This window comes from Malus domestica, chromosome 17, assembly GCF_042453785.1.
Source record: "Malus domestica chromosome 17, GDT2T_hap1".
In the NCBI taxonomy this organism is placed as follows: Eukaryota; Viridiplantae; Streptophyta; class Magnoliopsida; order Rosales; family Rosaceae; genus Malus; species Malus domestica.
Window position 1 is genome coordinate 8,574,285 of NC_091677.1, and position 59,448 is coordinate 8,633,732.

Here is a 59,448-nt window from a genome sequence, read left to right on the forward strand (position 1 = left end):
TATTTTTCTTTTTGTTGTTTTAAGTTTCTTATTACTTTTATTTATTTTTTTCCACACCTTGAGGACAAAGTGTGAAATAAGTTTGGGGTGGGAAGTAAGAACTTTTAGGTTTTAAAATTTTTGAGTTAGTTTAAAAAAAATTCATTATTTTTAAGTTAATATCTATAGATGATGTTAAACGTTAGAACAAATGGACATGGTGAAGGTTAATCCCATAGTAGATGTGAAATCCCTACCTGAATTTCACTATTTAAAGGTACCGTATTTTCGTATTATTAATTGCAACACATTTATATGTACAACGCATGTCCCGACTACTGTGCTTCAAGGTCAATTTATTTATCACATAAGCTTAAGAATAATCAAGTTGATCTTACCGTGAACTGATCAGGACGCCGTCATGCAAGAAAATGCAACCTCATTGTTGCAACCTTCTCGTACTCTGTTTTCAATATGTAGCACGTCCAAATTGTAAAAGCATAGGCCATTACTAAATGAGTCCAAAATCTGCATCAGATGTTAAATAATCATGGGAAGGTAAATTTCCTTGAAAATGCAAACAAGTTTCAATGCACAGTAGCATATAAATGAGTCCCATCAAAAGTAAATGATCACCAGAAGGATATAAACTAGGCAATTCTTAATTTAGATTAAATCTTGCATATTAACCTAGAATGCTAATTACCCTCAGTTGAGAAAATTAAGAAAATTAATTCCTCAAAGGTCAGATTTTTAAATAAATAGTTAGAATATATGTTTTGATTTTATTTATAAAATAGAAATTTCGATTTTGTGTGAGTCTGTGTATTTATAGCCAGCATCTGTTATAATTATGGTCAAAATGAGTAAAAAAATTCGGGTGCGTGATGGCTTCTCTGATTAAAAATAAATAAATTTGGTCTTCATTATATTTTTATATTTGTTGTTCTGCTGTTTTTCATTATGGATGTCGTTAATAGAGCTTTTTCATTATATACTCCTATGCTTTGCAAATAAAGCTTACAGAGAAACAAAGTGGCCTTGATCATTTAGTTTGCTATTTTTTATTATTCATTTGTCTGTCGGTGTTTAAATTTTGGTGTTAAATTTTCGATTCATTTTTTTTACAAGTTTTGTTATGCATTTGAAAAGAAGATGATGAATGTTTTTAATTCATGATAATTCACAGTTTTGACAATAGTTCAACTAAAATAATTTTTCTTCACTATCTCAATATGAAAATATATTCATTTTCCTTTCAGGTTGAACCAAGAAGTCGCCAGGATACACATTTTGGCATCTGCTTAGCATCTGGGCAGAACCTAGACCAACCTCTCCCATGGTAAGTAAATTTCATTTCGTACATAACCAATCAAACTATTTTTTTATAATCATAACACCATGATACAATGTATTGTAATAGAACTTTTTACATGTTTTATAGACTTTTAAAACCCGCAGCAACGCACGAGCTCTATAACTAGTCTACACTAAATGAATCGAAGGTGTCACATCCCGGCCCGGGGCGGATCACTTCCCAGGCCCCCTCCACCACCGTAACACGATATTGTCCGCTTTGGGCCCGACCACGCCCTCACGGTTTTGTTTCTGGGAACTCACGACCAACTTCACAGTGGGTCACTCATCATGGGAGTGCTCTGGCCTCCTTCTCGCTTAACTTCGGAGTTCCTATGGAACTCGAAGTTAGTGAGCTCCCAAAAGGTCTCGTGCTAGATAGGGATGAGAATATACATTTAAGGATCACTCCCCTGGACGATGTGGGATGTTACAATCCACCACCCTTAGGGGCCCGACGTCCTCGTCGACACACTTCTGGTCAGAGATTGGCTCTGATACCAATTTGTCACATCCCGACCCTTGTCACATCCCGACCAGGGGCGGATCACTTGTACATGAATCTATTTCCAATTGCTTTTCAATAAACTATGATGCTCAACACCTCAGATTAACCGTGATGCACATATTAACCCTCATATTTTCCTTTACTCATTGAATTGGATGAATGCATGCGACAACCCAAATCATTCTCTAAAAGTCCCCTATATGAATGCATAATAGAGATACAATCAGAGATCATTACGTTCAATGAAAATCATAAGTGTTGACGAGGCAATTGTAACTATGAATGCATGATACGTTTGCCAAGAATTTAATTAACGTGATTGTGACAAGCAACCTTCACTACTCATGAATATAAACTTGTAACGATTAGGTGAAACTCATTTATATTCTTGCATCTAATTCATGCATGAAAACTAAGTATGCATCCTTAATAAACATACAAGAATCAGTTATGAAGAAAATAGATAATTGAATTGCAATCACAACTTATCAAATCACATTTGGAAGAAATCAATTCATATCTCAAGCATGTTCATGGCTTCAAACTTCCCCCTAACTAAATATGGGTTTGGCCACTCATAGTTACAACAAAATCAGAAATTAACAAAGTAGACATTTAAAACAAGAACGAAGTACACCTAAAACGCTCCAATCTTCAAGCTTGAAACGCCAAGGACCTTCTTCTTCCCCACCTTGTTGCGGCACAAGTGTCTATGGATGTTTATGGATGAATGGAAGGTTCATGGATAGGTTTAGATTGGATGGAGAATGCGGCAAAGAATGGAGAGTTGTGTAGATGATGTGTGTGTGTGTTTTTTATAGATCTCCTAGTTATGGTGAAGGATGGATGTATTTATAGGCTAGGGAGATGACCACCATCTAATTAAGGTGGTAGTGGTGTATGTTGTGGTAATGAGTGGATGTAATGGGTGTAATGGGTGAGTGTTGTTGTAATGAGTGGATGTAATGGGTGTAGTGGGTTGTGGTAATGAGTGGATATAATGGGTGTAGTGGGTGAGTGTTGTTGTAATGAGTGGATGTAATGGGTGTAATGGGTGAGTGTTGTTGTAATGAGTGGATGTAATAGGTGTAGTGGGTGAGTGTTTTCGTAATGAGTGGATGTAATGGGTGTAGTGGGTTGTGGTAATGAGTGGATGTAATGGGTATAGTGGGTGAGTGTTTCTAGCCTCTTTTGACTTCAAATTCGTCCATCCATCTTGCTCCATGCATAAGCTATCCAATCTTGGCCAAAAACTGCTCCAAATTGCTCCAAATTGCACTTTCTTGCCAACTTTGCCATTATAACCTACAAACACACGAAAATAGCTTAAAACACTCTTATAAGCAATAACTGACTAAGTAAGTGCAAGAAAACATGTTAACTAAGTCGCATAAATATGCTCCTATCAAATTCCCCCACACTTAGCTTTTGCTAGTCCTCGAGCAAAATAAAGAAAACAAAACACAACCTAAACCTTCCAACGTTTGCCTCAAGGATTTCCAACACACATGACATGTTAAAAATCATTATTCCCACAGATTTTAGTTATCTTCACACTTGAGCACATACTTAATCACAGTCACCACTTACTAGTTCACATTTAACCAATTAAAACGATGTTTTGAATGTAGTAACATGCCTTAGAGAATTTGCTCAATTCCTTACAAGATACTCTCTATTTTCACACATTTTCTGACTACACACCCTACACTAGTTATATCTGAGAAGATTGATGTAAACATGAAAACGAACGCTCACATATATGTATAACAAAGAAAGCAATTTTTCTGGAGTTATTAAGCATGTTTAAATATGATCTCATGAATGGAATGCTACTACTTAGATGCAAGAACCAGTGACACCATATGCTCATACCAATTCCAAACTCCACATATTGAAACGAATAACACTCAAGATGAAGTTAAGGGTTGTAACGGGTTTTAAGGGTAATGGCTAACAAAGAAAGGATAGAGATAACAAACGTTCTGAAAGCAATAGCAAGCAAAGTAATGAAATCGACACTTGGAATTCACTTTAGAATGCAGAAATCAACTCTTAAACACAAGGGAAGATTCATGCAATACTTAGGGAATTCAATGTTTTTGACCTTTTCTTCAACAACCAACACTTTAAAGCTCTCTTTTTTTTTCTTTTTTTTTTAATTGTCGTGCCTATGGCTCACAAACACGCACTTTGAATCACTTCCCCCACACTTGTTTTTCTGCAAAAGTTCATCAAAAGGAATTTATTTTAAGTCATGTTTTACTATGCTTTAAGAACAAGGGTATGGATGGTCCTAATCTAGGCTAGGTAAGGATAGTGTGGGTTACAAAGAACATAGGCTAAACAAGGCTCAAGGGGTTAAACTTAAACACATATGACGTGATAGGCTTTTTGGCTCTTGGCTCACTAAAACAACTTCATCTTGATGTGTTATGCAAATCAATAGCATGCTTTGAATGAAATGGGCATGAGTTCTAGTATTTGGAACTAAATGATGAAACGCCTTCTAAGTAGTAACCAAGCAAAGAATAATGAGATCATGCAACGACTTTAGAAAACAACAATGCACAAATTAATACTCTCCAAAGAACGTTTTAGGCTCAAGTCTCTCAGGGTTGTAGCGTTAATTTGAGTTCCTTCCTTCAAGCATATTACGAAAAACTGATTTATTTTTTATTTTTTATGATTGCATGTGAATTCATAAATTATAACCACAACCAAGCATAAACCAAAGAGTAAATCAAACTTCTATCCATGTTTATAACTTTCTTTAACAGTCGTGCAATTAAAAACCAAATCCTCATCATTGTGTTGGAATGTACCCTAAAACACAAAAACAACTCTTTTTGGGTTTTTCAAAACAATTTTTCAAATTTTTGTGAGATTTTCGGATTTCTCTTTCAAAACGCAATAAAACACTTCAAAACAGACTAAAAATACTTAAAACGGTGAGAACAACTTAACTTCTTGTGATAGATGATCTTTTGGTTTCGATAGTGAATGACTTGGCACAAATTTTATCGTGCTTGTTGACTTTCCACAGCTTTGATCTTGAACTGGATTGTACTTTTGAACACGGAAGAGGAGAGTTCCTTGTGGTGGTGATTTGATGGTATTGTACGACGAGGCTTTGTTCTTTGGCGAAGGTGCCCTCAAAATGTTGTTGAAACTTCTCGAGCTCTTGGATTCAACTCGGACTCCTTCTGCTGCACTCTTCTCTGCTTGATTCTTCTGTATGGCAGGCAGGCACTAGGCAGAGGTGATGGTCTATTTCTTTGTTCAATCTTTCCAAGTGCCGGCCGATTGGTTTCCTTCTCCTTTGTCCTGCAGGTAAGAGCAAGGGTAAAGGAAAAACATGCCATAAGATACCTTTGCCTTCGACTCTGATGATATGAGGTACTTTTGCTTTTGAAGAAGCATCTTTCCACAGGTTTATTTTTTTGAACTGGGCTGAGGAGCTTCTTAGCAAGGAAGAGAAGACTTGATCTTGAAGGAGATTGGACCATGAGCAATCTCACATGGCAAGTAATCCTCAGCTTAGTTGATGATGAATTAGCACGTTGTCTCCACATGCTTCCCGGTATCATTTTCACTTGCCTTACTTATTCTCCATGCAGATGTAGCATCTTCTCTAGAAGTACGACAACAGTTAAAGATGAGTACTCGAGAGTAAGACTAGGTAAGCAATCAGGAAGGGGTGAGAACAAAGACAAGGAAAATGACAGGAAGAAAGCATGATATGAGATACTATTGCTTTTAACCTTCATGATATGAAATACTTTTGCTATTGATGACTTGTTTGCAGAGGTACTCCAAGGGATGAGGAATACTAAGTAACTCGATAGGCTATGTTGGGAATGCATTCTCGGAGATGAAGAAAGGTTGAGTAAGTCTGTCTTGCTATGTAGGGCGAAAGTTGACAATTATTGGCATTTCTTCATAACCGGTAGAGGGTACTATTCTTTTACTCTTGTCGGCAACCGTTGGGTGATTGAACAGTAAGATTCACGCGCTTTCACTTTGTTAGATATCTTTTGACAAAGCTACCCGTAATTTCCGCAAAGCTGATGTTGCGTGTGATCAGGTGTTGACACGTCGGAAAAAATCGAACTTTTGAAATTCGGCCCATGGTTTCTGAGCAAGGTCTAACTTTTAAGAAAGCAGACGCCTCTTCGATTTCTGAGTAGACCCCTCTTTGATTTCTGAGCAGACTCCTCTTCGATTTCTGAGCAGACGCCTCTGTGATTTCTGAGTTTATATAGAGGCACGTATTACGTTCCAAAGCACACTTGAATTGCCGCCTGTAGAAGTTCCCTTCTTGCACTTCTGAGATCTTGATTTGTCCAACCTCTTCTTTTTCTTCAACACCTTCGAAGAAATGTCTTGCCCATCTGACCGTCGTCTTGATTTGAATGTCGGGGAAGATATTGACATGTCTTCTCCAAACAACATTTGGCATCCATCATTCTTTTCCCTCAATGGTCCTCTTACAGTTGGGGACTCTGTGATGAAGAATGATAAGACCGCTGCGGTAGTTGCTAGAAATCTTCTCACTCTAAGAGATAGTATGATGCTTTCCAAGCGGTCCAACGAGATAGTTGTTCAGGACTCTCTAGCCTTCAGCATCCAGTGTGCAGGCTCAGTGTCAAACATGGGCCAACGCCTTTTTGCTCGATCTCGTCAGGTTGAGTCTTTGATGGCTAAGGTGGCTAGTCTTTGGTAAGAAATCAGAGGGCTTAAACACGAGAATAAGGAGTTGCACATACTCGTAACTAGTTACGCAACGAGCATGAAGAGAAAGCTTGACCAGCTGCAAGAGTCCGAAGTTCGGATTCAGAGTGATCATCAAAGGTTCATGGTGTTAGTCCAGAGGCAACTTTTGCCTTCATCCTCTGGAGTTTCACCAAGAGTTACGGCTCCGAAAAATCAAACTCTGGCACTTCGTCTTTCCGGAGCTCTGTCGAGTGCTGAGGCACCACCACCACCTGACCAATAAAACTCCCTCTTATTTATTTGCACATTCTTGTAATAATTTATTTTTTGTTCCTTTTTCAATGTTCCTTTCCCACGAAAATCAATGTAAAAACAGCTTGTTTACCCCCCCCACACTTAAACCAAACATTGTCCTCAATGTTTCAAACATAAACTCACATAAAAACAATCAAACAAGCAACGAATAAACATGGAAAGATAAGGGCAGCAAGGAGAAAGGTTGAAAGAAAGCAAATTTGGATTGAGAGCCGATTCTAGGTGTTCTTTTATTGGCATGGGTTGCCTCCCACGAAGCGCTTGATTTAACGTCGTGCAGCCGGACGCATATCATCCTTCAAGCATCCTTGGAGCCCATGGCATGGAGGGGGATTTCCTCCACAACTTTCTCCTCAAAATACTCACACATTGAATCCTTGAATGGAAGGGGATAGTGATCCTTCCTGATTGTGGTATTTTGCTTCCAAAAATCAATGTAAACTTCCCCACCACCTTGCATTTGATTATGTACCTGCACCAAAGAAGGTAACAACCTATTAGTTGAAATAGGAATTGAAATTGGACTAGGTGACGTACCGATATGCTGCAATGAAGTGGCAGCACTATCAACAAATGCACATGGATTGTTCTCGGTCAGATTTGGGGTTTTGAGGGTTGTGGTCGTGCACTTCTTGTTATCCACTCCAATTCCCTCTTCGTTGGTGGCTCGAAATGCATCCTTCTTGATAGGTGTTGAACGTTCTTGCCCTATATCAATGAAAAAACAAAAACGAACATCATTAGAAGTCTCAATAGATTCAGAAATTTTAAAATTAATCATGTCACCACCAAACGCCATAGTTATTGCTCCCTTGGCCACATCAATCTTAGTTTGAGCTGTTTTCATGAAAGGTCGTCCAAGTAAGATTGGCGATGGTGGAGTTTGGACTGAGTCCTCCATATCAAGCACATAGAAATCTGCAGGAAAAATCAAGTGGTCTACCTACACCAAAACATCTTCCAACACTCATTTTGGATATGCATTAGATCAATCGGCTAATTGAATAATCACACCATCCTTTTTAAGTTCTCCTAGATTCATAGATGCATAAACAGAATATGGTATGACATTAATTGATGCACCTAAATCTAGCATAACATGTTCAAATCTAGTATTGCCAATAATACAAGGAATTGTAAAACTACCGAGGTCTTTACATTTAGGTGGCAGCTTTCTTTGCAACATTGCAGAGACATTCTCGCTTACATGCACCACTTCTTTCTCCCTAATCCGTTTCCTTGTTGTACAAAGCTTCTTCAAAAACTTAGCATACTTCGGGATTTGCTTTATAGCATCAAGGAGTGGGATATTGACATGCACCTTTCTAAACGTCTCCAGAACATCTTTTTCTTCCTCTTCGTTCTTGGCTTGCATAAATCTGCAAGGAAATGGTACATTTGGAGGAATAACATTAGAATTAATTGGAATTGGACCCTTCTTACCTGATTTGGACAGATTAGGATGTGTAGAGGGTGTAGGGGGATGCGGCAAGGATTGCTCAATCCTTGCCGTGGCCTTGTCTTGGCTTTCCTCCTCGAATTGCAACTTCTCGTCCTCCTTTGGGGCGGAGTTGGATGGGTTGGGGTCAGATCCAACTTCTTTTCCACTTCGCAAGATAATGGTATTGGCAGATTCGAAACATCCATTTGGATTCACATTTGTTGCACTAGATAACTAACCTTGTTCTCTACTGAATTTCCCCATGAATTCAGCCATTTGTCCCACTTGTTTCTTCAAGTCCTCCACCTCCTTGGCTTGATTTTGCATGCCCTGCGCCACATTGGTTAATAATTGAACAAGTTGATCATTATCCATGGAGATACTTGAATTTGATTGGAATTGTTGTAGGGGGAGCTGTGGTGGCTGCATAGGCGTTAAATAAAACTCCTCAGATTGCTGCCAATATCCGTCTTGTTGAGCCTCCTTGGCTTGATTTTGTGAGCCCTGCACCAAAGAATTTAATTCATCAAAAATTCGATCATAATCTACTGACGAACCTGAGTTTGATTGGGCATATTGTATATGAGGTTGTGGTGGTTGCATAGGTCATGAATAGAACTCCTCATATGGCTGCCAATATCCTTCATGTTGAACTTGTTGAGCTTCCCACCACATAGAGTTTGAATGATCACTCCAATCTCTTTATGGACATTGATTGGCTTGATATCCTTGCCTATAAGACGCACCAAATGTAGGGACACTTTGCATTATGGTCCTTTCGGCATACTGCGACAATTGAGAAGTAAGATTTGCCAATTGAGCTTGAATGCTAGCAAAATCCATGTCTTACTTCTCTAGTACCTAAAATCAAAGAACGAAAACTAAATCAAATATCAAAAGTAAAATAAACAAAACAAAACAAAATCAGAAACTAAAAACAAAAGACACGAAAAGAAACAAAAAGGGATTAGCAAAGTTGCTAATCCTCGGCAACGGCGCCAAAAATTTGATGCTTTAAAAGTTAAGCACTCAAATTAAACCCTCTTGTTGTCAAATTGTAGTATAAATGCAAGTAGTGATCGTTCTAAACCGGGGATTAGGAGGGCTTACTAAAACCTCTAAAATGACTCAAAAACATAAACAAAACAGATTTTAAACACTTTGGAACAAGAAAGTAAAAGGGGGGTTTTGATTTGGATGAATTTGAAATAAACAAGCAAGTTATAAAACTAGGCAGATTGTAAAATGAATTTGAGAAATAAAATGATGGATGGATTAGTTAGATGTCCGTTCTTCACACATGACACACTTGTACATGAATCGATTTCCAATTGCTTTTCAATAAACTATGATGCTCAACACCCCAGATTAACCATGATGCACAAATTAACCCTCAGATTTTCCTTTACTCATTGAATTGGATGAATGCATGCGACAACCCAAATCATTCTCTAAAAGTCCCCTATATGAATGCATAATAGAGATACAATCAGAGATCATTACGTTCAATGAAAATCATAAGTGTTGACGAGGCAATTGTAACTATGAATGCATGATACGTTTGCCAAGAATTCAATTAACGCGATTGTGACAAGCAACCTTCACTACTTATGAATATAAACTTGTAACGATTAGGTGAAACTCATTTATATTCTAGCATCTAATTCATGCATGAAAACTAAGTATGCATCCTTAATAAACATACAAGAATCAGTTATGAAGAAAATAGATAATTGAATTGCAATCACAACTTATCAAATCACAATTGGAAGAAATCAATTCATATCTCAAGCATGTTCATGGCTTCAAACTTCCCCCTAACTAAATAGAGGTTTGGCCACTCATTGTTGCAACAAAATCAGAAATTAACAAAGTAGACATTTAAAACAAGAACGAAGTACACCTAAAATGCTCCAATCTTCAAGCTTGAAACGCCAAGGACCTTTTTCTTCCCCACCTTGTTGCGGCACAAGTGTCTATGGATGTTTATGGTTGAATGGAAGGATCATGGATAGGTTTAGATTGGATGGAGAATGCGGCAAAGAATGGAGAGTTGTGTAGATGATGTGTGTGTGTTTTTTTGATAGATCTCCTAGTTATGGTGAAGGATGGATGTATTTATAGGCTAGGGAGAGGACCACCATCTAATTAAGGTGGTAGTGGTGTATGTTATGGTAATGAGTGGATGTAATGGGTGTAATGGGTGAGTGTTGTTGTAATGAGTGGATGTAATGGGTGTCGTGGGTTGTGGTAATGAGTGGATGTAATGGGTGTAGTGGGTGAGTGTTGTTGTAATGAGTGGATGTAATGGGTGTAATGGGTGAGTGTTTTGGTAATGAGTGGATGTAATGGGTGTAGTGGGTGAGTGTTTTGGTAATGAGTGGATGTAATGGGTATAGTGGGTTGTGGTAATGAGTGGATGTAATGGGTGTAGTGGGTGAGTGTTTCTAGCCTCTTTTGACTTCAAATTCGTCCATCCATCTTGCTCCATGCATAAGCTATCCAATCTTGGCCAAAAACTACTCCAAATTGCTCCAAATTGCACTTTCTTGCCAACTTTGCTATTAGGACCTACAAACACACGAAAATAGCTTAAAACACTCTTATAAGCAATAACTAACTAAGTAAGTGCAAGAAAACATGTTAACTAAGTCGCATAAATATGCTCCTATCAGCTACCATCTCTCAGAAGGCTTGAAACTGATGGGTTAAATGGAGTGGAATTGTTTGAGTGTTGGTTCTACTTTCCCTCTTTTCTTACTGTGTTTTATGGTGGTTATATTATACGACAGTTTATTGTATCGAACTAGTCTTCAGTGAAAAAGGAGCTTCAACAAGTTTATGAGCTCTAGTTTCCAAATTTCCTTTTTCAAGTTTGTTTCGAAATTATGTCCAAGGAGAGGTAGATTTTGGTACTTTGTGGAATTTGAACTTAAACGTTTGGTTTGTAAAATATGGATGACGATTTCATTTCTGTGGACCTGTGAATCTATGATCATGCATTAATGTTGTAAGACCAGAGTATTGAAAACCCTCTGTTGTTTACTAATCGATCTCAACCGGTCTAAATTCGACTTGTTTAATTAGTATTGCAAGATGATCATATCCATTAATCATGTCTTATGAAATGATTACCACTTCATCATGCCCTCAGGGATGCACAGAGCTACAAAAGTTTTCAAGTTGCTTCGCATGTGTAGGTTTTGAGTCTTGCAATGATATGTACGCGAAACTTATGAGCAAACAAAAGTAAACAACTCTTATGCATAAATGTTGGCTGCCAGAAAATCTCAGTAGTACCAGAGAAGATAAGCTTGTAATAAATTTCTAATTCTCAAAACAGAGGAAACAAGAGAAAGAAGATCTACATATAAGTACCCCTAGTTGGCTGGCACACATGACTTCTTTTACGAGCACGTTCTTCATTATGGTGCTGTGTCCGACATGCATATCCATACCAGCAATTTTCCGTTTGATGCTGGGTAGATGAAATTTGGGAATCGAAATCCGAAACAACTACAAGAGGAAGGAGATCAGCTTCTCATAACAGTAATTGCACGTAGGTGTCCTAGAAGTTATTGCCTCAACATGATTCAGCGGCATCCTCGTTCGATCAATTTCTTTGTTGTTCAACTTTGCAAGCCATTCTGCAATGACATCCTGCAATGTTCTCCCCAACTGTGCAATACGCTTCTCAGTGATAACTTGTTCATGTCGATTGTTTTCATGCGCTGAAGTAGGGATTCTAGAGATGGTCCGTTCTGAGATTGGTTTGAAAGTCTCGCGACTGCACACACGGTGAGAATCACTTTGTGCAACCCCTTGTGCATGCCAATATGTACCACAAAATGCCTCATCACATCCTAAACAGTGTTGAGGTACACTGTTATTGGTGCGCGAAGGCATCATTCCTCCGCATGCTTGACATTGCAGATGGATAGTGGGTTGATTGCAGCGAAACCCACCATATTTCATTACCACATTGAGGGCATGGATTAGACGCATTATCATCTTCTTCATCCACTTGGGAGCGAGCCCTTTTTCCGCAAAGATGTTTTTTCAGAGTTTAAGATAAAGATTAATCGTACTGTTGCATAAAAGAAATTGCCACTTCATCGTTGGAGCATTTCAGTGAAGAATCCACTTTTAGTATTTCCTCCACAACGTTAAGCAGGAAGTGATTTCTTCCAACAAACTGTACAGCTGCTCGACACTGGGTATATAGTACACTTGAACGTTTCTCCTGTGATCTCTTTAACCACTCAGAGAAGCATCCGTTGCAGAAATTATGGAAGCAAGGAGCAACTGGAACAACATCATGCCATATATTCAAGCAAATGCAGCATTTTGCATGCTGAAATTATGGATGCAAGGAGCACCTGTAACAACATCATGCCATATATTCAAGCAAATGCAGCATTTGCATGCTCGACATCCGTAGAAATTTTTGGTGGATGACCATTGCAGAGTTTATTTGGCAAAATACAAAATCAACGAGTGATCAAACAAGAATCGTGCACTAAAAAAAGCTGATTTTCATTCATTGATTATCTGAGTAAATACCACATAAAAAATATAAACAAAAATACAAAGTAGCACACCAGAAATACCAGAAAGACTTCTCGTCTTTGTATCGTTCCAATTTTATCGGATGTCCCCGAAGGGACATACCAGAGACTTCTAGATCATAGAAAACTAACACCAACCCATTTTATTACCCAAACTTCTATGCGATTTTACCCACTGTACCTATGATTTCTCTTCTTGAAGAACACCATATCAACTTAATTTTACCAACCATTTAGCAAATGACACATGTATGGGGATCCTCTTCTGAACTTTTTACGTAATAATATGAAGGCATTGGAGGATAGTGAGCTTGGTAGGCCTTCATAACCTCAGCCATTTCGTCCTTTGGATCTTTCTTCTTCGGCTCCTCCTTTGGCTCCATTTTCTTCTCCTCCTGCTTTGCCGGTCCGACCGAGACTATCTCCGCCGGGCAAAGCTTCCTCAATCTACCCACCAATTCCACTGGATCTATGTCCCCTGTGACCGTCAGTTTCTTGTCCTTCATATCCATTGAACATGAATCAAGCCCTGCAAAAGGAAATTCCATTAACAAAATTAAATTAGTTTGTCACTCAATAGATGTGGATTCGAACTTGAGTGCAGACCAACAAACTGTTCTAAGGTCTGCTAATTCGAAACTATTGAAATCGGAGTAATATGTTGAAAAGGAGAGTAGTATGGCCATGGAATTATACCTTCAAGCCCCGAGATGGCCCTCATGGCTTTCTTCTTACCCTTCTCGTCGTATAATTCCAATTTCAACACTACTTTCTGTCATGAAACAAAACAAATTATAGTCAGAAATATAAGCAACGATCAAAATTCAGAACCAAGTGTCGACAAATTAGTGTAAAAAAGTGCAGGGTATTCAAGATTTTCAAAAGGTTCTAGTTTTGGGTTTACCCAAAAGTAGCAACATCAGTTATGCATGCATATCTTTTATGTAAAAGAATCACATAAAAAAGTTGTCTGCAGAAAGAGAAACCCTAATTACCTTCATTTTTCTGTGGAGCTCGACAGATCTGAAAGCAAGAAGTTGAATCCAAAACTTCAAATATTTCAGCAGAATCCAAGAGATTAAGAAAATAAAAGGAGATTAACTTATGGTAGAAGTAATTAAGAGGGAGAGAAGTTGAAAGTGTGTTGGTGAAGTGAAGAGTCCTTGGGGGACTGCAATTTATACTGAATAATTGAAGGTAGGAAAGAAAAGAACTTACAAAGAGGGAACTGAGTCAATGCAACTAGTCAAAAGTCAAGACGCAAGAAGTTCAGTCTACGGTCAACAAAATCATGTGCTAATTTTGGCTGCAAGAGAAAATTAATTAAATTCAATATTATTTACATCATCATGTAATCGAATACTAGAAGTTTAAGAATTCGCTTAGAAATACTTTTGAATTGAGTGTAATCGTTTTTTGTGAAATTTATTTTGAGTTTCAAAAACATTTAAGTGTTTTTTTTAAAGAAACACTAAACATGTGCTTCTTGCAGGAAACACTTAAAAGTATTTTTTTAAATCCACATGAATTCAAAAACATTTTAAGTGTTTTTTTAAAGAAACACTAAACATGTGCTTCTTGCAGGAAGCACTTAAAGTATTTTTTTAAATCCACATGAATTTTTACAAAGAGATAAGTTTCAAAAATATTTCCATAATATTTTCATTTCAAGCATTTTCAATCATTTTAAAAGCACTTCTAAACTAAGCCTAACAAACATTGTTATCATCTCCCAGTGCCAAACGACACCGTAGCAGCTTCGAACACTTTATGAAAAGTTCAATGGCTCGGACTATACTAACTATTTCTATCGGATAGGATAAATAACCACCGGATAGTCCTGACTAAATTAATCGGGCGTTTAGCGCAGTATCGGACTAATGACCGTATTATTTATACTGTGTTTGGTACTGAACCGGATAGGACAAGGGGAAAAAAAATTTGACAAATCTTTCTTTGTTTGTTGAACTTAACCTATTGAAAACCACACAAATTTTCAAATAACAAAGAAAAATAGTAAATGCCATACATCAAATTCAAAATATTTTCCCATAACATAAAAGAAGATTCACAAAAAACAACTACAGTCGTTACGTTATATAGATTAATCCAACCACATATCCAAGTTCATAAAATATACAAATGCAAGTTGGTTTCAGTAAGAAACGGTTTGTCTAGATAGCCAAAATATATGTATGTTGCTGCTTTGCTTTCAATAAGAAGCAATTTGTCCAAGTACTCAATATATACATGCTATGCATGCTACTTTTAACAAAATATATTGTTGTTGGTTTGAAATGTCAATTGTGGTTATTTTGTCCAAGTAACATGAGTACGAAGACTATTTTCATTGCACCATCCAAAGACAAGAATGTCCTCTCATTCTATGGCTTTTCAAAAAGAATATTCAGCACCTTGATTTGTCCTCTCAATCTAGTATTATGTTAGAAAATTACCTTCCCATAGGATTGCCATACTTTAGTAGTGCTATCAACCTCAATACATTTTCGTACATCATTCCATGCAAAACCAGTTTTATTTACCATGTCATAAACTATTGCATAATCTTTTTTCCACATCCTCATTTTGGACTCAATATGTGGAACTACTTTATATTGGCATTAGGACATTTCAAATTAATAGCTGCTTCAAATTGAGCCATTGTTCTAGGTTTGAAACAACCATTATCACATCACAAATTCTTAACAACTGCCTCCACAAGTATGAACAGCAATGCATCTTCTTCATATTGTTTCCAAACCCTTCTACTTCCTTTTGGTTAACTACTTTGTTCACTTTCCATTCCTATAATTACATACACAATAAGATAGCATATAATCAATTGTGCATATATGGGAACTTTAATGAAAAGCTCTCGGTACTGTTCACTTTAACAAGAAACCACATGTTTATACTAAAAAGTCAATCATGATATTATTCACTTTACCTTTTATTTTGTCAGTTAAAACTCAAAGTTTTCAAACTCTTTTCAAGTTTTCCTTATAATTTAATACTAAGTGATAAAAACCAGAAGAGCAGCAGCTCTCCCTTTCTTCTCTATTTCTCACTCACACTCTTTTTTCTAAAAGGCAATTACTTTACAAAGTGGAATAAATGCCAACAGCTTTTTCTTCTTTTCCAATTGAGAGTGTCGGCTACTCTGAATTTTTGTTTGAAACAAAAGTCATCATGACTTTTACTTTCACACGGTGTAAAGTTACACACAAAAAATAAGTCACAAATTTAATATTTTTCAAACTAAAAAAACAATGTGCATTTTTTTTTGTTCTTTTTCTTGAAAACTTTGGTGAAATGATAACTAGGCAACTCAGGCGGACAGAAGAAAACCACACCAGGAGCAACAGAAGAAAGCCTAAAAGTCAAGAGCAACAGAAGAACACCACACCAGCAGATAAAAACTGCATCAGCAGCAAGAAAAAACAGTAGCAGGAAGGACAAGAACAAGCAGAGAAACACAGTTAAACGAGTCAGGATAACATCTTGGCTAGACGAAACCAGAACAATTCTATTCAACACCCAATCAACAGAGCAATACTTCAACACCCAATCAACAATTCTATTCAGTAAACCACAACTGCTAAACGAAACCAAAACAAAGCAATACTTCAACACCCAATCAACAGAATGCCAGACCAAAAGGAAATCATAACAAAGCAATACTTCAACACCCAATCAAATAGGCACAGGAAGCACACCCCCACTCCCACTATCACCAATCACAAGCAAGATATGCATTCCTCATTCTTCAAGTTCAATTAAAAATTAACACGAAATAATATCAAATTTCATACCTCTGAGCTTCAAATCCATTTTCAAAGCTCAAAAACACTACTAAATGCTAACATGGCCTCAGAGCCTAGATTCATCGTCTAAACTGGGCGTGAACCCGTGGAAGAAAACTTGAATCATTTTAAGTTGTATTTGAGGTCATCCGAGTTTTAAGTTTGTCTGATTTCTCAATTTCAAAGTCTAATATGGCTAGATCGAGTACTGCAGAGCTTCGCACTCCAGTTTTCAATGGTGACAACTATGAATTCTAGAGAATTCAGATGGAAACCATACTAAATTCTCATGGACTCTAGGATCTTGTAAAGAATGGCTTTGATGTCTCAGATCCAAAGAAAGCGAATGAAGAGGTCACTAAAGAAACAAAGAAGGGTGAATCCTCTGGTGCAGAGAAGCCGCCAACAGAACAAATAGGCACAGGAAGCACTTCACCTAAAAGCACTTAAATCGTAAGAAAGTTGGAGAACAAACAGATTAACCGCACAACCCAGTTAGCTAAACCCAGCAGAAATCAAAAAACGCATGCAGCCACAAAAGTCCAACTATTGAAATATCAAAAAATCACTGACAACCCATTTCTCTTAAAGCATCAGAAACTCGATGCCCAATTCACAAAACCCACCAAAATTTGATCCCGGTGGGTGCAAAATCTTAAACATACATAGCAAAAATAAGAACCCATATGAATAAAAATGGGAACTTTATACCCAAAATCGAAGAGGCGTACCAGGCGAGCACTGCGGTTTTTGGGTAGCCGGAAAAAAGCAGCAGCGTAACGATAAAGATGAGGAGAAAGTTGGGGGCGAGTGGCGAGGAGAGAGAGAGTGTGTGAGCTTCTGTAGTGAAAATTCTAACTCGACCCCAAATTTGACCCCACAGCAAACCCTAAAATTCGGAAATTATAATTAAAACACAAAATTACATAATCAATTGCATAATCAGAGAGAAAACAATAACTAGATTCAACCAATTGAAAAAAAATTGCAAGAAATATAGGAGGAGGGGGAAGAACAGAGGGAGGAGCGGAACCTGGGAAGAAGAAGAAAAATGAAAAGACGAACTGTGATGCAAACGAAGAAGAAGAATTTGAGAAGACGGACCTGGGATTCAGACGAGAGAGGAGTGCGTCTGGAGAGGAAGAGAGAGCGTTTGGAGACCGCCGTCCGGAGAGGAAGAGAGAGCGTTTGGAAACCGCCGTCTGGAGAGGAAGAAGAGAAGCCCAACTAAATTGTACCGTGCTTTGGACGATAAAAGGAAGAGGGTAAAGACCGTATATAAAAGGTAGGTCAAATTTTTTTTTTGTAGTCCTCTGGTGACACCCCACTTTTAATGTAACCTTGTGGTGAAAAAGCTATTAATTAAACTCTCGTGGTGAGCTCTGTTAGCAATTAAGGTCCAAATCCAAAGTTTCGTTAGTCTTCCGTTAAATAAAATTGGTCAAAATTAAGTTTATTTATTTTTGAAAATAAAAGGACAAAAGTATGATTGAATTAAAATAAAATTACAAATAAAGAAACTTGTGAAGATAAAAAAACCCAACAGTTCCGTATCTCATCTCAGGCTCCCAACCATCACCATAGCCACTAGTGGACCTCCATCGTCGTTAACCATAACCTCAAATCCTGTTAACCTAGTCAAATTGCAGATCAAGCCAAACCCATTGTGAAAAACACATCCCACCCTCCAAGTTTGCAGACTAACCAAAACCCAAGTGAAAAAGAGATATAATATAATTAACCATTCACAAAAGAAAAAATTTCATCATTTTTCATACCATAATATATTTTGCACACTGATGACAAAATTATGTCCAGCCTAAAAAAAAAAAAAAAAAGCAAAGACAAAAGTATGTCTTCCACAATATATTGTGGTTCATCTTAACAAAATGCCATTGAAAATGTCTTCCACAAAATAAACAAATAATCTTGTCTCCCACAAAATAAAATCAATTTCCTCCGCTGCGTCATTTCTTTTGCAAGGTACGATGCTTTTTCACTTGTTGGTTTTGCATATTGTGCATTGGGGACATTCCAGAAGGTCTCCAAGGATTCTTAGCATTGGATGATATTGCAGAGGTCATTCCTGGAGGTCTCCAAGGTGTATTGGCAAAGTTGGAATTAGATGATATCTCTGAAGGCAATACAACTAATGGAGCTGAACTTCCAACAGTTTCAATGGTTGTCTGCCTCTTACACTGTTATTTTTGTACAATAAAATATTAGAATAACAAAATAGCATCTAAGTGTCTAGATAATATGCGAAGAACTACAAAATAAACGACTTACTTTAGTCCTTGTATGCACTAGAGCCGAATTTCCAGCTGACTGATATGGAATGTCACCTATTAGACCTTCAGTGGTTGCAGTTACCATCTTGAATTGGCTTGTTGCTCATGTAGTTTCCACATGTGTATGCCTTATAGCCTAGATATTTTTATAAGAAAAATTACAATAATGTCATCCAAGTGGAGTTGCAACATTTGCATAGAAGTACAAAATTAAGTAGCTCACCGGTTGTTTGGCCATTGTAGGTGCTTGAGCTGCAGTAGGAGTTTCATGTCTATAAGCATGATAATTGCCAGTTGCATTACCACTATCAACAACAACTTCAATGGGATTTGCACTAGCTTTCTTACCTTTTCTGACTTCAGTATGAAGTCTTGGATACATATACCTCTTGTCCACATATACACCAGGTGGAACATCCGTAGGCTCATTCTTACAGAAATTCCAGTGATGGCCCCATTGCCAACACTTGCTGCACCTTATTGTCTTTCCTTTTCGACTTGCTAATTGTTTGTTGTTTGGATCAACGACTTTTTTTTCCATTTCTGGGCCTTTTCTCCTAACCCTTTTAGGCCTCCCCGATTGTTTTTTCACTAATGGTGGTAGTAATGGTGTGTTGGTAGACTTAGGCCACATGTTATTTCCTTTAACTGGAAAAATCATGTAGTCATAGGCTCTCAAGTAAGTTTCTTTAGTATACACCTCATCCAAATATTCCTCTAGGTCTGCTCTATGGTGAAACAATGCTGCACAAGCATGGATGCATGGGATTCCAGTTAGATCCCAACTCCTACAACTACAAGTCCTATTACCAACATCAACAACATACTGATCATTCAAGTAAGTCCCAACTTGGAATACAAGATTCCCTGCGTGTGCGGCCAAGTAATTTCTACCAGAAAATCTTGCCTTGTTGAGCTTAGTTTGAATTTTAGGACAAATTCTTCTTGGCCATGTACTCATTTCTGTCTTTTTAGCTTGCAACCTTCTCATTAAATTACACTTTATTATCTCCATCATGGTTAAAATTGGTTTATCCCTAGCAGTAAGTATCCAGCTATTAAATGTTTCACATAGGTTATTAAGAAGCATATCACATTTCACCCTAGTGCTAAACCTTGACCTAGCCCACCTAATAGGATCTCTTGCTGCCAACCAATTATATGCTTTGTCATTGACACTCTTCAACTTCTCCATCTCTGTTTCAAATTCAACACGATTAGGCGCCCTTGCAGCACTCCATAACAAATCTTTTAGTTTCTTACCTTTGTGAATTGCTTTGAAGTTTCCATATAGGTGCCTCACACACCATCTATGATCTGCCCTTGGGACCACTTGCTTAAAAGCTACATCCAAACCCTACAAGTGCAATGAGCATTCTGTCAAACTAGATGCAATAAATAAAACACATAAAGCATCGTTTTTTTTTTTCAGTTAAATATGTAATTATATTTTATTACATTTCTACTCTTCTCAGCTGTCTAGTATTTTTCAATATAGCATATCAATTGGCAAACAACTTTATTCATAGAACAGTCTTGGTGAACTAGTTTTAGTGTCACATTTTGTTGATCTGAAATAAATGCCCATCCGTGTTCTTCGACTGGTCTAAGATCATCAATAAGTAACTGTAAAAACCATGACCATGTTTCTTTGTTTTCAATTTCAACAGCAGCATAGGCTATTGGAAACATATTATCATTAGCATTAATACCAACGGCTGCAAGTAGTTGACCTGTGACAATAACTAGAGAAACTAAGTATGGAGTTTCTGACCAACTTAAGTCATAATATAAAATGACGGAGCATAATAATTTACCTTCGTATGGTCCTTTGAGATGACAACCGTCTACCCCGATCATTGGTCTGCATCCTGCTTTGAATCCTTTCTTGCAAGCATCAAGACAAACATATAACCTCTTAAAGAATGGAGGATCTACACTCACTTTCATAGTACTTCCCACATTTGTTTGCCTTACTTCTTCACAATATTCCCAAATTTTAGCAAATTGCTCATCATATGACCCTCTTAACATTTGTAGGGCTTCTGTCCTTGCTCTAAAACATTGACTAATCCCAACATCCAACTTCATGTCCCTTTTTATTACATCCTGTAAAGTTTTTGCAGTCATGCCCGGATGATCTTTAAATCGATTCAAATACTTCTCAGCAATGAACTTGTATGTCACATACTTATTTTTCCACACTCTACTGCATATATGTTTATCATTAAGAACTTTGATTTGCCAAGTGGTATCATTTTGCATTACACTTGCATGCAATCTCCAAGGACACCCTACTGCACAAACTGCAGTAACCCTACCCCTATCATTCTTCTTCATATCAATATCATAACCCCCATAAATCGAATACCTCTTGATGGCGGTTTTCAGGTGTTTAGCTTGTGCAAACCTCATCCTAATTTTGAAACTAGGTTTATCCATATCAGTTTCTGCATTAAACTCAGGATCTCTCTCAGTAGAATCTTCATCATCATCTGAATTATGAGGACTATGCAATTCCTCATAGTTGTGCTCTTTCTCCTCAGGTAGCTCATTATCAATAATATTTTTAGGTATAACAGTCCTCTGTACAACAGGTCTCGTGTTTGTCCTTACAGATGAGATGTCCACATACTTAGCAAACAACAAATCATCATCTTCCATAGCAGCATCATTTTCAAAATCATACAACTCATAGTTAGAATCATCACTATCTGTTCCATGATTACACCGATAACCAATCTCCCCATCCTCTTGTAAAAAGGTTTCATATAGCCCTTCACTATTGACTTCATATTGCTCCCCACTTTCTTCTAAAACATTTCCATATACCCTTTTACCCTTATCTACATTAGGGTTAGGAATTTCAATTGACCATAGGCTATTAAGAACTTCATCTTGTACCTGAGCATTGCTTTGAATGTGAGAGAACACTTTTTCTGGGACTTGAGTGGACGCATCACCCATTATCTCATGAAAAAAATCATTAAAGTTTGGTTCTGGAACTAAAATTGACCTGTCCGCATCATGCTCCACATAGATTGTCATTTCCCTTGAACTAGGGATAATGTTAATCATAGCTGATATGTCATTGTCACCATCTAGTGGATGCAAAGCACATTGAGGGTCCTCTCCTGGCTTGGTGAAATGAAATCTCTTCACATGTTTGTATCCAACTTCTTCCATCATATACTTGAGTTCATGAGTTGACAACAAGTCTGGATCTACATTATCAAAATATATCATCTGCCCTCCGCATATGAACTTGAGTGTAAACAAATCAGCCCCTGCAATTTGATAGCACATGTATCTCAACCTATGTAATACAGAAAAATCACTTATGCATTGCAGTACTGGCCAACTAGGGCCTACATCAAACCACACTACCAATTACAGACAAAATTGAAAGACATATATGCATTCGAACAGGTACAAAGTGATACAAGAATGAAAATTCAAGTAAGACTAAGACTCTAACTCATGATCAAAGACGTGTTGGCATTGAAAAATAAACAATGGTTTATTAAAAGTATTAGGATTTTCAAACGAAATTAAATCATACCTAAGAAATTAGGTGCGACTTCACCTTCACCCCTTCTCCTAGCCATTGAAGTGGTTTTTCGAGTTTAATTTCACTTGGGTTTTGGTTGGTCTGCAAATTTGAGGGGTGGGATGTGTTTTTCACAATGGGTTTGGCTTGATCTGCAAGACTAGGTTAATAGTATTTGAGGTGATGGTTAACGACGATGGACGTCCACCAATGGCTATGATGGTGGCTGGGAGCGAGATAAGATACGGGGACTGTTGAGTTTTTTTATCTTCACAAGTTTCTTTATTTGTAATTTTATTTTAATTCAATCATGTTTTTGTCCTTTTATTTTCTAAAATAAATAAACTTAATTTTGATAGTTTTTATTTAACAGAAGACGAACGGAATTTTGGATTTGGACCTTAATTGCTAACAGAGCTCACCACAGAGGTTTAATTAATAGCTTTTTCACCACAAGGGTCACATTGAGAGTGACGTGTCACCACAGGGACTACAAAAAAAATTTGGCCTAAAAGGTATGCCCGGATTATTTAATCCGCCTATTTAATTCAAACAGACATCAAATATCGTATTTCATATTATAAGAACCACTCGTTCTTATAAAGTTAAAATCCTTACCTTATTTTTTGGTGCTTTTTGTATTTCACTCAATAATTTAATTCAAGTGGTTGTGGTAGGCCCTTTAATGATGCCGGCCCAGTCCAGCATCACTGGCAACATCCCCATCAACAAAAACTGGCGCAGCCCTTTTCTCCTGTTCGGCCCAATTGTCTGCCCAATTTTTCTCAGCCCAGATGGCCTGCTCCGAGGCCCTCCTTAACTGCAATACATTCTAGCATATCCAGACCTGCCCGCACAGGTACTGTGGGTCTGATCAGGCCGCACCCTTTGCTGGAACCCAGTTTAAACAGCAGCCTGACCCACTTTGGCATCCCGACACTGGTGTTACCCATCACATGACGAGTTAACCGTCTTTGGTTGCGCATGTGGAGCCCTATGCGGGTCCTTCTCCTTCTAATGTTTATTTGGGTAGGCAATACAATGTACATTACCCACATCCGCACCCTTCCTCTTTCTCTTGATTCCTTTAATTTTCATCTTCGCATTGTCTTTTTTCTTCCCGACCTTTGTAATTGTTTTTTTGTTGCTCGTTTCACCCAAGAAAATTTACTCTTCTTTGTCCTTGCTCCTCACTTTTATCAAATCTATGACTTACTTAGAGCAACTTCACCCATAGAGCCCTCCCCCTGGCAATCCACTATTGAATCCACCCTTTTGAACAGTAACTGCCTTTAACGAATAGTAACTGCCATTAATGAACAGTAATTGCCATTTGCATCTCCACCCTTGGAGCCCTCCCCCCTGGCAATAGGCAATAAAATATTAGTTTTTTTTGTTTGTTTAAATAATACAAAATAAAATTATTTGTAATTTCGGATAAGATTTTTTAAATCGTTCTCGTTGCGCCACATGTCATTTTATAAAAAAAAACAATTATTTAGCGATGGATTTCGATAAGATTTTTATCCAATGTCATCGTGCCACGTGTCGTTATCTTTTGAGAATCTTTGACGATAGATTTCGATCAGATTTTAACTCGTTCAAAATTGCGCCACGTGTCATTATCTGAAAAGTTAATTATTGGAGATCGATTTCGATAAGATTTTTATCCAATACGATCGTGCAACGTGTCATTATCTTTTCAGAATATTTGAGGATAGATTTCGATCAGATTTTTAACGAATGACGGCATGCCACGTGGCCTTATCTACAATCCAATCCTTTCTGAATCGTCCATATAATCCACCATCTATCCTCACAAATCTCACACCAATTTTCTCAACATCTCTATCTCATTATTCATAGTTTCTGCTTCTTCTTCACCATCCATCATTACAATGTCTTCTTCTTCATCAAGGATGATGTGGGAAATCGATTAGCAAGAGGAAGAATTGTTTAACCAATCTGAAGGAATGCTCAACCTTCAGATAACCGAAAATGAGATGGAAGAGGATGAGAAGCGTAGAAGGAGAGATGACGAAACAAGAATGGCGAGAGCCTCACATTCCCGTCGAGTCATCCAGACTGTTGCTCAGATATGCAGGCCCAACCGTTCAAGAAACCTTGATAGAAACAGGCAACGACGGGGTGAAGAGCTGTTGGACGATTACTTTGTCCATAACAGTGCATTTCCTGATACGTACTTCAGACGTCGTTTTAGAATGGAACGACATTTGTTCAACAGAATCATGACTGATGTTTGCAACCATGATTCTTACTTTGTGCAAAAGAAGAATGCTTGTGGTGTTATGGGTCTCTTGCTTAAGCAAAAAATCACTGCTGCGTTGCGGATGCTTGCGTATGGAGCATCTGCAGACCAAGTGGATGAGATAACGAGGATGGGGAAATCAACCATTCTTGAGGCCCTGATGAGGTTTTGCAGAGCAGTCGAATCTTTGTACACCGCAGAGTACCTCCGAAAACCTACTCGCAGGGACTTGCAAAGGCTTCTGAAGAAGGGCGAGATGCGAGGTTTTCCTGGGATGATAGGAAGCATCGATTGTATGCACTGGACGTGGAAAAATTGTCCAAGTGCATGGCAAGGCGCATATGGGGACAGAAAATGATCAAAATCTATCATTTTGGAGGTAGTGGCATCTTTTGATACATGGATATGGCACGCCTTTTTCGGGGTTCCGGGGGCTCAAAATGATCTCAACGTCCTTGCCCAATCCCCAGTGTTCAACGACGTCCTACAAGGAAAGGCACCAAAAGTCACGTACGTCATCAACGGACGTAGGTACGACGGGCCATACTACCTAGCTGACGGCATTTACCCACGGTGGGAAACATTTGTCAAAACAGTGCCACGTCCGCGAAGTGCAAGGGAAAAACACTTTGCAAGCTGTCAAGAGGGGTGCAGGAAAGATGTGGAGCGTTGTTTTGGTATCCTTCAAGCTCGTTGGGCGATCGTCAGGGGTGCTGCCAGAATGTTCGATGTAAAGTCACTTCGATCCATCATGATGACGTGCGTCATTCTTCACAACATGATTGTGGAAGATGAGTTCGATTATGATGCGGTTGATGAATATGAGCCAGAGCCAGACACGATGAACAATTCAAGAACACGGATATATTGTGCGCATGATGCCACCAAAGAACCCGTGCAACACGAGCCATTAGAAAGGGATGGACATTACAATGAAAGGGTCATTCAACGATATACTGCACTTCAAAGGTCATCTATGCACAATGATCGGCAAATTGACTTGATAGAGCACCAGTGGGCATTGAAACAAGTTGAAGATACTTAAGTTTATTTAGTATGTTTGTTTGTATTTGGTGTGTTGATGTAATTTTATTTGGTGTGTTTTTTGTAGTGAGTTTTTTATTATTTCGTATGTTTATGTAATTTTATTTGGTGTGAATTATTTGGTATGTTTATGTAATTTTATTTGGTGTATTTTTTGTAGTGAGTTTTTTATTATTTCGTATGTTTATGTAATTTTATTTGGTGTGTTTATGTAATTCCAATTGGTGAGTTTTTTAGTTTTATTTGGTGTGTTTTATAATTTCATTATACGTGAACAATTTGATGAATAAAGATTTTATTATTAGGATAAATATATTACGAAATTAAATACATGTACTCTCACTTTAAATAAAGTACTAACTTCAATAAAATGGAAACAACATAAATAATAAATTACAACCCAAAGTGATGGGAAAACTATGGGCTCCGATTACAAAAGTACCCTATTCCTCACCACTTAACCAATTTGTGGTGCTAGGATCATCTTGTCTTGTTGTGCTAGGACCATCTTGTCTTGATCTCGCTTCTTGATAGCGATTTTACCACTTGTAAAACAAAGGGTTAAACCATAGAAAATTCTTGCAAGAGAACAAGTGTTTGTAGTATAGAATGGCTCAAGCAAGGTCGATCTCCTCAGGGACTGATATAAACAATTTACGAGTTTTTGTGTATTTAACTTATTTAACTTTAAGAATTACACTAATTTGACGAAACTAAATATTACTGGATGTGACTTAAACAAATATCTAAAATGGGAATTGGTTTTAGGGAATAATGATTCAACTTAAACAAAACAAGTAAATAAGGAAATTCAAGATAAAATAAATGATTTAAGAAAAATAGACTGACAATATGCTAGAGTTCAACCTTTACCAACAACACTCCTACGTAGCTATTCCAATTGCTTAAATAAATGAAAACACACCTGCTTTGAAGGTTGGATTTTCCTTGTGTATGTTTTACTTGTGATATTCAAGCTAAAACGCATACCACTACATGCAACTTATCCATGACATTTGGATTAAATATAAACATGAGTGGTTCATTAATCTTGGTGAAAATCCTTTTGTTAAACCATATAATCCCTAAGAGCATGATATTTACCTTAGGAGAGTACAATCTTCAATCACAAGAAGCATAACCAATTTTAACGTGACATTCGTTCAAAATTGCATCCGATAACTTTTCTAAGCATCCTAATGGTGATCAAGCATCAAGGTACATAGATAGTTTAATTCAGTGATTGAAAATATCAAAGCAAGCATATAACAATACTTAAGCAATTGAAAAATAAACTACGTATTCATATTGCGGCTCATGGCCTCACTCTAGCATAATAAAATTAGTTACACATAATTATGTTCATACATAAGAAATTATCCATAAAAAATAACAAGAAAGAAAACACCCGTTTTTAGTTCCTCAGCTCTGCGCACTGCCTTCTACTCCCGTGCTACTCTTCTCCTCTGCTTCTGCTGCGTCAGTCTCCCTCTGTCCTCTGCGCCTCTGGTTTCTGCTCTGTTCCTGTCGTTTCCCTCCTTGCGCGCTCCCCCTCTTTCTTTTATTCTTTTATGCTCTGACGCCAGTCTCTCTGCCCAATCTTCTTCTTATTCTTTTTTTTAATTATTTTCTTTTCTTTCTTTTCTCCACCAGTCGGTGTCCTCCCCACTCCTCTCTGTCTATATCCACTACTCTCTCTTTAATTGCTGTTTTTATTCTTTCTGCCGTCCAGTCTGTGTCCCACTTCTTTTATTCTCCTTCCCACTTTTATTTCTTCAGTCCGTATTTTATTTTCCTGCCAGCCTTTTTCAGTCCCGCTTATTTTTTTATTGTTTTCTTTTTCTTTCTCTGCGCAGTACGTGCCTCTCTCTCTCTTTTTCTGCTCAGTGCTTTCCACTTCCTTCCTTTGTTTATGCCGTGTCCCTCCCCACTGTCTTTCTTTTTTTCTATTTCTGTTTTCTGCTCAGTGCTTTCCACTTCCTTCCCAATTATTTCTTTTCTTTTATCTTCTTTTCAGCCCATTTTCTTTGAGATTGATCCTAAAATAAAATTAATTGTACATTAACACAAGGTAAGGTAAAATGCCACAATTTTAACACAAAAACATCACAAAGACTTTAGAAATGAATGATATAAATGCATGAAATATATGAGTGATCAAATACCCCTAAACTTACATTTTTGCTAGTCATCTAGCAAAACAAAACACAAAACAAAACCACTCAACTAAGACTAGATTCAACAACTTAGTAGCCAACTTCTTAATTTCGATTTCAGAGATAAGTGCTAACCATGAAATACACTGCCAAGAAGTAAGCAAGAGCTCAAAACATCATCCAATAGTTAACCAAATTTCCTTCAAACAAAAAACGTTGAAAAGCCATGTGTGAGCTAGCCATGTCAATGCAATTCCAAGCTCCTTTAAATCATCATATGCAAACATGTGAGTTTCTCACAAGACATACACTCATTCACTCATAAGTTTTGGTTAATGTGTTTCACTCAAGTGATCTCAGTGCACATGCCGCCATATACTTGATTGTCCACCTAACTCGCTTATCAATATTTAAGTAATACCTTGGATCAATAGGACTTTATTACGGTTGTAATGGGGCTAAAGGTGATAGGCTAATGAAAGAAAGGATATGGAAATCAAAAGTTTTGAGAAAGTACACTTTGGTAGTTTTCCAACACCTCAATATCACACCACCTCGAATTGAAAGCAAAATAATAAAACCTCGAGCACCTGTTACTCCCCAAATTTAACTTCAAAAGGAAATTTATACTCTACCGACACATTTTCAACAAATCAACACTCTCCAATTTTCATATATTTCGTTTTTTTTTTTTCATTTTTTTTTCTTCTTTTTATTTTTTTATTTTTTTTATTTTATGAAAGAAACAAATCTGCAAAAGCTACATCACCCATCAAATTCACATTTCATTGTAATACACATGCTCTATCCATCTTTCTACATAAATGAAACCCCCAAAAGCACAACCTATGTAATACTTTCTCAAAACAATAAGGAATCAATTTTTGTGTATGGGCTCAACTCCAATATTGGAGCAAGGTAAAGAGATGTGGCTAACAAAGAAAGGGCTTAGTTTAAGGCTCAATGGGCTACTAAGGATAAACATAGCATATAAGGTAGGCATGAAAGGCTCAAACGATCCAAAGATGGCCTATATCACTTCCAAGTTATTACATGAATTGATTAATGAATTGAGTAGTATAAAGCAAGTTCTAGAGATACATGTACAGTGAGATCATACGCACAAGAAGGAATGAGATTGATGCATAATGGTTCAATCTTGTATAGGCTCAAAAACTCACAAGGTTTACATAATCTCACATGATTCACATATGAAACGCTAAATCATGCTCAAGTTTCACATTGACAAGACTAGGCACATTTATTTTTCAAGTTGATTTCTGGAAATCACAGTTAACACAAAGACAACGAAAAGAACTTAGACTTTCTTGAAAGTCAGAAGGAAATTAAAATCAAATCTCATAATTTAATTGAGAAGTAGCTACAAACAACAATAAAAATGCAAAAACTTTTTTTTTTTTTTTTTGAAAGAGAAATAAACTAACGAAATATATTTCCACCCCCAAACTTAATTATAGCATTGTCCCCAATGATAATGAAAGGAATTTTTGAACAATAAGACATAAAAATGGAAGCAAAGAAATATAAAATGAAATAAAGACACATAAAGAAAAGGAAAGAACACACCAATTTGTGTAGGTGAGGAGAGCAGCAGTGTGAGTCTGTTTCTTCTCTGCTTGTTTCTTCTGCACTGCGGGCTGGCACAAGGTAGCTGTGTTAGTCTGTTTCTTTCTTCAATCTTTCCAAGTGCCCACCTCTTACTTTCTTTCTCCTTGTCCTTAGCTGAGGATGAATTGGCAAATTGTCTCCACATGCTTCGAGGTATCATTTTCACTTCCCTTACTTGTTCCCCAGGTAGATGTGGTAGACGAAGAGGAAGCATAAGATGATGAAGATGAGTACTCGAGAGCAAGGCTAGATAAGCAATCAGGAAGGGGTTCCAGACAGTTGGCTCCATATCGGAAGATTGATACCAAGTGCTGGCTGATTGCTCTCTTTCTCCTTGTCGTAAAACAAAGACAAGGAGAAGGACAGGGAGAAAGCATGATATGAGCTACTCTTGCTTTCAACCTTCATGATATGAAATACTTTTGCTTTGGATGGGTTGTTTGCAGAGGTACCCCAAGGAATAAGGAACACTGAGTGACTCGAAAGGGTTTGTTGGAAAGGCATTCTCGGAGATGATGGAAGGTTATGTATGTCTGCCTTGCCATGGAGGGTGAAGGTCGACATTTATAGGAAATAATAACCGGTACTGTTCTTTCACACTGTCGGCAACCGTTGGATGATTGAACAGTAAACTTCACGTGTTTTCTACTTTACCAGAGATCTTCGACAGATTTCCCGTAATTTCCGCAAAGCAGACTCTGCATGTGACAAATGTTGACACGTCTGGAAAAGCAGATTCCTCTCCGATTTCTGAGCTTGCCTCTTCGAAATCTGAGCTCCGTCGAGTGCAGAGGTTGCATGTGACGAGTGCGAACAAATCTGGAACAAAGGATGGCCCGTGGTTTCTGAGCAAGCTCAGCTTTTGAGAAAGCGAACGCCGCTTTGATTTTTTTAGTTGGCCTCTTCGATATCTGGAATTGCCTCTTCGATCTCTGAAATACTATCGCGTGCTGATTTTTATAGAGGTATGGAGGACGTTCTAAACACACTTGAATTTCTGCCTGTAAAAACTCCCTCTTTTTTTCTACGATCTTGACTTGTCCGACCTCTTCTTTCTTTACCACCTCTAAAAAATGTCTGGCCCTTCCGACCGTCGTTTTGACTTGAACCTTGGTGAAGAGGCAGCTCTGCCTTCTCCAGACAACATATGGCGCCCATCCTTCACATCCCCTACTGGCCCCCTTACCGTTGGGGATTCGATGATGAAGAATGACATGACAGCTGCGGTGGTGGCCTGGAACCTTGTCACTCCTAAAGATAACAGACTGCTTGCAAAACGGTCTGATGAATTGGCTGTTAAGGAGTCTCTGGCTCTCAGTGTGCAGTGTGCAGGTTCCATGTCCAACATGGCCCAACGCCTCTTTGCCCAAACCCGTCAAGTTGAATCGTTGGCGGCTGAAGTGATGAGTCTCAAACATGATATTAGAGGGCTCAAGCATGAGAATAAACAGTTGCACAAGCTCGCACACAGCTATGCCACAAACATGAAGAGGAAAATTGACCAGATGCAGGAATCTGATGGTCAGATTTTACTTGATCATCAGCGGTTTGTGGGTTTGTTCCAACAGCATTTGCCTTCGTCTTCTAGGGCTGTACCGCGTAGTGAAGCTCTAAATGATCAACCTCTGATGCCTCCTCCTTCTGTGGCCCCGCCAACTGCTGAGGCCCCGCCGACTACTGAAGCTCCTCCTAAGCAGCCTTTGTGAAGGCTCATTCTTGTATTTATCTGCTCAATGTTCCTTTCCCCCTTTTTTTTTTGAATGAAAAAAATATCTTGCAAGAAGTTGTGGTAGAGATTGCAAAATCATTACCTGCATAAAGGAACAAAAGTAGGACTTAAACACACAAACCAGAAAACAAGAGAAAAACAGAACAAGACCATTTAAAATTATTCAAAATAAAAATGAAAGATAGAAAGCTTGGGTTGCCTCCCAAGAAGCGCTTTAGTTACTGTCTAGAGCTAGACATTCTGTTGGCAGCTTGATTCAAATAACAGGTTCCTTCAAAGTGATGGAATCCTTAGCAAGATCATATGGAGACTCCTTGTATAACTTCAAGCAATGTCCATTAACTTTGAAGACAAAACCAGTTTGCATGTTTTGGATATCCACAGCCCCATGAAGATGGACCTGTACAACACGATATGGACCATTCCAACGTGATTTGAGCTTTCCTGGGAATAGTTTCAATCTTGAATTAAAAAGCAAAACCTTCTGGCCCGGTTGAAACTCTTTACGAAGGATGTGAGCATCATGAAATTTCTTGGTCTTATCCTTGTAAATCTTTGCATTCTCATAAACATCATTCCTTATTTCTTCCAGTTCATTCAACTGCAGCTTCCGCTTCTCTCCCGCTGCTTGGTAGTCAAAATTGAGGTGTTTAATAGCCCAATATGCCTTGTGCTCAAGTTCCATAGGTAGATGGCAAGCTTTCCCATACACCAAACGAAAAGGAGACATCCCAATCGGTGTCTTATAAGCTGTCATATATGCCCACAAAGCATCAGTAAGCTTTAAACTCCAATCCTTTCGAGATGAACTGACAGTTTTCTCAAGAATCCTCTTGACCTCCCGATTAGATACTTCAACTTGTCCAGATGTATGTGGATGGTATGGGGTGGCTATGCGATGGTGAATATGATACTTGGCACAAAGGGAAGCCATGGTGCGGTTTAAGAAATGCGTACCTTCGTCACTGATGATAGCACGAGGTACTCCAAATCGGGGAAAAATAGTATACTGCAAAAAACCTAACACCACAGAACTTTTGCATGTTGGAGAAGCTATTGCCTCCACCCACTTAGAGACATAATCAACCGCCACCAAGATGTAGAGATTGCCATTTGAAGACGGGAAAGGTCCCATGAAGTCTATACCCCAAACATCAAATAATTCAATCACCAAAATACTTTGTTGGGGCATCTCATTTCTCTGAGAAAGATTTCCAACTCTTTGACACTTATCACAAGCCTGGCAGCATAGGTATGCATCTTTGAATAAAGATGGCCAAAAGAAACCACTCTGTAAGATCTTGGTCGCTGTCCTTCTTGGTCCAAAATGACCACCACAGGCATAGTGGTGAGCAAACTTCAAAATGCTTTCTTGTTCTTCTAAAGGGACACACCGACGAATGATTTGATCTTGGCAATGCTTGAAAAGGTATGGCTCATCCCAAAAGTAGTGTTTTACAGTGGAGAGGAACTTCTTCCTTTGTTGGTAACTGAACTCTGATAGTATTTCTCCAGATGCCAAATAATTTGCAATGTCAGCATACCATGGTACTTGATGAGTAACCGCTAAAAGTTGCTCGTCTGGAAAGCTCTCTTGCAGGGGCAATGAATCTGCCTCATCAGTGCTTGCATTTACTAATCTTGAGAGATAATCCGCCACAACATTTTCACGTCCCTTTTTATCTAGGATCTCCAAATCAAACTCTTGCAAGAGAAGGACCCATCGAAGCAATCGTGGTTTGGCCTCTTTTTTAGACAATAAGTACTTGAGAGTAGAATGATCAGAATACACAATGACTTTAGCACCAACTAAGTAAGATCGAAACTTTTCAAGAGCAAATACCACTGCAAGTAATTCTTTTTCCGTAGTGGCATAATTCAGCTGAGCATCATTCAAAGTGCGGCTAGCATAATATATAACATGGGGGAGCTTGTCACGTCGCTTACCAAGAACAGTACCCACATCGTAATCGGAAGCATCACACATGAGCTCAAAAGGAAGGGTCCAATCTGGAGCTGTTATAATTGGGGCTGATGTGAGAAGATTCTTCAATTTGTTGAAAGCATCATGACAATCTGCATTAAAATCAAAACAAGCATCTTTAGCAAGTAAATTACAAAAAGGACGACTAATTTTGGAAAAATCCTTGATGAATCTTCGATAAAAACCAGCATGTCCCAAGAAAGATCTCACATTCTTCACAGAAGTTGGTGGTGGTAATTTGATGATCACTTCAATCTTTGCCTTGTCGACCTCTATTCCTTTGCTTGAAATCAGATGTCCTAGCACAATGCCATGCTTAACCATAAAATGGCATTTCTCCCAATTTAACACAAGATTAGTCTCCCTGCATCTTTCCAAAACCAAAGACAAGTGATCCAAACATATATCAAAAGAATTACCAAAAACAGAAAAGTCATCCATAAAAACCTCAACAATATTTTCAACCATTCCAGAAAAAATACTCATCATGCATCGTTGGAAAGTGGCAGGGGCATTGCACAATCCAAATGGCATCCGTCTGTATGCAAATGTACCAAAAGGGCATGTAAACGTTGTCTTCTCTTGATCCTCAGGGGCAATTGGAATTTGGTTGTACCCTGAATAACCATCTAAGAAACAATAGAAAGAATGACCAGCTAGTCTCTCGAGCATCTGATCAATGAATGGCAGCGGAAAATGATCCTTTCTAGTGCTGTTATTGGGCTTTCTATAGTCAACACACATTCGCCATCCGGTGGTCATCCTTGTAGGCACAAGCTCGTTGTTATCATTCTTGACCACAGTAATACCAGTTTTCTTTGGAACCACCTAAGTCGGGCTCACCCATTTGCTATCCGAGATTGGATAAATGATACCTGCATCGAGTAACTTCATCACCTCAACTCTTACAACTTCCTTCATGATCGGATTTAGACGTCTTTGAGCTTCAACAGTTGGTTTAGTCCCAGCCTCCATAAAAATCCTATGCATGCACAAAGCTGGACTAATGCCTTTTATGTCAGCAAGTGTCCACCCCAGAGCATCTTGATACTTGCGAAGAACTCTTAGTAATTTGTCTTCCTCCGTGTCATTAAGATCAGCAGCAATAATAACTGGCAAGGTCTCATTCACCCCGAGATGAGCATACTTGAGGTGGCTCGGCAGTAGCTTGAGCTCTAACTTCGGAGCTTGCTCACTTGAAGGAAGAAGGGGCTGCTTAGGCATTCCAAGGCTTTCATAAACATGTCGCCACTTTGGATTATGAATTGGTGCACTATCCAATGCAGCGATGACGTCCACCACATTTTCTTCCATAGATAAAGTAGCATCATGGTTGGTGAGGCAAGTTAACAGCTCATCATTAGATAATCGTGAGGCAAAGTTTGCATGCATAATCCCATCCAAAACATCAACACGAAAACACTCTTCAGGTTCGAAAGGACGCTTGACAGCTTCAAAGAGTTTGAATACAACTGATTCTCCTTGCACTCTTAGGGTTAAAGTACCTGCTTCCACATCAATAAGTGTCCAGGCGGTGGCCATGAACGGTCGGCCTAAAATGAGAGGCACTTCCTTGTCTTCCTCCATGTCAAGTACAATGAAATCAGCTGGGAGATAGAATTTATCCACTTTAATAATCACACCTTCCAGAATACCCAAAGGATAGGTCACAGACCTATCTGCCAATTGAAGACTCACAGATGTGGGCTTGAGTTCTCCTTCACCTAATTTTTGAAAAACAGAATAAGGCATAAGGTTAACACTTGCTCCTAAATCAATCAATACTTTATGAAAATCAAGACTACCAATAGTACAAGAGATAGTGAAACTCCCCGGATCTTTTTTCTTGGGTGGTAGCTTATGTAAGAGGACAGCACTGCATTGCTCAGATAAAATCACCTTCTCGTATTCCAAGAACTTTTTCTTTTTAGAACATAGCTCATTCAGAAATTTGGCATATGATGGGATCTGTTTACTAGCATCTAATAGAGGCAAATTAATTTGCACCTTAGCCAACGTCTTCATGAATTCAATGCATTGCTGATCCTTGGAACGTTGTTGCTGTCTTTGTGGAAATGGCAAATGTGGCTTGTATGGTGGCTTGTCAGAAGGTGCAAATAAACTACCAAGGCCTTTTTCCTTGTTTGCATCAAAGTTGGGTCGAGATTGCACTTTGTCACTTGCACTAGGATCTGGAATACCTGCTTCAGAAATAGCCTCTGACCGAGACTTTACAGCTAATGGTGCACTTTCAGTAAACTCTTCTTCTTCCATTTTGGCTTCATGGTGCACCACTTCTCTGTTGTCATAGCTCTTGCCACTTTTCAATGTCCGTATTACTTTGCAATGCTCCATCCCTCTTGGATTTTGCTCATATTGGCTCGGGAACCTTCCTTTCTCTCTTACATTGAACATGGTAGCAAGCTGTCCAACTTGAGTTTCCAAATTCCCCACTGATGCCGTGAGATTCTGAATGCTAGTTTGTGTGGATTGGACAAAACTGTTGGTGCTATTAGAGAGGGTAGACATATGTTAAGCTAGCTGTGACATTTGGTCTTCAAGAGATGGTTTCTTAGTCTCACTAGTTGATTAGTAAGACTGTTGGTATTGATGTGGCTGTTGGTTGCCATCCCAACTGAAATTGGGATGGTTCTTCCACCCAGGATTATATGTATTGGAATAAGGGTCACTTCTGGGTCTAATGAAATTATTCACCATATTCACATGCTCTTGCACAAGCTCAGGGTAGCTATCCTTGTTGGGGCATTGAGTGATGTCATGAGTTGTCTCACTACAAATGATGCACGCTTCTTGGGCATTGGGCATGGAAGAGACCTGCATTAAGGTAGCAAATTTGGCATTAAAATTCTTTTCCATTTTAGCAATTTGAGCAGAAACATTAGGAGAACTCTGAGAAATCTCAAAAACTCCCCTCTTTTGTGTTTATTCTTCTGTCCATTGTTGGGATTCAGAAGCCATCATATCAAATAACTCAAATGCTTCCCTTGCTGATTTTGACATTAATGACCCTCCAGCAGATGCATTCACGTGACTCTTGGTGGTGGCATTGAGACCATCATAAAATATGTTCATTTAAAGGTTAGAATCAAACCCAGCATGAGGACATTTTGTGTACATCTCATTATACCGTTCCCAAGCTTCATGGAAAGACTCATTTGGCTTTTGAGCGAAAGCCAATATCTCTTTCTTGAGTGCAAGCGTCTTGGAAGAAGGAAAAAACTTATTGAGAAATCTTTCTTGCAATTCTGTCCATGTTGTAATGCTATTGGCAGGCAGAGAATGCAACCACGCCTTGGCTTTGTCCTTCAAAGAGAATGGGAACAAACGTAACTTGATAGCTTTTGAAGAGAAACCTCTGATTATGGTGTTGTCACATGCCTCAATAAAATCAACCAAATGCATGTTGGGATCACTGTTTGGCAACCCATGAAAGGATGGCAATATGTTGAGGATGTGAGGTTTGATTTCAAAGGATGTCCCATCTTCCACATTTGGATATATAATGCACCTCGGCACTGCATTGATTCTCGCCGCCAATGAATTCCTTAGAGGTTGACCTGCTGCAGGTAAGGCTAGGGCCATGTGTGCAACTGGTGTCAAAGGTTGGAAAATAGATGTGCTGCTCTCAGGATCACGGAACAAATCCTTAAGAAAAGTATCACCAAGGTTGGAATTTTGTGCTAAATATTTTTCTCGAGCTAACTTCCTTGCACTTCTCTCTGGTTCAGGGTCGTAAGGAATAAGCACTTGATTCTTGGACCTTGTTCCAATTACCATATACTACACCTGAACAAACAACAGAAATATTAAGCCACAATAAAAATAAAAGTAAAATAAAATAAAACTTAACAGAAATTAACTAAACAACAAAAAGAAAAAGAAAGTAAGTAAACCTAGATGAATTAAAAACACAATTTATGCAAATTGGCAACCACTAGTTAATTAAATGAAGACAAAAAAATCTCACACCACACATCCACTATACTTAATCAAAGATCAAAACTCAACTAAATTAATTGCTGTTTTTTTTTTAATTTTAAATAATAATTTTTTTTAATTTTAATAATATGTGATTTAAAACAGAAATTTGTGAAAGGGATACATAAACAGATTTCTAACGCAAATATACAACATTATTACGGTATCAAAGTTAAATTCACCATTAATGGGCTTAATAAAAAAGGATTCTTTAAATTCTTTTTTTGTTTTTTTTTAAAATTTAATAATTAATAAAAATAAGACATAAACATAAGCATAAGAAAAATAAACACAAAAACTCGGGAACTGTTGGCACAGTCCCCGGCAACGGCGCCAATTTCTTGATAGCGATTTTACCACTTGTAAAACAAAGGGTTAAACCATAGAAAATTCTTGCAAGAGAACAAGTGTTTGTAGTATAGAATGGCTCAAGCAAGGTCGATCTCCTCAGGGACTGATATAAACAATTTACGAGTTTTTGTGTATTTAACTTATTTAACTTTAAGAATTACACTAATTTGACGAAACTAAATATTACTGGATGTGACTTAAACAAATATCTAAAATGGGAATTGGTTTTAGGGAATAATGATTCAACTTAAACAAAACAAGTAAATAAGGAAATTCAAGATAAAATAAATGATTTAAGAAAAATAGACTGACAATATGCTAGAGTTCAACCTTTACCAACAACACTCCTACGTAGCTATTCCAATTGCTTAAATAAATGAAAACACACCTGCTTTGAAGGTTGGATTTTCCTTGTGTATGTTTTACTTGTGATATTCAAGCTAAAACGCATACCACTACATGCAACTTATCCATGACATTTGGATTAAATATAAACATGAGTGGTTCATTAATCTTGGTGAAAATCCTTTTGTTAAACCATATAATCCCTAAGAGCATGATATTTACCTTAGGAGAGTACAATCTTCAATCACAAGAAGCATAACCAATTTTAACGTGACATTCGTTCAAAATTGCATCCGATAACTTTTCTAAGCATCCTAATGGTGATCAAGCATCAAGGTACATAGATAGTTTAATTCAGTGATTGAAAATATCAAAGCAAGCATATAACAATACTTAAGCAATTGAAAAATAAACTACGTATTCATATTGCGGCTCATGGCCTCACTCTAGCATAATAAAATTAGTTACACATAATTATGTTCATACATAAGAAATTATCATAAAAAATAACAAGAAAGAAAACACCCGTTTTTAGTTCCTCAGCTCTGCGCACTGCCTTCTACTCCCGTGCTACTCTTCTCCTCTGCTTCTGCTGCGTCAGTCTCCCTCTGTCCTCTGCGCCTCTGGTTTCTGCTCTATTCCTGCCGTTTCCCTCCTTGCGCGCTCCCCCTCTTTCTTTTATTCTTTTCTGCTCTGACGCCAGTCTCTCTGCCCAATCTTCTTCTTATTCTTTTTTTTTATTATTTTCTTTTCTTTCTTTTCTCCACCAGTCGGTGTCCTCCCCACTCCTCTCTGTCTATATCCACTACTCTCTCTTTAATTGCTGTTTTTATTCTTTCTGCCGTCCAGTCCGTGTCCCACTTCTTTTATTCTCCTTCCCACTTTTATTTCTTCAGTCCGTATTTTATTTTCCTGCCAGCCTTTTTCATTCCCGCTTATTTTTTTATTGTTTTCTTTTTCTTTCTCTGTACAGTATGTGCCTCTCTCTCTCTTTTTCTGCTCAGTGCTTTCCACTTCCTTCCTTTGTTTATGCCGTGTCCCTCCCCACTGTCTTTCTTTTTTTCTATTTCTGTTTTCTGCTCAGTGCTTTCCACTTCCTTCCCAATTATTTCTTTTCTTTTATTTTCTTTTCAGCCCATTTTCTTTGAGATTGATCCTAAAATAAAATTAACTGTACATTAACACAAGGTAAGGTAAAATGCCACAATTTTAACACAAAAACATCACAAAGACTTTAGAAATGAATGGTATAAATGCATGAAATATATGAGTGATCACTTCTCTTGCATGCCTCCTTTGCACCACATCCGCTTTCTCCGACTGCCAAAAATATTTAGAATTTGGAGACATCCCTTCTAAACGCATGTTCATAATGTCACGATCTCGTTGTGCAATTCTTTCTTCTCTAAGCAACTCCCTTTCTTGCCTAAGTAGCTCGATTTCCCTCTGTTCAGCTTGAAATGCTTGTTGAATAGCTGCAGCTTTTATCTCATCTCTAGCCTTTTCAGCCTCATATTTCGCCAATTCCCGCGCCAACGTCAATTCACCTTGACGAGCAAGTTCTTGCATGTACTTTCCATAATCATTCTTGGAAGCACTCCCTTTCCTCTTTGAAGCCTTCTTACCTTGATGCCTAACTGGATAACGGGTTGACCCCGACGCTTGTTCAGGAATGAGCGTTTCAGGCACTTCTTCTCCATCTTCTTCATCAACATGGGAGCCATGATCGGGTGTAGAGTGTGGATGGGTGCTGTGTAGAGGGATGATGTTCATGCATACTTCTGGACCAACATACACAACTTTGAATTTAGGACAATCTTTAACAATATTCCAACATTCCCACCGGGTGAATGATTTGTTTCTTGATTTGATTTTGGCAACATACCATGCTTGTGCTTGAAGTTGCTACAAAAAATAATATTGAAATTATTAGGTAACAAATAAATAATACAAACAAATAATAATAATGAAATTATTAGGTAACAAATAAATAATACAAACAAATAATAATAATGAAATTAGGTCACAAATAAATAATACAAACAAATAATAATAATGAAATTAGGTCACAAATAAATAATGCAAACAAATAATAATAATGAAATTAGGTCACAAATAAATAAAAAGGTCGTACCCAGTGCACAAGGCTCCCGCTTTACGCAGGGTCTGGGAGAGGTGAATGTCACAAATAAATAATGCAAATAAATAATAATAATAATGAAATTAGGTAACAAATAAATAATACAAATAAATAATAATAATGAAATTATTAGGTAACAAATAAATAATACAAACAAATAATAATAATGAAATTAGGTCACAAATAAATAATGCAAACAAATAATAATAATAATGAAATTAGGTAACAAATAAATAATACAAATAAATAATAATAATGAAATTATTAGGTAACAAATAAATAATACAAACAAATAATAATAATGAAATTAGGTCACAAATAAATAATGCAAACAAATAATAATAATAATGAAATTAGGTAACAAATAAATAATGCAAACAAATAATAATAATAATGAAATTAGGTAACAAATAAATAATACAAATAAATAATTATAATCAAATTAGGTAACAAAATAATAATACAAACAAATAATTATAATATATTCTTACCTCATCCGCATAATTTGCCCCACTTCGAACATTACTACTAACTTGTGTCAAGGCATCTCTCCACGTACTAAAGGAATGGCTAAGTATTTTCCAACGACTGGACATCGATTCTTTGGTTCTTTTCCCACTCATTTGCTCAAGAAATTTGGTATGAATTAAACTCCACATTTCTCGCAACTGCATCTCATTACTCGTAAGGGAATTATGAGTAACTTCAACCCAGCTAGTGCACAACGCAACATCTTCAAGAAGCAACCAATTCGTACCTACATCAGTAGTCATTTTGTGGAAAAAAAAATTGGATTGAAACTTTGAGAGAAAGATAGGAATTTGATTGAAAGTGGTTGAGAAAATATGAAATTGTGGTGTAAGGTAGATGGAGAAGAAGTGGTATATATAGAAAAGTAAAAACAATTTTTTACAAATTTTTTTTCAGATTTTTTACAATTTTTACGGATTTTTTCCATTTTTTAAAATTCTTTAGTTGACTACACTAGGATTTTAAAATCTATTTAAATTCTCTAAAATTTAAGTTTGACTACACCTCCTTAAATAGTTTAAAAGAATTAATTATTTTGTATAATTCATGTGGCACAGCTTTATTAGGTTTATAGTCCCATATATATGCCAGAGCAACAAACAAACAAAGGTATAACGGAAGGATCACATTGGTGATGGAAATTCAAACATAGGGACTACATTGATTATTTGATCCAGCTTTTTTGCCATCATCATTGACTTCCTCTATTAATAAATACACCTGAATGGAAAACCATAACAAAAAATATATTAATGAAACGTTAAGAAAAAAATACAAAATACATAAAGTCTATCATTATGCAAGTTGCAAAGTAAAGAGTATATACCAAACAATTATAAAATGATTGTACCTAAATATGTGTACCAAAGTATGTGCACCGAAGTATATAAATGTACCGAAATATAGTACCTAAACATGTGTACCGAAATATATGTATCAAGCATGTGTACCAAAACATGTGTACCGAAACATATGTATCGAAATATTGGATGAAGTACATGTACCAAAATGTATGTACCTATATAGTTCTCAAAAGTATAATGTAGCTATACGAAAAAAAGGCTTCTTGTTGAGATCACTATTGTTGTGGAAAATAGAAAAAAAAAGGCTTCATATATTAGGTATAACAATCACCAAATGGAAAATTTCATTCAGATTAATAGATTTTTTTGAAGCAATTCAAACTAGAAGATGCAAAATAAAAAATCATGAAGTCCAAGTTTTTATTTCGGAGATTGAAAGGGAGTTTATGGAGATAATGTGAGCCTTTGGCCGATGCTATGGAGAGGAGTGGTGGTCACCGACTCACCATGGAGCAATATGGCTGGTTGTCTTGTAGGAGGGAGAGAGGGAGAGAGGGAGAGAGTGAGAGAGAGATCGAGAGTGAGAGGGAGAGAGAGGATCATCACCTTATATCAAATGAGTAATAAATTCTACAAAATTTCTCAAATGAGTAATAAATTAAATGCAAATATTTGAATTTCAAATGAGTAATAAATTTTGCAACATCTCTCATAAAAACAATTATTGTTCACGAGGTTAGAATTGGAAAAAAGAAAACCATAAAATCAATGTAAAATGGGTAAAAATGACATGGAATATGCATGATGACATGTAAAGCGGATCAAGAGACTAAATTCAATTCTTAATCTTATACCAGGTGTTAATCAAAAGTTGAACTTATTCAAGGATTAGACTTTAATTTCCTTTCTTCTTCTTTTTTATCACTTTAAACACTTTGTGTGCCATGGTTTGTAACATATTTATGCTATCATTATGGTCTTCCAAAGTGACAAGGGTAATAAATATGTGAATCAATCATTTTCTACCTTGTGTCATGAACATGGTATCGAACAACAATATTCTCTCTCCCCCCCCCCCCCAAACAAAAACAACAAAATGAGCTTGCTGAACTGAAACATCAGCACATAACTGAATCCTTAATAGGCACGCCCTCCCATTATCCAGAAACACAAAAAATAAGATTTTGTTGCCATGATTTGTAAGAATTTTGTGAAAAATAGGGCATACAAGAAAGCAAAAACAACTGTGAGATTGCATAAACGAAGGTTCAAACTATGAAACACAAAGTAAATATGATATTCATATGCATAATTTGTTCCGTCTGTACTCTTTTGGATGTTTTGACAATTTTCCAAGGGAATCAACACATTCTGTTGTTTTACAATCTTGGAGTCCAGGTTTTAATTCAAGAATTGAGAAAGTGACTCTTTTAGAATGATAGTTGTGGCTCCACCCCTCCATGAATTACAAACCCCTCAGAAGGAACCATTTTCGGCCAGAAATGGTGCCACTAGGGATGGCAATTTAATCCGTCAAACCCGATCCTCGTAGGTAACCGATCTGAACGGTTCAGTTTTGGGGATCAAATTTTGGGTTTTTTACGGTTATGGGTAACCGTTGAGTAAATTGTTTGGGTTCGGGTTCGGTTATGGTTATAGGGGTATCCGCCCCGAACCTGCCCCGTTTTCATTATTTAATAAAAAATATAAATATGAATATAAATATTTATTATTTATATTTTTTTATAAAAAGAATGAAAGGTCTCCAAGGGTCTTGAGGGATTCTGGCTGGGAGACTCCAAAGGTCTTGAGCATCAATTGAGGGATTTTGGCTGGGAGACTCCAAAGGTCTTGAGCATGCAAGACTTCAAAGGTCTCTCACTCTAACTTTATTCCAAAAATTTTAATGCTTTCAATCAATCATGGAATGTGGAAGAACTTAAAAGCCAGAAAAGATGGTTCAATACTTCAAATTTGGGGAGAAAAACCTATTTGTTCTCTTTTACAAATTAGTAGCAGCATATATTGCTTCAAGAATCAAGCCTTCAACCTTTTGCGAATCTCCAAGTTTCTGAATCCATCAATGGGTATGTTTTCTTCAAATTATTCTTCTTTTGGGGTTGAAAATTCGGTAGTAGAAAATTCTATGTCCGATTCCATGTTTTCTCCAAATTATTCTTCGAATAAAGGTCTACCCAATTTTATGTCCCTTGATGAGGTAGCGGACCGTTACAAAACTCTATTCACTTAATCAATACACTTCTATCAAAATAATGATTATGTCTACTCAAATTCTTACATCTTGAACATTATATATGATCATGCTCTACAATGAGTAGCCCGTTCTGGCAAGGCTGTACCCTGTTATTTCTAAAGTGCAAAGTTGACCTGGTAATAAAGATGCCTTACATTTAAGAAACTAAGCGTAGATAACGGCTTAGATGAGAAGTTTTTAGTTCACCATCTTGATATTCGATACACCCAATTGGTATAGTATGCCACTGTCTCACAGTAGTTTGGAAATTACCATTGCTGCAACCCATTGTGAGGATAAGTCTACCCCTCCCCCTTAGCGTAGATAGTATAGTTTGTTAAAAAAAAAACATTTGACAACTAATTTAATCACATTATTATCCGCGCGCGAATGACTTTTTTTATAACCTCCATTACAAGCCTCTTAAGATGTTTTGAATATGTTTAAAAATAGCGAAATTGAATCACATTATTGCTAGCCTATTGTAAGGTACTAATTTAAAATAATAATAATAATAATAATTATTATTATTATTAAAAAACTGTTAAAATAAAGAAAATGCCCCTGCCTGATTTGATGTATTATTTTGGAATGCATTTGAAGTTTTTTGTCTTGAGTTAATTTTTGTCCAAATCTTTTTGTTGAAGATTGGTGACACCAAAATCACTATTTACCTTTTCCATTCTCTTTATACATAGATAGATTATGCAACCCAATATCATTTCTATCCATAAATGATGTGACCCATCAACGAAAATTGAAGGAAAATTTTTAGAGATGAAGGAAGAAGATAAAACAAAGAAAGTGGCTAGCAGCCAGTAGGAGGAAGAGAGAGTCAGACATTCAAAGAGGTCCATGGATATGAAATCTTAAGGTGTGAGGTAGGATTCTAATTGATCTTGGTTATATACACTTCTTGCTCTCCAATCCCACAAAATCCACAATTTAATGAAATCCTACAAAATCTTTAGCTTTTTCATACACCTACATTTGGATGAACTTTAAAAATGACTATTAAAATCTCGACTAACTACACCTAGATTTTCATAGATTTTAAAAATTCTTTAGTTGACTACACTAGGATTTTAAAATCTATTTAAATTCTCTAAAATTTAAGTTTGACTACACCTCCTTAAATAGTTTAAAAGAATTAATTATTTTGTATAATTCATGTGGCACGGCTTTATTAGGTTTATAGTCCCATATATATGCCAGAGCAACAAACAAACAAAGGTATAACGGAAGGATCACATTGGTGATGGAAATTCAAACATAGGGACTACATTGATTAATTTTCATTGCTATGGACCAAATTAAAGACTTATACTAATATGAGGGACCATTTTGATTAAAAAAGCATCTAAAATTTTTAAGTAATGCCTCATCCAAATGTGTGCTCCAACATTTTAACCACGGGATTTCAACACTTTCAATTAGGGCATTCAAATCAGAATGTGATGATCCTCCTTTCTCAATAGCCCTCTTTGCCTGCTCTGCAAGTTCCCAAGCTCTACTTCTCATTTCCTCTGCTTCCAAACCCATCATAATCTTCCTTACAGCTTTATCAACAGCTTTCTCCTTTCTCAATAGGTATACTCTTTCTGAATTGGAATCCTTGATTTTTTTTGTAGTAGTTGCTTCAATGTGGTTGAATTGAAGGCAAAACCTTGGCAGATAGTTGTGACTTGTGAGCAGCAAAAATATACAAAGCATAACAACATCAGTCCCACATCGACGCTGCGCGGAACCACAACAGCCTATATATAGTCATTTCCGTACTCACAATTCTTACGTTACTTGAACAGGATCTGTTCTATAGATTGTACCTCTGTATCCTTGATTCTTAAGGAGACAAGAATCTCAATCTGGTGGATGAACCATGACCGTGCGATCAGAACGTGATTAACAGCCCTGTGATGCTTGGAGTGGTCACACTGTTGTCCTACAGACCCCGCCTTCCCAACTCTGTTTTTTTTGTGTGTAAAATTTCATATTCTTCTTCAATTCTTTATTCACTTGCTGCCTTTTGGTTAAAATACACATACCGTCCGATCACAGGCATTCCAATCGCCGTGTAGAAAATACTTCCAATATATTTCTTTGATTTCTACATAAGATTATAAAGAATAAAATACAAAATTGTGAACAAATGGAACATATAAAACTAGAATTACATGATGCACAACAAACATTGCATGATAAAAACACATAAGTAAATTACGTCTCAATCCTTCGAGGGTGGATGTAATCCGTCTTGCTTGGGAGGGATTGAAAGAGTGCTTTCGAGCATAGACGAGAGATCATGCATCTGTGACATTATTCTCTCCACATCGTCAGATTTTGACCCTGCTCTTACGCCGGAAACATCTCCGCCCTCCACCACATCTTCAGATTTTTTTTTTCATCGTTAGTGCTTGCATCTCCCCACTTAGTGGGAAAAGGCTTTGTTGTTGTTGTTGTTGTTGTTGTTAGTGCTTGCATCAGCCAACCTAAACACGCAACAGAAAAAGGAGTTAACATAGGTTCTTTAAAGAACGAGCACAAGTATTTTCCATGAAGCTTCACGTATTACATTATTGAAAACGGCAAATTAGCATTCCACGGTGATTCGAAACAGGATTCTGCAGCTATAATAGCACCGATAAACGTTGGCTTATACACACACCTGTCTAATACAGAAGGCTCTGGCTGCACTCTGTCCACTTCAGTTGAACTGTTGGAACTGTTAAATGCTCCTGCTGAGAAATCTGGTTGCAAAAAGCTACCAAAATCCAAGTCACCGGAGCTGCTAGTGCCGAACAAATTTATTTCTGAAGTGTGGTCAACAGCTGCCGTCTGATTAATACTTTGTTTTACAGAATTATCTGCAAGATTTGATGCATTCTTGGAGCTAGCAAAATCATTCCAAGCATCGAATGAATCACCATCCGCATCAGTAGTCTTATTATCAAGAGCCTTGTTGCTAGTGGTCTGCAATTGGTTGTCTTGAACCCAATCCACAACACTTTGTTTAACAGAACTATCCACAAGATTTGGTGCATTACTCGAGCTTGTGAAATCATTCCAAGCATCAAACGAATCATCATTCTCCACAGTAGTCTTACCTGTTAGGAATGTCGGTACAAGCCAAAGACAATGCTTGATGAATACAAGAAAGTATAACACACATTTTCTATCACTCTAAACTTCACTCACACACAATGTGTAGTGGAACACTCTCACTCTCAAACTTGAAGTGGAACAACTCTTATAACCCTCACTCTTGGAGTGGAACACTCTTACTTTGTTTTTTCACATCTCATGATACATACATGCACCCCTATTTATAATTGAGTTTTGCCGACTTATACACAAGCCCATCGACTTAGGCTTGCATGACAGCCTCAATATTATTCAAACAGCTAGAACTTTCTAGCTTATGCATGCACTCCACCGACATGCATATTTGGACCAGATTTTTCTAGTTCCTTGGCATTTGATAAGATGCTAGAATTTTCTAGCATCCATCCTTTATAATGGGTTGGACCTTTAATGTCTTTCATCATGGGCTGGACGCATGGTATACCAACATTACCATCAAGATCCTTGTTGCTAGTGATCTGCAACTGGTTGTCTTGAACCCAATCGACACCATCAGGAAAAGAGTTATTCACATTTTCAGCTATTCCACCCTTCACCTCAGCAAGGATTTCCAACCGTTCAGGCCCTCCAGAAAACCCAGAGTTGGAAACGCCCAACAGATCATCTTGAAACCAGTCGGAGGATGCAGACCCAGTCACACTATGGTTTGATTTTTCATTCGTTGAGTCCACTACAGATCCAAATACCGTGCCTATGCGGGCAGAAAAATCCACCGTGGAACCCACAAAGGCGTCAAGGGATTTTGATTCTTGGGGAAGGCTTTCAGAAGCTTGAGAGAGGCTTTCAGAAGCTCGAGGAAGGATTTCAGAAGCTAGAGGAAGGGTTTCAGAAGCTTGTGATTCAGAAGCAGCAAACTGAAAACTTGCCGCCCAACCAGAATCACCACTCTCTCCTTCAGTAGTCTGCACAACTGTCTCAAAAGGCTTTACATTCTCAAACAACCTAAGAGTTTCATGACCTTGGAAACTCTCTTTACCGACAATCTGTGTGCTGGACCCGAACAACTCTTCGGAATTACTCGAAGCACCATCTTTCTTTCCTCAAAGAAAAAGTTGTCGAGATTGACTCCAGCCAAATCTGGTAATTTGAGCAGATTGGGGATCTCATTTGGGAGATCAGTCTCAATTTTCTCTGGCTTAGAGGTCCATTTTATTTCAAGATTTAAGAGATCAGACAGACTTAACTCATCCTTCCGCGCAGTCTGTGCTCTGTTTAATTCATTTGCTCCAACAGGTAAATCCACTATCTCCTGCAAACCGAAGTCTAAAACTTTACCAAGTATTCAAGAAGCCCCACAAAATTAATTTCAAAGTCTCTACATTGACGAGAGGACAATAAACCTCATTTCTAGCAAACGAACGATAGACCGACAAAACTATAATTTCCCACTTAGATGATATGGTTGCGGAATAAATGGACTACAAAACTATAATTTCCCACACACCTACGAATTACGTGTGTGGTCTGCTTAATATCGAGTACTAAGTAGCTTCGAATCAGATAAAGAATTTTCCATGCACTATAGATTAACATAAATAGCTTCGAATCAGATAAAGAATTTTCGACATCATGAATGTCATAATGTTAGTCATTCAGCCCCAAAGAGAATGCTCGCTAATGATAATTCTTCTATGTTATGGCATAGGAGACTTGGGCATATATCCAAGGAAAGAATGATGAGATTGGTGAAATTAGGTTCATTGCCAAATCTAAGTTTTCACGACTTAGAAAATTGTATTGACTGTTATAAGAGTAAAACCACTTCATCAAATAACAAGTCAAATTCGAAAAGAAGCAGTGATCTTTTAGAAATTATTCATACTGACGTTTGTGGTCCATTTCCAACTAGAACGATTTGTGGCAACTTTTATTTTGTGCTCTTTATAGATGATTGCTCTCAGTATACATATCTTTATTTGATTTCTAAAAAAACACAGGTTTTAAATTGTTTTAAAATCTTTAAACTTGAAGTGGAAAAACAATTGGAAAAACACATTACGGTTGTAAGATCAGACTGTGGAGGAGAATATTTTGGTAGGTTTACAGAAGCTGGCCAACAAAAGGGACCATTTGCCATGTATTTGCAGCAAGAAGGCATAGTTGCTCAATATACTACACCTGGTACACCCTCCCAAAGTGGAGTTGCAGAACGTAGAAATCGAACCCTAAAGGAGATGGTTAGGAGCATGTTTTCCCATTCACAGCTCCCTGAGTTTCTTTGGGGAGAGGCTATAAGAACAGCTAATTACATACTAAACCGTGTACCAAGTAAAGCTGTTTGTTCAATTCCTTTTGAACTTTGAACGGATTTGTACCATATGTATTGATCACACCTCTAATAGCGTGTATTATATTGGCGACTCCTATAGGACATGAATGGTAATGCCATCTTACTAAACTTTTGTTGACATACAAACATTTATGTTGTTCGTGAATCCAAAACATCAAAGAATAATCAACTTGATCAATAGTTTAAATATACAGTCTGACAAGAAAACTTTTATGTGGACATGTCGTCTAAAGTATGTTAATGAATGCAAGTAGAAAAAAGTTTCGAATTCAAATATATTACGAAGGGCATGAGATTAATAAGTTGTTTAACAAGAAGTAACTTACCATGTTCTTCTATAAACTGGTAAAGCTGGTTGTAGTCTCCACTGACAAGAAAAGAAGGGTATGCAAAAGAATGGAGGAAAATCTCCTCCAGGGGCTGAAGCACACCAATCTTGACAGTGGGGAGGAGCTGGAGGGCTAGCCACCGGTCGAGCATGGCGTAGCCAGGCTCCGCTATCTTGGGCGAGCTTGCCGGGTCAGCTCCAACTAAGCATTTAGTGAAAAACTTGAAGATGAACTTCTGGAGTGGGATCAAATAGCTGGCACTCCCATCTTTGGAAACATCTGCTTCTATTGTGTCCCAAAAGGTTGAGAGGTTGGCAGTGAGCTCAGGCACCCATGTCTTGGAGCTTCTATTCAAGATGTCCAAGGCAAAGTTTTTTATCTGTGAAGAAGATATTAAGATGGTATTGGTAAGTTGATAGAAATTAAATTTACCAAAAGACGGGAAATGTCGATTAAAATCACATTCTATACAGTAGATTTCATATCTTGCGAGATGAAAACGTCTATCGGAATCAAATTAAACACGCCCTAAGAACTCAGGGTAGCAAAATAAACTTTGCCACTAATAGGTGGCTACCAAATTACCTAAACCCTAGAGAAAACCTTTTTCATGAATTGTAGTTTCATACTATTGAACCCCTTTTGATCTTTTTGCATAGCGCATCATGTATCAACAAAAATAGAAAAAGCTATTGCACAACCTTCCAATTAGGTTCAGGAATTTCTTGCACGACACGTTAACCCATTACAAAACGACATAAAAATAACAAGTTTCAAGTTAATTTGTTAACGAGTCGAGTTACTATCGGGTCACCCTTTAACAAGTCGAGTCGTTACGAGGACCTGATAAGATACTGTATGTTAAATTTAAACATTAGGCACACCCGACATAATCTGTTAATAAATCGAATCCTTATCTGATCCCCTGTTAAGAATCCGTTAATATATCGGATCGACATGACTCGACACGTTTTTCAGGTCTACTTCCAACCCAAGGTTTGTGATAAGATTTTGAACCAACGCGGGTCCTACTTGTACAATTTTGGGCAACAACGTAGTGGAGAGGATGAGCATCTAGTCATTTCAAATATCATTAAGGACAGGTAAGAGGAAAACCGTAAAATAACAGTCGTTAATTTATCTTAAAAATTTCTGTGTGGTTTCAAGTCTCGATCCCTAGTTTTACACTCCCATTTCGATTAAAAATTAAGAGTGTGAAAATCACCGTCGAAGAAAAAAAAATACTCCAAAAAAATAGAGGGAGAGATAAACTGTAGGAAATTAATCCCATGTATCTCATTTCCCAGACACAACTGCAACTAAAAATCACCACCATCCAATTGTTGTAATGGATGAGGATCCTCTTTCTAAGTTTCGGATAATTGTGTCTATTCATCATACATTGTGTCCAGTTTCTGTGTGGTATTGTTTGTAATCAATTTTAAATAAAAAAATTCAAAATAATTTCTGATCGCAAGATAACAGATGAACTAACACGATGAAGTGATATCCAGAATCCTCGCAAACAGAATCCGGATAAGATCTTATTCCAGTTGTAATGGTCCCCCATCGCATACATTTTGGACTGATTTGTCCCTAAAGCATGACACATGTGATATACATTTGGACCATATGGGACCTTTTTTTTTTTTTTTTTTAAAACCATATGGGACTTTTCTAAGGAACACGGAAAACACAAACCATTATTTTCTCCGGCCAAAATATCGAACCAATCACTCTTCGGAAAATCTACTTCTGGTTCAGCAACAACTGAAAACAAGAAATATCTTCAAATGCACAGCACAATTTTCTCTTTCTAAAGGCTAGTGACGTTCTTTTGTTAGACTGTGAATCTAAATTGTACATTTTAATTTTTAACAAAGATATACTAAATTAACCATCCAAACAGTACGTTGCGACAAATCAAATTAATAATTTGAATTCACAGTCGACAACCTATAGTTTAATATTTCTAGTAAAATACTGGATGAGTTAATTCATTAACCACAGTGCAAAAATCTTCTCAACCCTTTTGACAAATGAAAATTTCAAGCTTGTACTTTGATCCAAAAAATGAAATTCAAGCTTTTACTAGCTGAAGCTCTGAAATCGATTCAATTAAAACAGGAAATCAGCAAAAATAATAAAATAAAACTAAATTTGATTGCCAAACTGATTGGACATACTTATAGATCCATCGTGTTATCCTAATAAACTCATCATTTAATCCTAATATGTTGTAAACATTCCTAGTTTAAGTATGATTGTGTAAATCCTAGATAAGATTTGATTCTAGTTATCCTTTCCTATTACAACTTGTATTACTTGGAGGAGAAGGAATATCTTCTCTCCCTTTACTACTATAAATAAAGGCACAATGTAGGAGGGATAACAACACACACATTCCCCTACAATTCTACAAACACACATCTCTCTCCTCTCTCTCTCTGCCGCCGGCCCTAGTCCCTCTGTCAGATAAAATAGACCACAACACGTTATCAGCACGCTTCTACCGCTGCGCTTAGGAATCTGACGTTGGAGATTTTTTCTGCATCAAACCAATTCATCCATATCATCACGCAATCAGGTTCTTTCCAAACAACGGCTTTTAACTCGATATTTTGCAAGCCCTGATAGCATGAACATTCACCATGATGCATGACCCAACTTTACGTTTTACGTATTTTAGATTCTACATAAATTGTGTATGCTTCATAATCAAAATTGCTACAATTATGTGAATTTGATATTTGTCATGAATTGAATCCTACATATGTACATGCATTGAAACTATTATTTGCATATGCATCAACGTAAATATGTGATTCATTAAAATTATACATGCACATAATATAATTGAATACAAAAAAAAAAAAAAAAAAAAAAATTTAGGGCTGCACACAGCAGCCCATTCCCCTCTTCTCACCCCGTGGGCCTGTAATCCCACCCGAGGGTTCTTGGCCTATATTTTTAGGCCCCGAGATTTTATTATTTAATTTTTTTTTAAATAATATGGGTTTTTATATTTTCACCCACATTTTAATTTGGCCCCGAAGACCAAAAATAAATTAATTCACTTATCATTATACAATATTTCTGCATATATTCTCTGCATATTTGTTTGCATATATATTTGTGTTTGCCTGCAGGAATATATGAACCTGAAGTTCATAATTACTTTGAAACCCGAAGTTTCTTATACACATGCCTTGTTAGAAAACCCGAAGTTTTCACTTAAATATATCACCCATGAAAACCCGAAGTTTTTCATGCAAAATTAAACCAATACATGTCTATTAGAACCTGTATGTTCTACTCCTATGTGAATGGATTGATTTTTCTCCATTACACTAACCACATCTTGTTCATCCATTTTGTGATAGGAACATGTCGAACTTGAACAAACTCGACTTCACCGCTTTGGAGGTTTCTGGAAGGAACTACCTCAAGTGGGTTCAAGATGTGAAGCTCCACCTCACTGCAAAGAACTTGCGTTCTGCTATTGAAGAAGCAACAGATAAACCTGTTGGCGAGGCTGAAAAAGCCACTGCTATGATCTTCATTCGAAGACATATCCATGACGCTCTACAAACTGAGTACCTTGCTAAGGAGGATCCACGTGCATTATGGGTCGCTTTGGCTGATCGTTTCGATCACCAAAAGGACATATTCTTGCCTGAAGCAAGACACGACTGGCAGCACTTGCGCTTCCAAGACTTTAAGTCTGTGAATGAATATCATTCTGAAGTTTGTCGAATCCGATCACTTCTCAAGTTTTGCAATGAAACTTTGACTGAAGAGGATCTCCTGGAGAAGACCTACTCGACCTTCTCTGCTTCTAATATTGTCCTGCAGCAACAATATAGAGCTCAGAAGTTCACTAAGTTCTCGGATTTGATCTCTGTTTTACTTCTTGCTGAAAAGCAGAACCAGCTGTTGATGAAGATCATCAAGCTCGACCTACTGGGGCTACTGCTGTGCCTGAAGCACATTATAGCACTAATTAGCACCCAAAACGCCAAAAGAGGCGTGGTAAGGGCGGCCAGAAGCCATCCCACCAAGGTCAACAGAGCCAAGGCCCATCCAAGGGAGGAAACAAAGCCCAGAAGCGCCCAAACCTCGCTCCCAAGGCCCCGAACTTCAAGAATAAGGGCAAAGCACTTGCCACAATGAATGACGATATGTGTTATCGTTGTGGTTCCAAGGACCATTGGTCCCGTATTTGCCATGCTCCCAAGAAGGTTGTGGATGCATATCATTCTCGTCGTACGAAGTTTGAATCAAACTTCCTGCAAGTGGACGAACCGAAGACTACAAAGATGGAGGTTTCTGATTTTCAGGAGGATACCACTCCTATGGAAGATTAGAATCTTAGACATAGACTTATTTTTCAGTTAAAATAAGACAATTGGGGCCGAATTCCACCTTGTGGCCGAACCCCCCCTTGTTTTTGGTTGATTTTGAACAATTTTCCTTTATGTTTTGGATTATTAGTTGGCGATTTATTTTGGATATTAAGTTTTTTCCTTGAATAAATGAAATTATTTTGAATTGATACTTGTTTTTATAAACTTTTATGCATGTGACCGATTCAAATTAATTTTTCATTCTAGGTATGACTAGTGGGAAAGTTAGTTGTCTGGCAGATAGTGCAACCACGCATACTGTTTTGCGTGAACGCATCTATTTCACTAACTTCGTACCTAAGAATGCACCTCTGACAACCCTCTCAGGCCCATCCAACCTGATCGAAGGATACGGTCAGGCACGTATAATGTTGTCCAATGGTACAATCTTGACCATTGCTGAGGCACTCTATTCTCCACGTTCCGGAAGAACGTTACTAAGTTTCAAGGACATTAGAGATAACAATTACCACGCTGAAACCCACGTAGAAAACGGAGTTGAATTTCTGTGCGTAACTTCCTACGAATATGGCCAGAAGCGTATTCTAGAGAAGATGGAGCGTAACCCGAGTGGTCTGTATACTACGACCATACGCCCCATAGAATGCCACTATGTGGCCGGCCCTACCACAGGGACCGCGCACGAAATTACACTTTGGCATGATCGTTTGGGACATCCTGGACGAATAGCGATGCGCCGTATCCTCAAAACTTCACACGGGCATCCACTAACCCGAAGCTTAGGTTCGATCCATGAAATTGCATGTCAAACATGTTCTATGGGAAAGCTTATTACTAAGCCTTCTTATGACAAGATTCGTTCGAATCCTCCCATTTTTCTACAACGGATTCAGGGGGACATTTGTGGACTGATTCAACCTCCCTGCGGACCATTTAGATATTTTATGGTTTTGGTTGACGCTTCTACACGTTTGTCACACGTGTGCTTGTTGTCCACAAGGAACGCTGCATTCTCCAAACTGTTGGCTCAGGTTATCAAGCTCAGGGCTCACCACCCTGATTATCCGATCAAATCTATTCGATTGGATAATGCTGGAGAATTCACATCTAAAACTTTTGATGACTATTGCATGTCGGTTGGGGTTGAAGTTGAACATCATGTACCCCATGTTCACACCCAGAACGGCCTGGCAGAGGCTTTCATTAAGCGTTTACAAATGATTGCTCGATCGTTGGTCATACGTACCAAGCTCCCGATCGCTGCTTGGGGCCATGCAATATTGCACGCAGCAAAGTTGGTCCGCCTGAGGCCTGTTGCGACACAACCATTTAGTGCCCTTCAGTTGGTCACCGGATGCGAACCCGACATATCGCATCTGCGCGTTTTTGGTTGTGCGGTCTATGTGCCGATCTCGCCGCCCTTACGTACAAAAATGGGGCCTCAGCGAAGGATGGGAATCTATGTCGGATATGATTCTCCTTCGATTATTCGTTACTTAGAACCTTTGACAGGCGATCTGTTTACCGCTCGTTTCGCGGATTGTCACTTCTATGAGACAGTCTTCCCGTCGTTAGGGGGAGATAAGAACGTCAACGTTCCTAATGAACGACGCGAATTATCGTGGACGACTCCCACTTTGTCTCATTTAGATCCCCGCACCGCTCAGTCTGAAGCTGAAGTGCAGCGCATATTAGATCTCCAGAGCATAGCTCAGAGCATGCCAGATGCTTTCACCGATCTAGCGCGCGTGACAAGATCACATATTCCAGCTACGAATACGCCTGCAAAGATGGATGTACCAAATGTACGACGGACTACCCTCCTGGAAGCCCGGGACGCCAATTCTGGTGATCCACGTACATTAGCGGCTAGCCAATCATCTGCCCCTACACAAAAGCGTGGCAGACCCCTTGGTTCAAAGGATTCACACCCCCGGAAGAGGAAAACCACGGCACAAGGTCCTGAAGAGCCTACCGTGAATCCGACTATCGCTTACTCATTTTACCCAACTCATGAGGAAATTCTAGATTATGGAAGCGTCCTTGAAGAGACGAATCCTCCTCCCGAGAATCGTGAGATTTCGGTCTATTATGCTAGCTTAGATGATGTGTGGCGTAGAAATGAGATGATTGTCGACGATGCATTAGCATTTGCAGTAGCTACTGAGATCATGTTGAGCGATGACATTGAACCGCGTTCCGTTGATGAATGTCAACGTAGAGCTGATTGGTCAAACTGGAAACAAGCAATCCAAGTCGAACTTGATTCACTTGCGAAACGTAAGGTGTTTGGACTTGTAGTTCCTACTCCTCCACATGTGAAGCCCGTTGGCTACAAGTGGGTTTTCGTTCGGAAGCGTAATGAGAAGAACGAAATTGTGCGTTACAAAGCTCGTCTTGTAGCACAAGGTTTCTCACAACGCCCTGGGATTGACTATGACGAAACTTACGCACCCGTTATGGATGTGATTACTTTTCGATACCTTATCAGTTTGGTAGTTTCCGAAAAACTGGATATGCAGCTGATGGACGTAGTAACCGCGTATCTCTATGGGGATCTTGATACGGAAATTTATATGAAAGTTCCTGAAGGACTTACATTGACTGGTTCAAATATTTCCAAACCCCGGAACACGCTCTCAATTCGGCTGAGGCGTTCACTATACGGTTTGAAACAATCCGGAAGAATGTGGTATAACCGTTTAAGTGAGTATTTGACTAGTCAGGGATATGTGAATAACTAACTATGCCCTTGTGTGTTCATTAAGAAGTCACATTCCGGATTTGCGATTGTTGCAGTATATGTCGATGACATGAATCTCATCGGAACTCCTGAAGAGCTCGCGAGAACTGCTTCGCACCTGAAGTCGGAATTTGAGATGAAAGATCTAGGTAAGACTCGATACTGTCTCGGTCTCGAGATAGAGCATTGTTCGGATGGAATCCTAGTACATCAATCGAACTACACCCAGAAGGTGTTGCGCCGTTTTAATGAGGATAAAGCGAAGCCTTCGAGTACTCCTATGGTCGTTCGTACGCTAGATGCAAAGCGAGATCCCTTCCGTCCGAAGGAGGATGATGAAGAGATTTTGGAGCCTGAAGTTCCTTATCTAAGTGCGATAGGCGCTTTATTGTACTTAGCTCAATGCACTAGACCCGATATCTCCTTCGCTGTTAATCTTTTGGCAAGATACAGCAATGCACCAACACGCAGACATTGGACTGGCGTGAAAGACATCTTCCGTTACCTTAGGGGTACTACGGATTTGGGCTTATTCTATCCCTACGAATCCTTGAGTGATGCCGCACCCTATGCTCATCGGGTTGATTCTCGCCTTGTTGGTTATGCCGACGCTGGATACTTATCTGATCCGCACAAGGCGCGTTCTCAAACGGGTTATGTCTTTACCGTTGGAGGCACCGCAATATCTTGGAGGTCAACTAAACAGACCTTAGTTGCCACTTCGTCTAACCATGCTGAAATTCTCGCCTTACATGAAGCAACTCGGGAATGCTTTTGGTTGAGAGCAGTAGTGGGCCATATTCGAAGCTCCTGTGATCTTCATCCCGCCGTTAATGCCCCGACGACGATTTTTGAAGACAACGCAGCTTGCATCGAACAGCTCAAGAAGGGTTACATCAAAGGAGACAACACCAAACATATTGCGCCGAAGTTCTTCTTTACACATCAACAACAAGAGCATCAGAAGATTGAAGTCACGCAAATCCGATCACAAGACAATCTGGCCGACCTCTTCACCAAATCACTACCGAAGGCGACGTTTCAGAAGCTTGTTCATGGAATTGGTATGCGTAAACTTTCTGAGTTGTAACTTTGCTATTTCTCTTTGGAATTATGTCAAACTCAGGGGGAGTATCTTCTAGATACTTGCTTGATCTTAATGTACTCTTTTTCCCTACGATTAGGAGCATTTTTCCCACTGGGTTTTTGCTACCTAACTAGGTTTTAACGAGGCACCCACCTTGGGCTGGTCATATCCCTGATGACGTCTTGTAGACGTTTCTTTTGACTTTGCATTTCTCACGCATTTTTCCTTAGACTATGGATTTTGTCCCTACTTGGGTTTTTGCCATAGCCTTAGGGTTTTTTAGTGAGACTTACTACTTATGCAAGTTCCTACCTTATTGAGAATAAGCGTTGTTCCTTGGAATCAATGCCGACGAGTCGACTTCCTCAACTTCTGCATGATGCTGAATCTACCTTGAGTATTTACCCACTCAAGGGGGAGTGTTGTAAACATTCATAGTTTAAGTATGATTGTGTAAATCCTAGATAAGATTTGATTCTAGTTATCCTTTCCTATTACAACTTGTATTACTTGGAGGAGAAGGAATATCTTCTCTCCCTTTACTACTATAAATAAAGGCACAATGTAGGAGGGATAACAACACACACATTCCCCTACAATTCTACAAACACACATCTCTCTCCTCTCTCTCTCTCTGCCGCCGGCCCTAGTCCATCTGTCAGATAAAATAGACCACAACATAATAGACATAATTATTTATTTATTTATTTATTTTTGAGATCGGTTAGTTTAGCACTTCTATGTTGTAAAATCATTAAAACAACCAAATTTTCTAGATCAAAGCATGGTTAAATTAGCTAGAGTATATGTACTTTCACTCCCTACCCTAGTAATTTAACTTCGGCGCCCGTAATTTAGATTAGTTTAGAGTAAGATATCAGTAAAAGTATACAAAAGAAATCTACTAGAACCCAATATTTGCAAAAAAAATAAAGAAAAAAATGTACCTTAGAGTGTTGGGGTTCAGATGTATCAAGATAAGCGCAGGTCCTCAAGTCGCCGGTGAACTTGACACTGGGCATGAAGTCGCCGACAAGAACATTCTTCTTCTCGACCAACTCCATGTCGAACATGTACGAGAAGAACTTGCAGTCAAGGACGGCGACGACGTTGGGGTTGACGTTCAGGAACAGCGGGAAGCTGGGAGGGACATTCGTACGGAACACCGTGCTCTTGTACTTCTCGGTGCGCTTTTTGAAGAATGTTTCGGGACCCTGGAACCAGAAGTAGTCCAGGCGGTCCGAGACGGGGCCCAGCAGCGGCCAGCCGTAGGCTCCGGGGATTGTACGGACTGGCAGAGATGCTGGTGGTTGTGGTGGAGAGAGCGGTGGCGATGACGGTGAGGGGGACGGTGACTGTGACGATCGGATGCCTGGGGTCATGCTCATCATGAAAGCCATGATTTATTTTATTTTTGTTGGATTTTGAGATTTTGTATAGTGAAATGAGAGAGGTGATTGTGGTTTGGTCTTTCCAGTTGTGAGGCTTTGGCTGTAAAAGTTCAGAAAATACATGACTTGCTATATACCAGAAATTTTTAGGCTTTCTATCCAAAATGCCTCCAATAATTTATGATTTCGATTTTTTTAATTTAAAATTGATAAAAGTGATTATCTACCGTCAATTATTTTGATTTTTTCTATAAAAAAAATTCATTGAATAATAAAAAAAGAAGACATAACTACCTCAATTTTGTCAAATTGTTTTGGCCAATTGATTATTAATCTGGG

General features: G+C 38.1%; 4 protein-coding genes, 1 non-coding gene and 2 pseudogenes across 9 annotated transcripts; 2 read left to right on the plus strand and 5 right to left on the minus strand.

The window, feature by feature from the left end:
- Positions 1–11,548: 11,548 nt before the first annotated feature.
- Positions 11,549–12,750, minus strand: LOC139193608 (uncharacterized; annotated as a pseudogene).
- An 80-nt stretch (positions 12,751–12,830) lies between these two features.
- On the minus strand, positions 12,831–17,973 carry LOC139193565 (heavy metal-associated isoprenylated plant protein 39-like). 4 transcript variants are annotated; one of them, XM_070816764.1, is made up of 6 exons: positions 17,791–17,973; positions 17,418–17,575; positions 14,102–14,189; positions 13,879–13,906; positions 13,580–13,655; positions 12,831–13,412 (listed from the first exon to the last, which is right to left on the minus strand). In XM_070816764.1, exons 4-6 carry the CDS (start codon positions 13,882–13,884, stop codon positions 13,117–13,119), a joined length of 378 nt encoding a protein of 125 aa, XP_070672865.1. In that variant the 5' UTR covers positions 13,885–13,906; positions 14,102–14,189; positions 17,418–17,575; positions 17,791–17,973; the 3' UTR covers positions 12,831–13,116. The 4 variants fall into 4 exon arrangements, with proteins under 4 accessions (XP_070672865.1, XP_070672866.1, XP_070672867.1 ...); XM_070816765.1 differs by having other exon boundaries at positions 13,879–13,932; XM_070816766.1 differs by lacking the exon at positions 17,418–17,575 and having other exon boundaries at positions 17,791–17,939.
- Positions 17,974–18,440: 467 nt separating this feature from the next.
- On the minus strand, positions 18,441–20,172 carry LOC139193729 (uncharacterized). Its single transcript, XM_070817322.1, has 3 exons — positions 19,201–20,172; positions 18,976–19,113; positions 18,441–18,884 (listed from the first exon to the last, which is right to left on the minus strand). The coding sequence occupies exons 1-2, from the start codon at positions 20,170–20,172 to the stop codon at positions 19,081–19,083; spliced, it is 1,005 nt and encodes a 334-aa protein (XP_070673423.1). The 3' UTR covers positions 18,441–18,884; positions 18,976–19,080.
- LOC139193728 (uncharacterized) lies at positions 20,172–22,289 on the minus strand. The gene is made up of 2 exons (XM_070817321.1): positions 20,795–22,289; positions 20,172–20,334 (listed from the first exon to the last, which is right to left on the minus strand). The coding sequence occupies exons 1-2, from the start codon at positions 22,281–22,283 to the stop codon at positions 20,315–20,317; spliced, it is 1,509 nt and encodes a 502-aa protein (XP_070673422.1). The 5' UTR covers positions 22,284–22,289; the 3' UTR covers positions 20,172–20,314.
- A 14,158-nt stretch (positions 22,290–36,447) lies between these two features.
- Positions 36,448–36,554, plus strand: LOC114822821 (small nucleolar RNA R71). Its single transcript, XR_003771013.2, has one exon. It is a non-coding gene; the product is annotated as a small nucleolar RNA R71 (small nucleolar RNA).
- Positions 36,555–45,551: 8,997 nt separating this feature from the next.
- On the plus strand, positions 45,552–45,712 carry LOC139193928 (small nucleolar RNA U3; annotated as a pseudogene).
- A 122-nt stretch (positions 45,713–45,834) lies between these two features.
- LOC139193653 (fatty acid hydroperoxide lyase, chloroplastic-like) lies at positions 45,835–59,229 on the minus strand. 2 transcript variants are annotated; one of them, XM_070817100.1, is made up of 4 exons: positions 58,666–59,229; positions 49,519–49,900; positions 46,427–48,151; positions 45,835–46,250 (listed from the first exon to the last, which is right to left on the minus strand). In XM_070817100.1, exons 1-3 carry the CDS (start codon positions 59,116–59,118, stop codon positions 48,120–48,122), a joined length of 867 nt encoding a protein of 288 aa, XP_070673201.1. In that variant the 5' UTR covers positions 59,119–59,229; the 3' UTR covers positions 45,835–46,250; positions 46,427–48,119. The 2 variants fall into 2 exon arrangements, with proteins under 2 accessions (XP_070673201.1, XP_070673200.1); XM_070817099.1 differs by lacking the exon at positions 46,427–48,151.
- Positions 59,230–59,448: the final 219 nt, after the last annotated feature.

Bases quoted from the DNA above. Each gene is read 5' to 3' on its own strand.
- LOC139193728 (XM_070817321.1), bottom strand. From the start codon at position 22,283: ATGTGCTATCAAATTGCAGGGGCTGATTTGTTTACACTCAAGTTCATA. The intron at 20,335-20,794 runs GTAAATTATTAT...TTGCACTTGTAG, and splicing joins TCTCAAAGGACCATACGAAG to GGTTTGGATGTAGCTTTTAA.
- LOC139193729 (XM_070817322.1), bottom strand. From the start codon at position 20,172: ATGGAGAAGTTGAAGAGTGTCAATGACAAAGCATATAATTGGTTGGCA. The intron at 19,114-19,200 runs GTGAGCTACTTA...AAAAATATCTAG, and splicing joins CTACAATGGCCAAACAACCG to GCTATAAGGCATACACATGT.
- LOC139193565 (XM_070816764.1), bottom strand. The intron at 13,413-13,579 runs GTATAATTCCAT...TTCCTTTTGCAG, and splicing joins GGCCATCTCGGGGCTTGAAG to GGCTTGATTCATGTTCAATG.
- LOC139193653 (XM_070817099.1), bottom strand. From the start codon at position 59,118: ATGGCTTTCATGATGAGCATGACCCCAGGCATCCGATCGTCACAGTCA. The intron at 49,901-58,665 runs GTACATTTTTTT...TCTTCTTCACAG, and splicing joins CTGAACCCCAACACTCTAAG to ATAAAAAACTTTGCCTTGGA. The intron at 46,251-49,518 runs GTAAGTTACTTC...TTGCGTGTTTAG, and splicing joins CCAGTTTATAGAAGAACATG to GTTGGCTGATGCAAGCACTA.